The sequence below is a fragment of the Pantherophis guttatus genome, chromosome 5 (genome assembly GCF_059756535.1).
Source record: "Pantherophis guttatus breed Tessera chromosome 5, ASM5975653v1, whole genome shotgun sequence".
Taxonomy (NCBI): Eukaryota; Metazoa; Chordata; class Lepidosauria; order Squamata; family Colubridae; genus Pantherophis; species Pantherophis guttatus.
This window is the reverse complement of record NC_142067.1, coordinates 19,476,229-19,537,176: the sequence shown is the minus strand read 5'-3', so window position 1 is coordinate 19,537,176 and position 60,948 is coordinate 19,476,229. Positions and strand designations below refer to the sequence as shown.

Here is a 60,948-nt window from a genome sequence, read left to right as displayed (position 1 = left end):
GCATCGTTAAAACATTTCTTACTTATCCATTTTTTCTCCCTTATTTCATGGAACAGCCTGCTTTTCATCTCTCATTCCAAGAAGGAGGCCTTTCTTGGTAAAATCTTACCAAGAAAGCTGCAAGATCAAATCCAGGCAGTTCCCTGGAATTAAGGGTGATGGGAAGCCACAAAACAAAAGAACTGAAAAGCATGATTTCATAAGGGTGGTACTGCGGATAGTTTACGACTGATTTCTGGTTTCTAGGATGCTACAATTTCTAAAGACTTTTCTGTTTCAAGAAGCAGAATGGTTTCCATGGATCTCTCTGCCAGCATCACTCTTCTCTTGACTATCTCCTGCTGCCTGTGGAATACCGAATCTCGAACGTATTCTTCCGTGCTCAGTGTGCCAAATGGGAGTTCTTGGGGTGAATGGGGTCCAATTTCATTTTGCTCTTCTGGCTATGCTAACGCCTTCTCCCTGAAGGTAAAAGTGTATTTTTCTGATGCTCCTTCACTTCTAAATATTCTCTTGAAATTAATTCTTCATTTTATCTTTCAAGAAAGGCAATCAAGAAGTAATTATGTTGATGCTTTACATTTTTAATTCTATAATTAAAGAAATGTATTGAGTTTGGAGTGGAATATTGTGTGGCAGATCTAATCTTGATCCAATTCATTTTCCAATATTTATGGGTAAATCTTGGTATTTCTGAGAATTGAAATCTGAAGGACAGCAAGGGAAGAAAGGCTGATCTAGAACTTTACCAAGGTCCTGTTTTCTTAGGTGGAAAAAGACAATTGGACTCTTGACAATACAGGTCTGAATGGAATCCGCTTGTACTGTGATGACGGCACAGAAATTGAGTCTAGAGTTGGACCGTGAGTAACTGATTTTCTTCTCGTATTTCATTTCCTTGTCATGAAGACTGGGAGAGGAGATGACCTGTCTGAATGAGCTGCTGATACTGAGACATGGATGAGAAATGTTTGTATTCCTGAGTTGCGCAGTGGTGTAACTATTCTATATTCAAAGAGTCTACAATCTCTCAAGCAAAGGGTCCCTAATGAAGATTAGGAAAATCTTCATAATTTAAACTCATTATTTCTTGTATCCTCTTGTAGAATGAAACCCACAAACCTTCCCCCTTTTCTGCATTTCAGCCCTTCAAATACTTGTGGGCAGCACTCACGTTGTCCCATAATTTTCTGTTTTGTAAACTAAACATACTCAATGATTCCAACCATTCCTCATATCTATTTCCCTGAAGCCCAATTCCTTCAAAATTAACTAGAGATATTCTTGATACTTCTTGTACTTTTGGGTGGTTTTTTAAGGACACTGGAGAGTCTCGGTTGTCTCAGGACATTGTGTGTTCCCCTGGTGACTTTCCATGACTTAAGAAGTTTGTAGGGATAATGGATGCCTCTGCATGTAGACACCTTCTACGCTTTCTCCAGATTCCTGCTCAACAGTAATTGTATATTGTTTGCAATATCTTTTACCTATTGATCAGATTATTTAATTAAGTTCATTACAAATGAAGGTCTCAGCAATCAAAATGCCTCAAATCAGGATAAGGGCAGCATTGGACATTTGAGATGTTGATTCACCTTTCTTTATTGCACAATCCTTTTCCCCCAAATAAAACATGGGGAAGGGCCACATGGCAGCCAGAGGAAGAACTCTGTTTTCCTGTGGAACACCATGTGTAAAGTAACAAGGGAAACTGAAAAAAGAACTCAGACATCCAATAAGAAAACGAGGCACTGAATTTCCACAGGGGACTTGCTAGCTGAATAATGATTTACTTCTTCACTAGTGGGTAATTCATTCATTCAAGGGTAATAGAAGGAAAAGGTCTTTTTTCAGGGGAAATGGTGGTTAGAATAGTGTAAGACAATTTGCGGTATGAGAAACCTCTGCTGTAAAGGATTCTGAACATGACATTGATTAGGAGAAGTCTTGGGAAAGAGGTCATGGGAAGAATTCTGTATCCCATTTTTCCTAGGAGTTTATGCCAGATGCCAAAAGACTCTTTTCCTTAATTTTTTTTTACAATAGGACCAAAGAATTAGGTTGACTATCAAATTTTGACCCAGAATTATGCAATGATAGCAAAAAGTAGACTTTAACTTGGTTCCTAGCCCAAGATTTTATCCATTCTGCCTGAATCTCTTGGATTGATGGCAAGTATTTAATTTAGACACTAAAGGATGCTTATCTATCTTTGTTTTTTTTTGGCAGGTGGGGAACGTGGACCAGAAACCTATTCTGCAATAAAAGCTATTTGGTTTCTTATTCTCTGAGAGTGGAACCACGTAAAGGAATTCTTGATGATACAGCAGTTAACAACATCAAGTTCAAATGCAGTGATGGTGTTGGCCGGAGAGGCTTTGGCACTACATTGGGTAAATTTGGCCCATGGAGCCAGAGCTGCCAATCAAATGGTATATGTGGGATGAGAACAAGGATGGAGGATGCACAGGGCCTTGGTGATGATACAGCACTCAATGATGTGGTTTTTTACTGTTGTTAATGGTTGATACATGTTTCCTCGCCTCTAAATATACTTTTGCTATGTATTTTCAAAGACTGTTAATTATAGTTAAATATTAACTTGAGAATAAAGGGTGTGTTTGTGCATAATGTGGTAGTACAAGGTAACCATTCCCCCAAGTGTTACCTCTTCAAACAGTCCAGATTAGAGAGGCATAAGGAAAGTAGCAGAAACCTCAAGCACTGCAAGTGATTGACTGTCTTCCCTCTCACCATTTTGATCCAAGTCATAGCACCAAGCTATAATACCATACCATGCTTGCTTGCATGCCAATAAAACTATGTTGCATCTTCTGTATTTGGTGGGAGTATGAATAGAATTTCTTCTGCATGATTCATTTTCAATAACTTTTTCAACCTAATGTTCCCAATTATTTTTGCTGCTGAATATACATGTCCCTGGATGAAGTTGAAAGATCTAATCTGGGTTGGTCACTGGGACCAGAGGTTTTGTCTTCCAAGCTTTCAGACTTGTGCTGGAGCCCATCTTCAGGGAACTTCTCTCTATCAGAGAGAAGACTGTGTGTGGTATTTATAGTATCTATTGTAAGTTAGATGTTCAACATTCCAAAATGTCTAAGCATTTCTGAATCCAGCTGTGTGGAATAGAATAAAATGCTTTCTTATAGTCAATCCAGGCCATTATTATTTTATTAAATTTTTTAAATAGGTTTTTTAAATAGTTTTTTCTTTTACATCCATAAAAGCTTGGTGAATAGTGTATTGTCTGGGTCAATATATTTTAAATACAGTACTACTACTAATATTATTTAGATATACGGTACATAATCATAATTTTTCAACTTCTAACATTGGTGTATACATGTTATAATGTGTTCTATTATATATCAGTATACATAATATAATTTTCTCAAATAGTATTTATAAATTTATTGACTGCCTGTCTTACCACACATGCAAGTGAGATCCTGGATCCAGTACTGCTCAACATAGTGATAAATAGCATGGAAGAGACCTTACACAGTAAAATTATCAAACAGTAAAACTCTCTTGAGGATTGAATGAAGGTTTAAGTAACACACAATGCTGCATGACAAACTGCAGCAATGTGTAGAAACCTGCAAGATGAATTTGAACAGGGAAACCTGATATACAATTCTGTAGGAAAAACTAAGTATTATTTATTTTATTAAGAAAATTTATAGAAATGACCAACTCACTCAAAATACCTCCAGGCAGCTTATAGAATTAAAACCCCCAAATACAAAACTCAACAAGTCCTTACCTATCCCTCCCCATATCAAGCAATCCACTTGATGGGCTATATATCACTCAGCTGTTACCCAAGGTCTCTGGCAAACCATCTATCCAGGCAGGCCTTTTGAAAGAGTATCAAGGTGAGGGCCAATCTTATCTTTATGGGGGTAATGTTCCAGAGGGAGGGAACCACTATGGAGAAGTATAATACTGTATAAGATGAAGGAAACTATGCCGGGCAAAAATGATCTGAGGTTTTGCTGAAGCTGAAAGTGAGACCACAGAACAATACAATGATTGCATAACCATTGAGAGGTCTTGGACTGGGCCAAGAACAGAAGTCATAATCCCTCTGGAAGTCTGGCCACTCCAAGAATATTACATTCAGTTCTGGGCACTGCAACTTTGGAAGAACATTGATGAACTGAATGTACAGAAGAAAGTAATTAAGATATGAAATGACTCCAGGGAAACAGATATGAAAGGAGTAAACATATAAGGAAGTATGTTCAGCCTACAAAACAGGAAGTTATGGCACAATAGTTGCCCTCAAGTATTTGAAGGGCTGAAATGCAGAAAAGAGAGAAGTCTTGTGGGTTTCATTCTACAAGAGGATACAAGAAATAATGAGTTTAAGTTAAGTTATAAAAGACGGTTTTCCTAATGGCAAATGCATTCAACAGCTGCTTTCAGAAAAGGTCTGGACGTTCCATTCAGCCAAGACTTTTCAGTGGGAATTAGTCTATTTACAAGTAGTATAAAGACTCTTAACTAACATTAATTGCTTGTTACTAGCAGTTCAAGTATCCATAAGGCATCCATTCAAGATATAAAAGCAAGCCAATGTTGGGACTTTATTTGATTTTAAGTTTTACCTCTGGACATTGGCTTTTCAAATGTCTACTTTGGAAGTTGAACAAACACCATGATGAAGCTTCTGAAGTGTTTGGGTTTTTTTTTTAGTAGACCTTTATTACACTTTTAGTAGTTTAAAGGTAGGTAGATGTTTAGATTTGTGTGTGTGTGATCTCAATAGAGGTAATTTAAGAACTAGTTATGCCTGTCACTGCTAAGGCAATTGATATCTTTATGACTGACACAAAGGCAACACATTGATGTAGCAATTACTTAAATATTTGTTCTGCTCTGCTGTTGCAGTTGCGAAAAATGAAGATTCTGCTTTGGAGGCTCAATTAGCATGGGCTATATTTACACCCTATATAAAACTCTTGTTGCTGTTCCTTAAAATTAACAGTTCATGGTTGTTCCACCATTATATATCATAATTCACTTAGGAGCCTCTAGAGACTGCCTCACCACATGATCCTAGGCTCTTCATATAAACAGATCGGTCTCAAGATGTTTACGTTTAAATTTCAACAGCAACATTTTAAACTGGGCCTACAAACAAATTATAAAGCGATGGCATAGTAAAAACAGATAACACTAAATCGTGTTCCATAGTCTTATAATTTATTTTGAAACCATGTTTGAGATCTGGGAGCAACTCTTTGGGATTCCAGTCACAACTACTGAAAAGCAGAGGCATTACTTCCTGCCATTTTGAAAAGTATAAAGAAAGAAAAAGGAGGTAAGGAAAACTGGTCACTGCAATATTTTAAAAAATAACCTTGACCAAGGAACAGCATAGGAGACATTTTAGAGGAGCAGCTTTTCAAATTGAGGAAAATTATTGGGTGTCTATTGTTTTAAAAAAATAGTTTGGTAAAGTTGGACATTTGAGTTTGGGGAACAAAGAGATAATTCTGACAGGATGGCTGAGGAAACATCTGTGATGTCCATTGGAGTTTAGGAACTAAGATAGGTAATCTAATGACTGAAGTTTGATCTAAAGGATGCAGAAAGACAAAATGATTGAAGAATATCTAAGAGAATAGGTTTGCATATTAACTCCAGTCACAACTACTGAAAATCAGAAGCATTACTTCCTGTCATTTTGAGGACCAAACCTCAGAAAAATATAACATAAAGCATTATCGTAAAGAAATAAAAAAGATGGAAGAAACTGGTCACTCCCATATTTTTGAAAACAATCCTGACCAATGCACAGCACCTTTTTAATTTTGGGAGGAATTATTGGGTGTGTACTTTTAAAAACAGAGTTTGATAAAAATTTTACATTTGAGCTCGGAGAACAAGGAGATAAATAATGCAGAGAGGATGGCTGAGGCCATAGTGAGTTTAGGAACTAAGGTAGGGGTCAGGGTTCCAAGTAACAATCCCAGCCAAGCAAGACTCTGAGGCAAGCGATTCCTCAAAGCTATACTTTAGGTACTCCAGTGTATTCACAGTAGGTGCTCCAATGACTGAAGTTTGGTGTACGGTAAAAGAATGCAGAAAGACAAAGTGCTTGAGGAAGATCCAACAAGATTGGTTTGTACATGAATGACTCTTGTTTAAGAAATAGAAGCAGACTTTCCTTTGCTTTTTTGCATCATAAAGAAAATACTTTTCAATCCTTCTCTTTCCCATCCCTTGTTAGCAAAATAACAGCACACACTCCTGGCCCCACCTACTTCTGCACCCTCCTCACTTGCCATCAAAATGTTTTGGTGATTGTCTACTCTTCATGGCTAATACAATTGGTAGACTGTTTTTTGCAGAAGTTGATACAATCCGAACACAATGATTCTTGGAACAAGACATCAGGACATGTTCTCTTCAGGTCATAAGCTACACTAAATATGGCAGATTGACTTTCCATGATAAAAATAAATTCCCATGAGATTATTACCATGAGATAGTTCAGCAATTTGTTCTGACAGTTAATTTTTAGAATTCATTTCAGCAATTCGTTTCAGCAATTCATTTAAAAAACATAGTTTGAGCAGTTAGTTTCAGTATTTGTTTTAGATTCGCCTAGATAATCCATTTCAAAATTGAAAGACAATAAATGTAGAGTTAATAGAATTTCTTGGTTAACTCTTGTTAATCTGTATAGACACCATACTTGTAGAGCAAGATATGCAAATTGTTGAACTAAATGGCTACGGTGTCAACATTAGCAATAGTAATAGCACTTAGACTCATATACTGCATCACAGTACTTTACAGCTCTTTTAAAGCAGTTTACAGAATCAGCATATTGTCCCCAACAATCTGGCTCCTCATTTCACTGATCTCAGAAGGATGGAAGGCTGTGTCAACTTTGAGCCAGTGACGGTCAAACTCCTGGCACTGAGCTGAATTAGCCTGCAATACTGTATTCTAATTACTGTGCCACCACTGCTCCTATATAAGAGGAACCACTACTATACGAGATAGTAGAAAAAAAATTATTAAATTTTTTAAATAAAAATTTAATAATAAAATTTAATAAAAATAAGAGAGCCTTGGTAGTACAGGGGTTTAAGGCACCCTGTTATTAAGCTTATTAAGACCAGCTGCCTGCAATTAGTGCAGGGTTTGAATCTCGCCAAGGCTCAAGGTTGACTCAGCCTTCCATCCTTTCTAAGGTAGGTGAAATGAGGACCCAGTTTGTGGGGGCAATAAGCTGACTTTGTATAAATATACAAAAGGATGAAGGCTATTGCTGAGCGCATTGTAAGCCGCCCTGAGTCTTCGGAGAAGGGCGGCATATAAATCAAATTAAAAAAAAAATACATAAACATGTATACTTTTTCAAAACTAAGAACTTAATGGGCTTAGTTTTGAAAATGAGGTTCTTGGGATGATCATCTTGCTTGTGGGGTGCCACAAGGGTCGGTCCTCTCGCCCCTTCTGTTCAACATTTATGTGAAGCCGCTGGGCGAGATCATCCGTGGCTTTGGGGTGGAGTTCCATCAGTACGCTGACGACACTCAGCTGTACATCTCCACCCCAGGCCACCCCAACGATGCCCTTGAAGTGATGTCCCAGTGCCTGGAGGCCGTGCGGGCCTGGATGGGGAGAAACAGGCTCCGACTCAACCCTTCCAAGACCAAGTGGCTGTGGCTTCCGGCGTCCCGATATAGCCAGCTGGTGCCATCGCTGGCTATTGGGGGCGAATCATTGGCCCCCACGGAGAGGGCTTGCAACTTAGGCATCCTCCTGGATGCACGGCTGTCTTTAGAAGAGCATATGATGGCCGTGGCCAGGGGGGCTTTCTATCAGGTTCGCCTGATACGCCAGTTGCATCCCTTTCTGGATCGGGACTCCCTACGCACGGTCACTCAAGCACTCGTCACTTCCCGCCTGGACTACTGCAATGCTCTCTACATGGGGCTCCACCACAAATGCCCACGACACGAGTGATGTCAAGCTGGCCATGCCCACCCTGGCTATGCCCACCCTGGCCCCCAAGGTCAAACAACCCTGATGCAGCCCTCAATGAAATCGAGTTTGACACCCCTGCACTAACCCTCTTTTCAAATTTCAGGTCATTTCTTTTTTTAGTGGTATCCTCTATCTAATCTTCTCATCTTCCACAGAAAGCCATCAGAATTGGAGGTGTCTTATATCATGGTATGGATATAAAATACATCTATTAAAATTTGTTTCACGTTGCTTTGGTAACAACTCATCATCTGTAATAATAGAGATATAAGATTCAACATTTGATGAAATAAAATCCCCAACCCCACAAGTCAGGTTCTACTATTTGCTATGGGTAAACCTTTGTTTAATACAAGACTGACCTAGAACTCTACTTTCTAAATAAACAAACAAAAAAAAGTATTATGACACTGGACTAAAATATTTCAAAAATCGCATGAATGGGAACTGGATTTTCCAAGACATTTAGAGATATACAGAATTTTGCTTCGAATGGGTAATGCAATAAGATGTCTATGGAAGCATTGGATCATATTCTTTCATCACTGTACTCTAAATACATATGCTACAGATGGATTTATTTACTTTCATTGCTTGGTAAAAGATCAGTCCAAATTTATTTCAGAAGATATAGATTTTTATCTGGCACCAATAGTGGAATGAGAGTTTGGTTGTTTATCTACAGGGATGTGGGCATTCCAGGCAGCACATAATGCTATTCTTGATGGTTTTTGAAAGTTAAGAGCTGTTCTTAAATGTAATCATTTAATAGATTCAAGTTAGCATATCTTTCATTCCACCTTTTGCATCTTCCCCCTCATGCAGCAGGTACTGCTCATCATAAATAATGATCTAACTAATCATTCCTCTTTAGTGTTCTGCCCACATTCATATTTCACTGCTCAGTCCAATTTTCTCCTCTTTCTAGCTGTATTGAGTCCTGTAGAAGAGTAAGTAGAACTTTACTGTTTTATTATTAGTAGTCTGTTAAAAAGACAAGAATAAGGTAGGCAGGAAGGGCAAGAATCACAATCTGAACAGAATTATACAGGCTTAATCAGTTGTCCAACTTTTTCATTCAAGAAAGTTGGGGGTGAACTCCAAGGGAATTCTTCTTGCAGCAACTATTTGGAGCAGGAAGAAAAACTTTCTAGTTTTTTTAAAAAATCACATCTAAATTAAAATTGCGTATTTCCTATATCTATCAGGATTGCACCTAAATAGGTGAAACAGCAAAAGGAAGGAGTTGGAAATATAACTCCACTTGTAGCCGAAAGAATAGAAAGTTTTTCAAATGCAACAAAAGTTAGCTTTCTGTATTTTGCAGTTACTGAAATATATATTGCTGCCTAAAGGGTGTCTGAATGAATGCTGAACCCAGAAGTTAAAATTGTGTACTGCTTCAGCCCAGATTTAGACAGAGCTCTCATTGTCAGGACTATTTGAAAGATATTTGCGTTCTTACTCAAAATATTGTGAGATCACCCAGACATTTTAGATAAGATTACATTATTTTGCTAATTTATAATTTTGAAAAATATAATTTGGGAGCCTGAAGATGATATGAGGATATTCCTTAAAAGACATCTGGGATAAATATTTCAAAATAAATACATTTTAAATGTATAGGGTTGTACATCTAATTCTCATCACACAGTTTCTATTTCATTTCTACTCTTAACATTCTAATTGTAGTAATAATAGTAATCTAGAAAAAATTGAGGATTTAGATATGATGGGCAAATGAATTACAAGCCAACTCACCAACTCATGCCATTTTTGCTATATATGAATAGAATAGAATAGAATAGAATAGAATAGAATAGAATAGAATAGAATAACAGAGATGGAAGGGACCTTGGAGGTCTTCTAGTTCTGCTTAGGCAGGAAACCCTACACCACTTCAGACAAATGGTTATCCAACAGCTTAAAAATTTCCAGTGTTGGAGCATTCACAACTTCTGGAGGCAAGTTGTTCCGCTGATTAATTGTTCTACCTGTCAGGAAATTTCTCCTTAGTTCTAAGTTGCTTCTCTCCTTGATTAGTTTCCATCCATTGCTTTTTGTCCTGCCCTCAGGTGCTTTGGAGAATAGCTTGACTCCCTCTTCTTTGTGGCAGCTCCTGAGATATTGGAACACTGCTACCATGTCTCCTCTAGTCCTTCTTTTCATTAAACTAGACATACCCAGTTCCTGCAACCGTTCTTCATATGTTTTAGTCTCCAGTCCCCTAATCATCTTTGTTGCTCTTTTCTGCACTCTTTCTAGAGTCTCCACATCTTTTTAACATCGTGGCGACCAAAACTGAATGCAGTATTCCAAGTGTGGCCTTACCAAGGCAGTATAAAGTGGTATTAATACTTCACGTGATCTTGATTCTATCCCTCTGTTTATGCAGCTTAGAACTGTGTTGGCTTTTTTGGCAGCTACTGCACACTGCTGGCTCATATTTAAATGGTTGTCCACTAGGACTCCAAGATCCCTCTCACAGTTACTACTATTGAGCAAGGTACCACATATACTGTACCCGTGCATTTTGTTTTTCTTGCCTAAATGTAGAACCTTACTTTTTTCACCATTGAATTTCATTTTGTTAGATAGCACCCAATGTTCAAGTCTGTCAAGATCCTTCTGTATCTTGAGCATCTCTTCTGGAGTGTTGGCTATTCCTGCCAGTTTGGTATCATCTGCATCTGATAAGTTCCCCATCTATCCCCTCGTCCAAGTCATTGATGAAGATGTTGAAGAGTACTGGGCCTAAAACAGAGCCTTGGGGTACTCCACTGCATACTCCCCTCCATGTAGATGCAGTTCCATTGAGGACTGCACGCTGAGTGCGGTTGGTCAGCCAGTTATGAATCGATCTAGTGGTGATGCTGTCTAACCCACATTTTTCTACTTTATCTAGTAGTAGGTTATGGTCTACTTTATCAAATGCTTTACTGAAGTCCAAGTAAATTATATTGACAGTATTCCACTGGTCCACTAATTTTGTCACTTTGTCAAAGAATGCAATAAGATTAGTCTGGTGTGATCTGTTTTTGACAAACCTATGTTGGCTTTTGGTTATTACTTGGTTTGCTTCTAGGTGTTCACTGATTTGTTGCTTGATTATCTTTTCCAGAATCTTCCCTGGTATTGAGGTCAGGCTGATAGGTCTGTAGTTTCCTGGATATTTTTTTCCCTTTTTTGAAAATAGGAACTATATCAGCTCTTTTCCAGTTCTCTGGCAGTTCCCCGGTGCTCCAGAATCTTTGAAAGATATAGTTCAGTGGTTCCGAGATCTCGTCTGCCAGCTCCTTCAGAACCTTGGGTGGTAATCCATCCGGTTCTGGTGATTTGAACTCGTCTAGGGTAGACAGGTGTTCACTTATCATTTTCTTGCCTATTTTAACTTGTATTCCTAATCTGTTTTTTGTGGTGCTGTTTTTGATAGGTTGGACTGTTTTTTCCCTTTGTGTAAAGATAGCTGCAAAAAACTAGTTAAGTAGTTCTGCTTTCTCCCTGTTGCTTGTCACCTTCTTGCCATTTTCTCCTTGCCATTTCCTTGACTTTTTTCTTCTTTTTAACATGTTGGAAGAAGCTTTTTTTTTTTGTTATTTTTTACTTTTGTTGCAAGGCTTTGTTCATTATGAGCCTTAGCTTTCTTCACTTTATCTTTACAGGCTCGGGCTATTTGCTGATATTCTGCCTTAGTTATTTGCCCCTCTTTCCATTTTTTATACTTGTCCTTTTTGTCTTTCAATTTGTCAGAGAGTTCTTTATGCAGCCATGCTGGTTTCTTTTGAGAGCTATTATTTTTCTTCCTCATTAGTATTGTGCTAGACTGGGCTTTTATAATCTCACTTTTCAAAATTTCCCAAGATTCTTAAGTTGTTTTCCATGGAATCCTTCCCAAGCTCTCTCTAAGTTTGTGGTCAGTTCTATGGTCAGTTCTACATTCTGAAAAAAACTTATCCCCACTTTCTAGATACTTGCACTAGTTGCGCTGATCTCTAAAAAGTGCAATCTTTCAAAAAATGGAAGATCCATCCATCACCATTGCTCCAAAGTCTTTACAATTATTATTCCAATTCCATTTTCCAGTTATTCTAAGCTTCTTGGAAACATCATATTGTAATAAGAAAATCTTTTCAATGATCTTCCTCCCAAAAATTTATCTTAATCAAAAATAGCAGCAAGTTTTTCGTCTAGTGTCAATATCTGAAAACCTGGATTTTCACCAAGGTAGAGGAGACTCAATCAAAATGATAGAGTCAGGAAAAGGGAGAAGAAGCAAAGTATGCAAATCATGTTCAAACAATACAAGAGCCTTGGTAGTACAGGGGTTTAAGGTACCCTGTTATTAAGCTTATTAAGACCAGCTGCCTGCAATTACTGCAGGGTTCGAATCTCGCCAAGGCTCAAGGTTGACTCAGCCTTCCATCCTTTCTAAGGTAGGTGAAATGAGGACCCAGTTTGTGGGGGCAATAAGCTGACTTTGTATAAATATACAAAAGGATGAAGGCTATTGCTGAGCACATTGTAAGCCGCCCTGAGTCTTCGGAGAAGGGCGGCATGTAAATCAAATTAAAAAAAAAAATACTCTTCTTTCCTAAGATTCCTGTTCTAGATCCAGAAGATATTCATGGACCTCACCATTAGTATTTGGGTCTTCTTAATCCTACTCTACTGGCCATGGGATTCAGAAACACGAAAATATGAAGCCATCCTTAAGGTGCCAAATGGAGGACGATGGGGTACTTGGAGAGAGAGAATATTCTGTCCCACAGGACATATTAATGGCTTTGCACTGAAGGTATTTTGCTTCCCCCACCCTATTGCTTTTCTGGTTTATGGGCATGTTCCTCCAAATATAGAATGGCTTAGGGCAGTGAGGGTAATGCTGATTTTGAGGTTGCAAAAGCAACAGGAGGCCCCACGCGTCTTGTGCCCCCTTCAGGAACAGTCTTACCTCAATCGGTTACCAAGAGCTTGGCCCTGATTGAGGCTCCCTGGGGTGGAGCCCGCAGCCCAGCACTTGAGAGGTCTTGGAGAGAAAGCCCCTTTATGCAACCCAGCCTCTCTTTCAGGTGGGCAGGAAGCCCACTCCTACCATGCAGCCAGCTGATTGAGAATTGGGCAGTCCTAGGAACCGCTCTCTGGCTGGACATGGATTTCTGGCAGGAAGCTGTCTCCTTTGGGCTACTTAGCTCCAGCCTGCATGCCTACTTGGCGCTGCAGGTGCCAGGCTACAATCCTGTAGGTGGGTGCTGCAGCTCTCAGGACAGCTGTGTGCAGAGCTGTAAGTAAAGAACGATCAGCAGAAAAAAAAGGGGGGAGGATTTTCCTGCAGCCTGTCCTTTTTTTGGGATTGCAGTACAGACATCCCCAAAATGCTCCATCCGAAGCCTTCAGCCTTGCAATCCTGCCAGAGGCATCTGTGCTGTGATCCCAAGTAAAGAATGATCGGCAATGAACGAACCTGAAATTAGAATGGCGGAAACCATTGTCTTTGGAATAAAATTGGAATTACTTCTTTTCTGAATTCAGCTTCTTGAAGTTTCAGAAAATTCTTGCATAGAGACATATGAACAGGTTGTGGAATGTCTAGGCCAGAACACAGAAAGGTTGCATTTTCATGCATCTTTGGAGCCAAGACTATATTGCAAAACAGTTGAGCTTTCTTTGCTGTAGGTAGAAATTCACCTTTGTGTCACAATAATGTGTATATGATTTGAAAAAAAATATGGTTCATTCTTGATGTAGCCTGGTTGTAGGACTACTCTCAGTATTAGACATGTCAGAAATTTCCACTGACCTTTCCTTATTTTTTAAAATGTTTTTAATTGGTTTGTCACTTTTTAAATTGTGGGGCCAAATAGATATATATTCTTTTAATTGTTTTTAATGTTTGTATTTTATGTTTCTTATTTGTGGCTGTACACCGCCCTGAGTCCTCCGGGAGAAGGGCGGTATATAAATTCGAAATAAATAAATAAATAAAATAAAATTTTCCATCAGATGCAACCAACCCAAACGATATGGACTGACGACACAGGTGGTCTCAACAGTATTCGTCTTGAATGTACCGATGGGACAATAATTGAAACTAAGAGTGGACGGTAAATTGGATTTGCTTCACTTCTTTTGTTGCATTTGTTTTCTTGGAAATCGATAGGAAGAGCAGGTTAATGGGAAATCAGCTTTGCTGATTGAAAAGCAAATGATACTAATTCCAAATCTTTCTGATTGCTTTTGAATGACTGGAGTCTACTGGTGGTTATTTTATAGAGTGTAGGTTTTCACGGCTGCTATTTATGGGTGAAATGACTTCTGAGTAATGTAATAAAATGAGTATCTGCCAATGTCCAGACTGAACTTGGCAACAGTAATCATATCAGTCTGTAAAGATTCTCAGTCATCCAGGTCATGGTTGTCCCAAAAGTGCTTTTTCAGGAGGCAACTGGACCAGTGGTGGGTTTCACTTACCTTTGCTACCAATTCGCTCACGTATTTGATGATGTCCGGCCAGGTGGGTGGAGCCTCCTGCTGCCGCTACTACTGGTTCGCCCGAACTGGGCTGATCTGGTAGCAACCCACCACTGAACTGGACTTTTTTGTTTTTTCTTTTGAAGATGTTTCGCTTCTCATCCAAGAAGCTTCTTCAGCTCTAACAAGATAGTGGGAAATGGAAAGATTTATACAGTGGTGGGCTGCAAATTTTTTAACAATTGGGTTCTCTGCCCTAATGACTGGCTGGGTGGGTGTGGCTGGGTGGGTGGGCGTGACTGGGTGGGTGTGGCTTAATCTCACTTACATTGAGGAGCGCTTTGCCTCGCCTGCCCTCTCATGACCGTGAGGATGCTGCAACGGTCATAAGTGTGAAAAATGGTCGTAAGTCACTTTTTTCAGTGTCCCCGTAACTTTGAATGGTCACTAAATGAACTGTTGTAAATCAAGGATTATCTTTACAAAAATACAAAAAGCTTCTTTGCTTGCAAAAAGCTGCCCTAAATACCAGTCATTAGATTAGAAATGGGGGAATACACACTGAAGGTCAATGAGCCACAGCCGTCATGGAAACCTAAAGCATTCTGTCTGAATACCTTCCTTTTCCTCAGCAATACCTGCAACCCGGAGTTACAAATCAGGCAGGTTGCCAAAGCACATTGAGGAATTAAAATAGTTAAAATACAAGGATAACTATCATCAGCCAAGTTACTCTTGCTCATAAAGTGAAACCCTTTACCAGAGAGAGTCATTTAAGCTCTCTAGAAAGTGGGTGGACATATTTGGGCTACAAAATGCTGAGCTGAAGAGACAAATTAACAAATTAACATCTTGAGTGAGGGCTAATCCCATTCTGCCTTTGTTCAGACCTTGTTGCAGGGAATTTTTGCCTATGTGGGCTGCTTTCTCCCTCTAAGAAAACATGTTTCTCCATTTCTCATTCAGGAAAATACATTCTTCATTTTTAATATTTCTCAAAATATTTCATTCTTCTAGTTGAGGGCTGGGTGCTAACTTTCTACAATTGGTGCCATGTTACTATGCCATATTATCATGAGAGAAAACTAAAACAAATTGGACGGAGGATCCACTTATTATCCATGAGCAATCATGTGCCTTGCCCACTCCTAAGCAATGCAAGAGACTCCTGTCCCAAGGGTGCTTTTTCAAGAGGCAACTGGACTTTCTGGAAACCAAGAAAGTCCAGTTGCCTCTTGAAAAAAGCACCTTTGGGACAACCATGACCTGGATGACTGAAGAATCCCCATAGACAAGAGACTCCTGTGTTCAGTGAGCTGACAAAGCACAGTTTCCCACCCAGGAGAAGCAATCATTAGATCCATTTGCACCACTTAAAGATACCAGCTGATCTCACTCACCTCACAAGATATCCTTAGGTAATCGTCCAGATTTAAGGAAAGATCACATGCCCCCAGAAAGGCAGTAAAAAAATCAGACAGAATGCCAAGCTTGCATTCTGCCTCTCAGCCATTTCTTCTATGGCTATGCCAAGCCTTCTGTAAATAGTTGTTCCAGCTGTGTTGAAAGTATACTCCAAAAAGCATAAAACAACCCTTTAACAATCTTTAAGAAAGTCAAGCTCCATGTCAACTTGCAAAACTTTCAAGTTGCCATGAGGAGGAGGGAGGGAGAACTGAAGTGAATTCCATACATTCTTTCTGATCGCAATCAGAAGGAGGGTGTTAGGTTTCACAGGCAGCCAAAGTGGTTAATTGGAGAATGTGATTTATGACATGGCCAGAGAGGAGTGGAGAGACAGGGTCATAGGGGAACGTAAATCTACGTAGGATCAGTCCTAACTGCATCCGAGTATTGCCGGAATGGTGCTCCTGATAAATGAATATATTTCCTTTGAAGTTTGGATCATGGCTCATGAATTAATTAGGGTATCTTTCGGAAACTTGACACTCCAGGAATAAAAGTATCACAAAAAACTTGTGGGGGGTGGGGGGGATTCCAGAGAAACTTAGTCTACAGACAGAAAGTCTGGGCATTTACAATGTAACAAGCTTAACCCAGAGGCAGTTTCTGAAAACACTTAAAGCAGCAGGGCAATTAAAATAAGGATTAGGCTAGAAATACAGGCGTACTAGAATGTTTCCTTCCTGCCTCCCTTGCAGGAGTAGCCCTGTAAAGTGGAAAAAGATTTCTTCCAACAACCAGTTCAGGAGAAGCGGTGCGAACTGGTAGCAGCCCACTTCTGGATTTATATTCCTTGCAGACAGCTGGTATTTGCATCCTTTTAGAGGGTTGTTGAAGCACTTGAAGGTTTATCTGTGCCTTCAGGATCACATGAGTAGTGATCCTGGTTCCTGTAGTCTATAATTATTTTCCTCTGGAAATCCATTCCTACTCCCACATCATTCAAAGGGTGTTCATCCCAAATTGTATAGCTAAAAGTCTTTTCTTTTCAAGAAAGACTTTTGCCTCCTGAAAAAGTCTGTAGAGCTCATCCAGGCCATGTTTGTCCCAAAAGTGCTTTTTCAGGAGGCAACTGGACTTTCTGTTTTTTCGTATGAAGATGTTTCACTTCTCATCCAAGAAGCTTCTTCAGCTCTGACAGGTTAGTGGCAAATGGAAGGATTTTTTAAAAAACAAGAAAGTCCAGTTGCCTCCTAAAAAAAGCACCTTTGGGACAACATTTGTCATATTCTTTTCTATCGCCTGTGAGGAGAACGGCTACAACTAACGGTTAACTGTCACATAGCTGACATATGATAGCTTTCCTCTGTATTTAAATTGTTCAAGGAAATATCACAGAAGCATGGAGTTGGAAGGCACATCTCAGGGCATCTATGTTTCCTTCTTGGAACAGAATCTGACAAAGCATTTTGGACAAATGGCTGCGTCGGATGAGGAGAGCACATCTTTCTCCTTCTGTCCTGGCCACTCTCAATCGAGATTGAGAGTGTTTTAACAAACTGCATCACCGTTTGGTTTGGTGGCAGCAGTGCCTCAGATAGAAAGTCCATACTGAGAGTGGTAAGGACAGCCGAGAAGATTATAGGAAGCTCGCTTCCCGTCATTCAAAAGACATGCTTATAAGAGCGATGTGCTTAAAGCTCGAAGCATTGTTAGAGATCCCACACACCCACTTCATGGACTGTTTCTGTTGCTCCCCTCTGGGAGGAGGTTTTGAAGTATTTCTAGCAGGACTACCAGATTCTGTAACAGCTTTGTTCCTTATGCCACCCGTCTGTTAAATACGCAAGATTCGTTTCTCTCGCCATGTACATGTACACATCCAAAATAGACTGTGTTGTTGCTCCGTGTCATATAATATATGTGGATATATGCATAGTTTTGTATTTATTTATTTAGTCATGTTTATGTAGTATACATTGGAGGTGGAGAGCCTTTGAGACCTGTATGCAATGAAATTCCATTTTTTTGATTGATTGATTGACTGATTGATTGATTCAATTTATATGCCACCCTTCTCTGGAGACTCAGGGCGGCTTACAATGCGCTAAGCAATAGCCTTCATACTTTTGTATATACTGTACCTGCTTAGTAGGGCTTTCGCCCCCCCCCCAGCGGTGTTCTTTTCTATACAAAGTCAGCTTATTGCCCCCACAAACCAGGTCCTCATTTTACCTACCTCGGAAAGATGTATTTAATGTATGCCGATTAGTATACATTCGAAGTGACAATAAACTGATTCTAAGTCTAAGTCTAGCTTCTGTTTTGAAGACTCCAGTGAGAGAAAACTCACTACTTTATGAGTCAGCCTTTTCCTTTGGCTGATAACTCTTTCCATCAGAAAATTTCTCCTAATAACTGGAGAACCTTATCTCTTTCTGATACTTTAAACTCACTGGCTCTGCTCCTGTTCTACAGGATGCCAGAGAACAAAGCTGACTTTGTATAAATATTCAAAAGTATGAAGGCTATTGCTTAACGCATTGCAAGCCGCCCTGAGTCTCCGGAGAAGGGCGGCATATAAATCAAATTAAAAAAAAAAAATGCAGTTCCTCTATATCAGTGGTCCCCAACCTTTTTATCGCCGCGGACCAATCAGCCTTTGATAATTTTACTGTGGCCCGCTGAGCGCGCGCAGGGGTGGGGGGCGTTGTTCGCGATGACACATTGATTGTTTATATATCAGATTGTTTTGATTAAACAACTTTTATTTTATTGTATTTAAACATGCCTTACAAAATAAAATACAATTACATAAATATAAAGTGCTTTAACATTTTAACAGTTAAACTTTAACTAAGCGCTCTAGTTACTAGAATCTAGTGAATCAATGAGAACCCTGAGCTTGTTTTTCTGCAACGAGACGGTTCCATCTGGGGGTAATAGGAGACAATGACACCCGAAGTGTCTTGCTTATGTCCAGTTTATTTCGTTGTTTTATTTTGGTTGCTGTCACTGCAGAAAACCCCGCTTCACACAGATAGGATGTTGGAAAAGGCAAAAGGGACTTAAGAGCTGTAGTGGCAATCTCAGGATATTCCGCCATGACTTTAATCCAGAACACCGGCAGAGTTGTTGTCTCAAATACAGTTTTAAGGCCGCCGTCATTTGCAATCTCCAGCAGTTGATCTTCTTCTTGTACAGACATGCTACATTCATCTGGTTTGTTGACAAATGGGTCGCGGATCCATTCCTTATCAGTTCGTGGGTCTTTTGTGGTTGGGAAGTAGCGCTCAAACTCTTCTAAAAGCAAAGACAGGTGATCGTGCACCAACTGGGAGAATGAACGCTCAGGCTCAGTCTCTCCTAAAATCCCCGCTAATGTCTGAAACATGTCCAAAATGCCTCTGTTCACACGCCGTCCCCACAACTCCAGTTTGGCTTTAAATGCAGCTACTTTGTCAGCCAACTTGAAAACAGTTGTCATTTTCCCCTGAAGGGACAGATTGAGTTCATTGAGCAGGCTAAATATGTCACACAGGTAAGCCAGTTTTGCAAGCCATACCTTGTCACTGAAATGTGCTGCCAGTGGTGACTTCTTTTCTGAGAGAAATCTTTGCAATGGCTCTCTTAATTCAAACACCCTGGATAGTGATTTTCCTCTGGATAACCATCTTATTTCTGTGTATAAGAGAAGGCATCTGTGCTCTGTGTCCATCTCCTCACAAAGCTGCTCAAATAGACGCGAGTTAAGGGCGTTTGCTTTGATGTGGTTAATAACTTTAACCACATCATTCAATACACTGTTAAATTCTGGTGACATTTTTCGGCTTGCCAGCATTTCCCTGTGAATGATACAATGTGTAGATTCGCACTCAGGTGCAACCTCCTTAATCCGAGCGGTTAAACCAGACAGCCGTCCGGTCATGGCAGCAGCTCCGTCTGTGCATATGCCGACACAAAAGGACCATTTTAGTTGTCCTGATATATAACCATCCAGTGACTTGAACAGTTCTGCTCCTGTGGTGTTGGTTGGCAAAGATAGTGCACATAATAAATCCTCATGCACATCCTCCTGATAAAGATATCGCACATAAACAAGTAGTATTGCCTTGTTGTCGATATCTGTAGATTCATCAACCTGTAGTGCGTACCACGGTGAAGTATTAATCCTCTCCAACAATTGTGTCTCAATGTCTTCAGCTATTTCATCAATGCGCCTAGTCACGGTGCTAGCCGACAAAGGCACATTTGCTACCTTTTTTACAGCAGCCTCTCCTAAAAGTTCACGACAAATGTCTTTAGTGGAGGGCAAGATCAATTCTTCACCGATAGTGAATGGCTTTTTAGCCTTAGCAATACGGTTAGCCACCAAATATGATGCTCTCAGAGCATTCTCCTTTATTGCTGTGGTGGCCCTCAGAAATATCTTCTGTCCTTCGTGTTCCCTTTTTTTTCTTTCAAAATACTGCAGGGGTTTGTCTTTTAATCCAGGGTGCTTGGCATTCAAGTGGCGAAGCAGTTTTGAGGGTTTCATTGCCTCATTAGAGAGCCGCTCACCACAAACTATGCAGAGCGGGGTTGGCGCGTGGGAATCACCTATCCCAATAAATCCATATTTCAAGTAGGACTCATTGTATTGTCTGTTAAAAGTTTTATGTTTCTTTGATGCTGTTGCAAAACTACAACTCCCAGCATACCCAGACAGCCTCTGGCCCTCCAGGCATGCTGGAAGTTGTAGTTTGGAAACAGCTGGAGGCACCCTGGTTGGGAAACACTTGGACCTCCTCAGTCAATTACCAGGACCACCCCCCAAAAAAACATCGGGGTCCTTCTCATCGACTCCCGACCCCCCCCGCCCGCCTCCCCTTCTTCATCCCGCAGTCCCCTCACATATACCCCCGGCAGGTTCACTCACCCTTTCTAGCAGGCCTGTGCGGGATGGTAGATCACTGCAGGACCTTATCTGTCGCCGCAGCGCTCTGTAGAGGCGCAGGAACACCGGGGAGACGTCTTCTGAGCAAGGCGTTTTCTGTAGAGCCGCAGGGAGACTGGGAGACGTCTGCAGGGTCGCAGGTACACGTCAGCTTTGGGCCACACGTGCGTACCTGCGCGGGGCTCTCTTCCCTGGAGCCTTTGCGCACGGCCCAGGAGCCTTTGCGCTGCAGCGTTCATGTCCCCCGGCCGCTGCAGCGATCATGTCCCCCGGCCGCTGCAGCGATCATGGCCCCCGGCTGCTGCATCGATCATGGCCCCCGGCCGCTGCGCGGCCCAGTGCCAGGTACTCCACGGCCCGGCACCGGTCCGCGGACCGGGGGTTGGGGACCACTGCTCTATATGACAATGGTTTAGATTTTCTAACCTTGCTGTCATCTCTCCTCTCAGTCTTTTCTGTGAGCTAAGCTTAAATATTTTCTGTTCCTGTTCAGGAATGTCATCTGCTTTTGACCATTCCTGATTCCAATAATGGGTTCCAACTATTTTTCTCCTCTTACCACCCCACTTATTTGCAAAGGAAACCACAATATTTTCCCAAACACCTATCCTCCCTGTATAAGAACATTAATATTTTCATCTTGGTTGGTGCTTCATTTTCATTTACATTGAGTTTGGTAACATAAAATGTCACTGAGAGTGGTAGTAGGCTACCTACTGCTGCATGATTAAAGGGAAGGTAAACTTGTCACAATAGTGAAAAGTATATTTTTTTCAGGCTTGCTCAGAAAAGATGGAAAGTGAGAAGAAAAAATGCACATGCTCCCAGAATGGATTTTATTTATTTATTTATTTATTTATTTATTTATTTATTTATTTATTTATTTATTTATTTATTTATTTTATTTCTATACCGCCCTTCTCCCGAAGGACTCAGGGCGGTGTACAGCCTGATTAAAAGCACAAAGATAGACAAAATTTAAAAATAATTAAAATTATTAAATAATAGGCCCAATTTATAAAACCCCAAATTTAAAATCCCATTTAAAACCAATTAAAATCTTTACATTGATAGCCCAGCCTGGCGGAACAACAAGGTTTTGAGGGCACAGCGAAATACACGGAGATCAGAGATTTTACGAATTTCTGGGGGGAGTTCATTCCAAAGGGCAGGGGCTTCCACAGAGAAGGCCCTCCCCCTGGGTGTCACCAGCTGACATAATTTGGCCAATGGCACCCTGAGGAGACCCTCTCTGTGGGAGCGAACTGGCCGGTGGGAGGCTTCTGGTGGCAGAAGACGGTCTCGAAGGTATCCAGGTCCAATGCCATGGAGAGCTTTAAAGGTGGTAACCAACACCTTGAATCACACCCGGAAGACCACTGGGAGCCAGTGCAGCTCGCGCAGGAAGGGTGTCATGTGGGCACAACGAGTTGTGTCCATAACCACCCGCGTGGCCGCATTCTGGACCAGTTGGAGCCTCCGGGTGCTTTTCAAGGGGAGCCCCATGTAGAGAGCATTTCAGATTCCCCATCCCCTATGCAGGCCTCCCTTGGATATAGGCTTCTTGCCTTCAAATAAGCAGTTCAAATATGCAGATGGATTCTACCGGTTCGCATTGGTTCAAGTGAACCAGTTGTTAAATTACCCACCCCCTGCTATCAAAGTGGATCCTGGGTGCTGCGCTGCAATGGAGAAATGGGCAATGCAATGGTAGGTACAAGGGAAGGAGAAGGCCATTTCTCCTCTTTCTTCTCCCTGCTCCTCCTCCTTCTTTCGTGCTGGCCCCTCCGTTGTCCGTTTCTCTGCATGCAGCTCCACAAGGACGGGGGAACTCTCCCTCCACTTCCCCCCAATTCTTCACCTTCCCGTGTTAACTCTCAGGAGCATCAACTCATTGTCTCTATGGTAACATCTCTCCTACTTGTTCCTCAGAAACCTCGCCTCTTAAAGGAGTCATGACCAGAAATTTGAAACAGCATGAGACCAATGTGCAGACATAAACCCTTGGAAACAGCCTTTTGGCAAAGGGTGGAAATTTAAGAACCGCATATGTTGCGGAGCTGGAGGATGGGGCTGGGCCATGCCTCCCATGACAGTAAGGTGACCAGACATCCCACTTTTGGCGGGACAGTCCTGATTTTTAGCAATTTGTCCCACGTCCCGCAGTGTTTTAAAAAAGTCCCGATTTTTCATTCTGCCTCCTGAGTCCCAGCTGATGGCTAGAGGGAAAAAAACTGTTTAAACTCTTGCCGCGGGGCTTCAAAGGGCCGACCTACAGCTGTTCTGTGTTAAAAGAAAACAAAAAGAGTAGACCGATGCCTGCAAAAATAGAAAAAACAGCCCCCTACAGCTTCCGCATAGGTTAATTAGCACGTTAATTAGCTCGGCTTCCCCACTCTCAGCTGATTTGCTCTCAGCTGTTTTGCGCAGGGCTCTTGCTGCTTGCTAAATTGCTCGAGCAGATTTTTTTTTCTCCTTGTGCAAACCAAGCTCAAAAGGAAACTGAAAGTAAAACAGGCTGTTGGCTTTGCTGTTTTCTCCAACGTTGGAAAATTAGGCAGCAGATTTCTTTTCTTTTTCCTCACCAAAAAAGGTAGGTGCAAACAATGGGAAATTTAGGGCAAAAGAGGAGAGTTCAAGATTTTAAAACACAAAAGAAAAAAAGCTCTATTTAACTAGGGAATTGTAATAATTGAGATACTATTAATTGTATATTGTGATGAAAGCAGAAATGGTTAAGTTGTGGTTTGGAGGAATATATGGGGGAAATTATTTGGTTTATTATTATTGGTAAATATAATTAATTGATTTGTAAGAAATTGGATTGCATAGAAATAATTTGAATATTCATGTTCATATTGATTAATATACAAAAAAGATAGTTATATAACTAATTGATTTATATTAAAATGTTGAATTTGTATTAAACAACTATATTACATAATTACATAATTAACCAATGTGAGGATGGATATAAAAATAGATGACAACGGGAAGGGGAATAATATAGAATAGAAGGGAAAAATTGAATTTGATTAAGATTAGAGATGAGGATGAAGGGTAATATTGTTTTTTTAAAAAAAATAGATGAGGAATAAATATGGCAAAAAGGAAATATAGAAATTGTAAATTTAATTGAAATGACTAAACACTGTTTAAATTTGTGAACCGGCCAAATACTCTGTTCAAAGAAAATACATTGTATGTTTGTATGTGTGTTTCTAATTATTGCTATTTATTCATATTTGTTCTCTTTTATTCTTTAAAGTTTAACAATTCATTCTTTATCTTAATATCTTTATATTTGTTTGGGGTTGGCTTTCTTCCCTTTCATCTTTTTTATTGTACAGCAATCTTTCTCCTCAAACCTACCACCTCTCTCTTTTCTTTCCTTCTTACTTTCTCTTCCCCCCACCCTCTTCTTCTCCTCCCTACTTCCTCTTCCTTTCTCCTTCTCCTCCTCTCTTCCTCCCTCTCTTACCCTCATTCCTACTCTAATTTCCCTTCCCTTCCTTCATCCCTCTCTATTGCTGTATCCTTTTATGCATATGGATTACTTAGAGGGCTGAAAAAGTTATTTTTGATTGGTCCTCGCACTTTTGACCAGTCCTCGAACTTCTGACTGTCCTCACATTTTACGTTTTTTGCCCTATCTTATCACCATGGTGAAGAGAAGCAGTTGTGAAATGAGTGACATGGTTGTTAAGAATGCTGCACGGGCATAAATGTGAGGATTGTCATAAGTGTGAGGACCAGTCAAAAGTGCGAGGACCTGTCAGAAATGACTTTTTTCAGCCCTCTGAGTAGTCCCTATACACATAGCCATGGCCACCCGGTCACATGACCAGCTAGCCATGCCCACCCAGTCACATGACCTCCAAGCCACACCCACAAAATAAGCCACGCCCACAATGGTGTCCCTCTTTACCAATGTTAAAATCTGGTCACCTTACATGACAGCCAACCTGACCCTGGATGAACTGTTTGTTAAATTATTTGAATTCGACCACTGGTTATACCCAGAAAAGCTTATATACATTCTGATCATTACATTGAGACTGAAGCTATTGGATGCAGCGTTGATCCATATTTTCATTTAAACTTCATAATATTTATATTCTCTATGATTAAGCCCTAGATATTAGGAAGAATGGAACTACACCTGACTCATGTTATTTCTGCTTCTTGATGATTCACAGATTCTTGATCTTAACTCATTTTGAAATGAAAAATGTTCTTTTTTTTTTTTAACAGGTGGGGAAATTGGACAGAATTTCAGGAATGCCCCATAGGCAACTTCGTTTCTTTTTCTCTCAACATGGTAGAATTCAAAGGACTACTTGATGATAAGGCAGTTAATAATATCCAATTCAGTTGTAAAGAAGGAACTATACTAATGGGAACGTCACATAATGGGCAAAAATTTGGTCCGTGGAGCAAACATTGCCGTATTGGCTCCATATGTGGAATCCAGGCAAAAACTGAGGAAGTTCAAGGCCGGGGAGATGATGCAACGATCCGTGATATGAAGTTCCTCTGCTGTGTTTGAACCAAAAGTGTGTGGTACCACTAAAGCACATCTGCCTGTGTTCAATTGGCTTTGTTTGACATGAATTAATCCTTTAACACAATTAATCCTTTAACTAGGAGTTTTATGTGATTTAACAGTTCTGTTGCAAATAGCATGGTAAACTAAATTAAAAACGAATTGTTTAATTTTTATCTATACCAATGGTGAAATGTAAAATTTGTTACTACCGGTTCTGTGGGCGTGGCTTGGTGGGGGGGGGTAATGTAACTGGGTGGGCATGGCCAACTTTTTTTTTTTACTTTTAAAAGCATTTTTTTCTACAACCTCTTTGGCTAAAGAGGTTGTAAAACAAATGCTTTTAAAAGGCTCTGACGATCCCAGCTGAGTTGCCTGATCGTCAGAGGCTTTTGTTTTCTTTTAAAAGCATTTTTTTTTTGCTTTTAAAGCATTTTTTTTTTTTGCATTTTTTCTTGGATGAGAAGTCAAACGTCCTCAAAGGAAAACCAGAAAGTCCAGTTACCTCTTGAAAAAGCACATTTGGGACAACCATGACCTGGATGACTGAGAATCTCCATATACATAAAGTTATAGAAGCATAATGCCTTTGTTTTACTGCATCATAAAGAAAATACCTCTAAATCAGGGGTATCAAACTCAAGGCACGTAGGCCGGATCCAGCCCATGGAGTCACTCTGGAAACAACAAAGGATTGGCCACGGTGCCTCTGCCAGTGAAGGGTTGCAGGAAACTGTTGCAGCCAAAAACGGAGCCTGGGAGCCTGTTTCACTGGCAGACCACTCAAGCCACCAGAGGCACCCCTGACAAGAGTCAGAGCGAGTTGGTCATTCCCACCTCGGCCCCCTGAGGTCAAACACTCTTCTTCACTAATACAATTGTTGGGCTGTTTTCTGCAGAGGTCCATATAATCCAACCAGAATGATCTGTTCCAAGGACATGTTCTCTTCAAGTCATCAATTACACTAAATATGGCAGACTGACTTAAACTGATAAAAATAAGTTTCCATGAGATTATGGCTTTTACCAAGAAATAGTTCAGCAATTTGTTATGACAGTTAATTTTTAGAAAGCATTTCAGCAATTAATTTCAGCAATTTCTTTAAAAAACACTGTTTGAACACTTAGCTTCAGTATTGGTTTCAGATTTGCCTAGATAATCCATTTCAAAACGTAAAGACAGTAAATGTAGAGTTAGTAGAATTTCTTGGTTAACTCTTCTGGAGGACACCATCCTTCCAGAGGAAGACATGCAGATTGTTGAACTGAATGGCTGTGGTGCCAAGACTATATGAGATAATAGGGGGGAAATATTTAAATAAATAAATAAAAATGTGTGCATTTTCAAAATTAAGAACTTAATAGGCTAATGTGCAAATTTTCCAGGGCATTTTACATACTTTTTTTTTCTTTCCAAGGAAAAACATTTTGCATAGTCACAGTGGTTGAGTTGCTCCATCTCTGCAGACGTTTTTGGAAGGACCATGTAATAATATGATTAACATGGACACATGATTAATAATTTCCTCTTCCCTCCAATACCACACACACAGAATTGTGTGTTTTACCCATTTTAGTAAAAAGAAGGAAATCTATTCTTTCTAGTGGCTGGAATTCATACATGATGGTGTCCCATAATATGGTCTGTTTGACTTAGTGCTATGTGAGCTACTCTTGTGCTGTGCAAACTATGGCTTATTGCAGAAGTAGGCAACTTGATCTCCAAGTCTCTTATGACTAATTATTAAAAATTAGTACCTTGACTTCCTGTTATTCCAAGTATAGAAATATATGAAATCTCTGTGGGTGATCAACTAATGCAAAAGTTAGGGAGTGAAACTAATAGTCTGGGTTCTTATGTGTACCAAACAATAAACATTTAGAATTGACCCTGCCCCTATTTCTCATCTTGCCTACAAATAGTTCTCCATTTAAAGTCCTTCCCATTCTGGCTATAAGACAATTAACTGCAGGAAGACAGTAAGTGGAGCTGCAGGGGCTGCAGAGAGCAGGGAAGGGAGACCAGAGGTTGTGACTGAGTCAGAATTACATACATCTAGTTGTTTACAAAAGTAAAAAACTTGGTTCAAGTGGAATATGAATAACTCTTTTTGCTCTAAGAATAGTGTGACCATAAATGTGAGAGATGGTTGAGAAGGAAGGAGAGACTGAGAAATTAAGGCAAAGAAAAAGAAAAGGCTAAAGAGTCCATAGAGTGTGAAAAGCTTCAAGTAATAAAGGAGAAAAATACATTAAGGCAGTTGTCCCAAACTACGTTTTCACTGGCTGAGGGTTGCAGGAATCTGTCGTAGCCAAAAGCACAGCTCAGGAGCCTGTTTTCGGTGGCAGAGCACTTGAGTCGCCACAGGCGCCCCTGACACAAGTGACATCGAGCTAGCCATGCCCACCATGGCCACGCCACCCCAGCTCCCCAAGGCCAAATACAACCCTGATGTGGCCCTCAATGTATGACACCCCGTGCTATGTCCTGGAGAGAAAGAAGAGAACTTGCAATCATCTTTTCTGCCGTTCGCACCACTCTCTGCACAGCCTTCTTGTCTGAAACAGTAATATTTCCAAACCAATCAGTAATACAACAGGACAGGATGCTTTCAATCGTGCCTCTATAGAAAGTGGTAAGGGTAGGGGAAGGAAGATGTGCTCTTTTCATATGACACAGAAAATGCAGGCGCTGATGTATCCGCTTCACCGGTGTTTCACTGGTGAGTGACCAAGCTAACCTGCTTGTCAGGTACACATCCCAAAACTTGATAAGTATAAAGTATTTCTTATGTTGATCTACACAGAATTGTCTGACAATGGACCCTCACTTCAGCTCTGCAGTGTTCCTGATCCTTTCCTGCTGGCTTTGGAATGCAGAATGTCGAGATTATAACCAGATCCTCAAAGTGCCAAATGGAGGACAGTGGGGAGAATGGGGGGAACTAGACATGTGTCCAACAGGCTATGCAGGAGGATTTGTGTTGAAGGTAAAAGTCTCCTGGTTTTACTCTGTTCAGACCTCATGAGGCTAATGCACTCTCCAAGTCATCTCTCTAAAGGAGTCTTAACCCATTTTGGGGGCTGCTAAAACTTCCCTTGGGCTTGTGGAAACAAAATCATGGAACTTGAGGTGATAATACTAAAAACAGGGAGGGAAGTTAAGGAAAAGAAAAGTTGTTGAGCAATGAAAAGTTGTTGATCAGATGACGCATGTTGCTACAAATATCTAGAGCAGATGTTGGCCTGATTCAGATGTAGTGGCTGCAAGCAGTCTAGAGACATGAGGGCGAACATATGACACGGGTGCCACAGGTGGCACACAGAGACCTCTCTGCAGGCACACGACCTGTTGCCCCAGTTCAGGTCCAACATGCATGTGCCTCCTGCCAGCCAGCTGATTTTTGTGTCTCTGCCGTGCATGTGTGGGGGGCGTGGCGCATGTGGAAGACGTGCAGGCATGTGCCAGAGGTGGGAGAAGCGCAGGGGGATTGTGTGTGTATGTGTTGGCGGGCCACATGCAAATGAGAGAGGGGCTGGGGTAGCACAGGTGGGTCATGTGCGCATGCGCGGTGGTCAGGGGCAGTACAGGGGTCGCGCATGTATGCGTGGGGGGCAAAGGGAGTATGTGGGTTCACATGTCCATTCACGGGGGACAGAGTATCACGAGGGAGTGCACGCTTGTGCGGGGAAGCATGGTGCATGGGGGGTTGCAAGCACACTACATTATGGGTGCACTTTCAGCATGCGATGACAAAAAATTTAGCCATCCCTGGTCTAGAGACTATTTAAGATGCCCTAATTTATTGAACGCTTCTCAGTGCTTCCTTATTAATGTTGCTTTTTCATTATCCTATGAAATATTAAAAAGTAGCTCTAAATATTTTATATTATAATGACATTCAGTTGGCCAATATCATTCTCTTATGTTTGGTCAGTCCACTCTAGCAAAGATTCTCTGCACTCATAATTAGTAGCTTTGTCCTTAAGGTGGTTTTGCTTCATTCATTCATTCATTCATTCATTCATTCATTCATTCATTCATTCATTCATTCATTCATAATGGATAACTCGTAATCCTAAACTTATTTCATTGTAGCCTCCAGAGATTTGGTGGCAAACTGAGAGGCCCAATTTTTGAGCATAATATTAAGATTACTGAGTAATAGTCTCTTAATTACCCTTTTTATTGCTTCACATCCATTTATTATTTTATGGCAGCAGAAATAGAAGAATTTAAGAAAGTTTAATAAGGTATTAGCTTTGATCCCTGTTTCAGTTGGTTTTAAAACGGTGTGCTCAAGTGGAGAAAATAAACATGGAAACTTCAGATGAGATCTTTTTAATAAAGGATAAAACTGTTAGGAAAAATATTATTATTTTTATTATTTCCCAAAGATCAGCATTACACTTCATCATATTTTAAACAAAAGAAAATCACCACAAATGAAGACTTGGTGTTGGGCAGGTAGGAAAGGGCAGTAGAAATGCCTGGCAATTTTCTTGCCTCCTTCTTCTCCCCCCAAAAGACCCCAATTCCTGATTACATTGAAGTATGAATGTCTATGGAGATTCTCAGTCATCCAGGTCATGGTTGTCCCAAAGGTGCTTTTTTCAAGAGGCAACTGGATTTTCTGGTTATTCTTTGAAGATGTTTATTTATTTATTTGTCAGATTTATATGCCGCCCTTCTCCCATAGGACTCGGGGCGGCTCACAACAATAAAACAACCCAACAATAGATAAAATTAAATAATATTAAAAACCAATTAAAATCCCCAAATCCCCAAGTTAAAATCCACGGCAGATCAGGGAAGTTGCTGAAAGAGCCATGTCTTTAGGTCGGCGCGGAAGGTGCGGAGGTCGGGGACCATCCGGAGCCTGGTGGGCAACCCATTCCAGAGGGTCGGTGCGACCACAGAGAATGCCCTCATCCTGGGGACCACGAGCCAGCACTGTCTGGCCAAGGGGACCCAGAGGAGAGCAGTGCTATGTGAGCGCACTGGGCGGTGGGAGGCCGGTAGGAGGTGATCCTGCAAATACCCCGTATTTGCCATGAAGGGCCATGAAAGGCTTTATAGGTGAGTACCAGCACCTTGAAGCGGATCCGGAGGACCACCGGCAACCAGTGCTGTTCGCGCAATAGTGGTGTTATATGGGAGTAGCGGGATGCACCCATAACTACTCGCGCGGCCACATTCTGGACCAGTTGGAGCCTCCAGGTGCACCCCAAGGGCAGCCCCATGTAGAGGCATTGCAGTAATCCAACCGAGAGATAATGAAAGCATGAGTGACCTTACGGAGGGCGTCCCTGTCTAGAAAAGGGCGTAACTGGCACACCAGGCGAACCTGTGCAAATGCCCCCCTTGTTACGGCCATTAGATGGTCCACTAAAGACAGCCGTGAATCAAGGAGGACGCCAAGATTACGAACTCTTTCTGAGGGAGCAAGACACTCCCCGCCCATCAACAGTGATTGGGGAGCTAGATCATGGGACACTGGTATCCACAGACACTCTGTCTTGGAGAGGTTGAGCCTGAGCCTGTTCCTACCCATCCAGACCCGTACTGCCTCCAGGCACTTAGACATCATGGAAAGGGCATCCCTGGGTTGGTCCGGGGTGGAGATGTAAAGTTGGGTATCATCAGCGTACTGGTGATACCGCACCCCGAAACCACGAATGATCTCACTCAGCAGCTTCATATAGATGTTAAAGAGCAGGGGGTAGAGAACTGACCCCTGCAGTACCCCACAAGTGAGGAGCCTCGGGGAGGATCTCTGACCCCCCTGCCTAAACAAACTGCATATGGCCCGAGAGGTAGGAGGAGAACCATTGTAAAACAGTGCCCCCCACCCCCAGCCCCCTGAAACATCGCAGTTAAGATACCATGGTTGATGGTATCAAAAACTGCTGAAAGGTCAAGTAGCACAAGGATGGAGGAATAACCCCAATCCTGGGCCCGACAGAGATCATTCATCAGGGCGACCAATGCCGTTTCCGTGCTGTGTCCAGGCCTGAAGCCTGATTGGTATGGGTCTAGATAATCAGTCTCCTCCAGGAATTGCGGAAGCTGGTACACCACCACAGATTCAACAACCTTCACTATAAAGCGAAGGTTGGAGACAGGACGAAAGTTTTTCAGGGAGGCTGGATTCAGGACAGGCTTCTTGAGGAGGGGACCAACCACCGCCTCCTTGAGTAAGGCAGGGAAGACCCCATTTCTCAAAGAAGCATTGATAATTGCCTGGATCCAGTCTCCAGTCATCTCCCTGGTTGCCACAACAAGCCAGGAGGGACAAGGGTCCAGTAAACATGTGGAGGCCCCCCTTCTACTCACAATCCTGTCCACTTCCTCCATAGAAACAGGATCAAAGTCAAACCAGCTGTTACCTCCAAGATCTGCTCCCATCCCCTCGTCGGATCCTGCCCAGTCGGAGTCTAACCCCGTCCAAATCTGAGCGATTTTGTCTTGCAGAAATTGCGCAAAATCCTCTTGCCTTGCAAGGGGTCCTCCCTCGCTCCCTGATGGAGAAGGGAGCGGGTCACACTGAACCAGGCTGGGTGATTTTCTGTAGACACAATGAGAGCAGCGAAATAGTCATGTTTTGCCGCTTTCATTGCTACAAGATAAGACCTAATATGGGTTCTTAACTGTGTTCGGTCAGACTCGGAACGGGAAGACCTCCAACGGTCCTCTAGGCATCTCTTTGGATGCTTCATTTCCCTGAGCTCCACACAAAACCATGGAGCTGCCCGGGATCCCTGTCGGAGGAGAGGCCGCAGGGGGGCGATTCGATCCAGTGCCCTGGTGGTCTCCTGTTCCCAGGCATCCACCAGGGCCTCTGGCGAACCACAGGATAGGTCAGTGGGAAATGTCCCAAGCTCTATCAGGAACCTATCAGGTCCATCAGGTGCCTGGGGTGGAACCAACGAGTCGGTTCCGCCTCCCAGAGGTGGATGTTGGCGGAAGGAAAGTCTAGCTGAAGGAGGGAATGGTCAGTTCATGACAGGGGTAACACAGAAAGATCACCCCTACCCCCAGCATTTATCCACTGCCCAGAGATGAAAAACAGGTCGAGTGTGTGTCCACCGCTGTGAGTTGGGCCCTGTACAACTTGAGTCAGGTCCATAGCCGTCATGGAGGCCATGAACTCCCGCACCAACTTTGATGTCTCGCCGGCTGATGGGAGATTAAAATCTCCCACAACCATCAGGTTGGGGAGCTCAACTGTCAGTTCAGCTAAGACTTTGAGTAGTGCGGGCAGGACTGAAGACACACAGCTGGGAGACAGGTATGTAATCAACAGAGCCAACTGTACTCCAGGGTCCCATTTCAACAGAAGGGACTCACACCCGCCAATCTGAGGGGCAGTGACCTCCCTAGGTCTAAGACCTTCCCTGATGACAACCGCCACCCTGCCACCCCTCCTGTGGAGTTGCGGCTGGTGTAATACTTGGAAACCCGGTGGGCATAGATCGGAGAGAGGAACCCCTCCCTCCGTGCCCAACCAGGTCTCCATGATGCAAGCCAGGTCTGCACCCCCCTCGTCAATCAAATCATGGACAAGGGGGGCCTTACACACAATGGACCTGGCATTAACATACACCAGCCTGAGTCCCGGGTTTCGCAGTCCCATCCCCCCCAGTGCGCAGGTGAACCTACGAGGGCCGGAGCACTGAACTCGCTGCAAGCAGCGGAAGCGCACCCCACCGGTATCCCTACACCCTCTGCTCCCTCCACTACCACTCCTCCCAACACCACGGGGATAGAATGACCTTCGCCCCACTGTACCCCAACTGCCCCCCCTCCCCGCACCCCCTGCAGCCACCATCCGACAGGCTAGTCCCTTGATCTCTAGGGATCCCCCCAGGTCCGGTCTTAAAACAACCCCCCCCCAGAACCCCTTAAAATTTTAGCTAAAAACATGGTTAAAAAAGCCCCTCAACCCTCTCTTCGCAACATGCCACCTCTCAGGAATCCAAAACCCATCATCAAGGTAGGCCTTCGATAGTGTGGAGGGCCAGGCCTGCGAGAGGGTGGAGTCTCGCAATGCAAGAAGGGCGGCTGCCATATACATCCAATAAGCATAGATGGGAGGTAAGATCTGGCCAGGGGTTCGACAAGTAGTCTAAAAGTACTGGAGCAAAATAGATCTCAATGCCGGTAGGCTGGACTCCACTGCCCTCTCATGGCAGTGGGAGGAGTCCCGTGTCACTTCTCATCCAAGAAGCTTCTTTACCTTCTTCAGAGAAGCGAAACGTCTTCAAAGAAAAACCAGAAAGTCCAGTTGCCTCTCGAAAAAAGCACCTTTGGGACATTGACGTATGAAGTAATCCAATTCAGATATGATGCTTTATTGCGAGTTTGGGGCTTAATATATGACTGGTCGCTTAGTGAGCATTTAAAGTTATGAGGGATCTCAAAAAATCTGCTTAGGTGGATTGAAACCTGGATTCAAAGTTCTAATAGCTATCCCCTGGTGATCATATGACCACATTCATGGCCATTTGCAGCATCTTGCCATCAAATGATCTTGCTTTACAACATTTTTTGTCAGAAATCGACATTTATTTTCAGTTTTCAGAAAAAAAAATGCCCCAGAGTGAAGAGTGGGTTCGCTTAATGGCTGAACCATCCATTTAAAGCTTGTTGCAAAAGAGGTAATAAAATTAGGTACGGTTATGTGATGACCTGCTTAATGACCAACTTATGACCAATTGCGGGCTCAGTTACAGTCATAAGTCAAGGACTACCTGCAGTCTTGATTTTTTTTTTTAACTTTTGCATTAGGTTCAACAACCTCAAGGTATATCTTATGATGACACATCTCTTAATGGCATCGGCCTTATCTGCACAGGGAATATATTAAAGACATCTACTATTGGAGAGTGAGTATCTCTCTTTCACTTTGCAGGGTTGGCAGAAATATGTTATGCTACATGAACTGATGTGAGAAAAATAGGATAATTTTTAATCATTGCATTATTTGGTCTGTGCTGATAATTATGAATCCAAAGAAAATAAGACAGAGAAAGCAAGAATCACAATCTTCCTCAACCTCCAATGTTAAACTGCTTGTCAGAAATGAAGCTGAATTTCAGGAGCAAAAAAGCCACTGAATTTATTCCTGGTCCACAAGAACAGCTAGTTGCACAGAAAGTTATGGTGCAAATTTATTTATCACAAATCATGTGCAATCGCACATGATGTACAGGACACTAAATGTTTTATGCAGTTTTACGTTATTATGCATAAAACTTCAGTATGAGATATGATAAACACGTTAGGCTAGATATGTCTAGCCTAACGAAGAGAAGGATTAGGGGAAACATAATAAATGTTTTCCAGTATTGAAGAGTAGTCACAGAAAAGAGGGGATTGACTTATTCTCCAAAGCATCAGAGGGCAGGACAATGGATGGAAGCTTGTTAAAGAGATATCCAACTTAGAACTAAGGAAAAATGTTCTAGTTGTGAGAACAATTAATCAATGGAATAGCTTGCCTTTCAGAGTTGTTCTTCACTGGATAGACTGGATAACCATTTGACTGGTATAAAGTTCTTGCCTTTGAGCAGGGGGTTGGACTAGAACAGTGGTCCCCAACCCCCGGTTCGCGGACCGGTGCCGGGCTGTGGAGTACCTGGCACCGGGCCGCGCAGCGGCCGGGGGACATGAACGCTGCAGCGCAAAGGCTCCTGGGCCGTGCGCAAAAGCTCCTGGGCCGTGCGCAAAAGCTCCTGGGCTGTGCGCAAAAGCTCCTGGGCCGTGCGCAAAGGCTCCAGGGAAGAGAGCCCCGCGCAGGTACGCACGTGTGGCACAAAGCCCCTACCCCTGCGCGCGCTCAGCGGGCCACGGTAAAATTATCAAAGGCTGATTGGTCCGCGGCGATAAAAAGGTTGGGGACCACTGGACTAGAAGATCTCTGAGGCCCTTTCTATGCTTTTTCTGAATATTGTATTTCCTTACAGGGTTGGAGATTGGGGACTGTATCGTATATGTTCTGGTGGCAATTTAATGTCATTCGCTCTCCGGGTGGAAGGCAATCAAACAGTGGGTGATGATACAGCAGCCAATAATATTAAATTCATTTGCGGAAATGAGGGAGTGCTGCAGGGTTCTTCAAATAATTGGGGTCGTTATGGTCCATGGAGCGATTCCTGCGAAGTTGGGGCCATAAGTGGTATCAAGACCAAAGTTGAGCGTTTTAGAACTTCAATGTTCACTGATAACACAGGGCTTAATGATGTGCAGTTTGTCTGTTGTGATTGAAACGTAGAAGTTTCGTCATGCAACCATCTCCATTTTAAACTTTGTTGATGTTTTATTGAACTACATTTGGGTGTATTCATGTATATAAAAAATAAAAATAAAACCCACATTTTACAGTTGAAATTGAAAAAAGTTGCAAGTGTCTTTTAAAAATCGTGTTTCCTGAAGCCTCTGCGTATTTACAAACTTCCCTCAAAGTATGCTAGCCAATATTACATTCTCTGGGAACTTCTGCTACATCAAATTTATAAGAGCCTTGGTGGCGCAGCAGACTAAAGCACTGTTAAGTAACACCAGCTGCCTGCAATTACTGCAAGTTCAAATCTCACCAGGCTCAAGGTTGACTCAGCCTTCCATCCTTTCGAGGTAGGTAAAATGAGGACCCGGTTTGTGGGGGCAATAAACTGGCTTTGTATAAAAAAGAACACCGCTTGGCGGGGCTCAAAAGCCCTATTAAGCAGGTATATACAAAAGCATGAAGGCTATTGCTTAACGCATTGTAAGCCACCCTGAGTCTCCGGAAAAGGCGGCATATAAATCGAACAAATAAATAAATAAATAAATAAATAAATAAATAAATAAATAAATAAATAAATAAATAAATTCATTGAAAGTGAGATCCTGAACCAATGGGGAAAAGAGCATGATTGTTGTGACCAAGGCACAAGTAGTGATTACCAAACACAATTGAGTCCTCAACAAACTTATTTTATTAAAACAGCTGAGAATTAATTCATTCTCAGCTTAGTCCAAAACAAAATTCTTAATAACCAGTCCATCGGCCTTATCACCAACCTTTGAGGTCTTTGGCAACCTGCCAAAGGCTTTTCTTGGCAAAACCACCACAAAGTTCAAGAGATGCTGACAAGAAGCACGAGATTCAATGTTGCTTTTCTACAAAGCCTTATGGGAGCGACCAATCATTTTCTGGCCTTGCTCCTGAGTTGTCCTTTTTTCTTCAGCTGCTCTTGCCTTCTGGCAGCTCTTTGCATGCGTGCACTAGGAATATGCTCCTCCTATTCCTCTGCCTCTCTGCTGTCCGCCTCTGGAGGCTCCGTAGTCCGCGCATTGCTCCCAGATGGCCCTGGCCCCATCTCTGCCTCTGATGCAGAGGCCTTGTCCAGGCCTCCCCCTGATTCCAGGACTGGCCCATTGTCCTCCCCAGCCTCCTCACTGTCTGACTCTGCTGCCAGGTCCACAGGCTGCTGGTGGATCACAATAATGATGTCATATTTGTAAGCAAAATATGTATGATATAGTTGCCATTACTGAAACTAGGTGGGATGAAACTCATGACTGGAATATACTGATGGCAAGATACTGTCAGAATATTCATGAACTGGGATAGACATGGACGAGTCCTTAGATAATAAGATTGTCCAACAGCAGACATCTTTGAGGACTGAATCAAGGTTCAGGGAAGATATTGATAAAATGCAACAATGTGCAGAAACCAGCAAGATGAATTTGAACAGGGAAACTTAATATAAGTACATTTTTGTAGGAAAAAATCAAAGTATTATTTATTTATTAAGAACATTTATATGACTGCCCAACTCACTCATAGTAGCTCCAGGCAGCTTATAGAATTATCCCCCTCCCCAAATACAAAACCCAATAAATCCTCCCCTCTGCCCTCAGAGACAATATCAAGCAAACCACTTGATGGACTCTGTATCACCCAGCTGCTCCCCAAGGTCACTGGTAAACCATATTTCCAGGGCCTTTTGAAAGAGTATCAAGATGAGGGCCAATCTTATCTCTGTGAGGGTGATATTCCACAGGTAGGGAACTACTATGCAGAAATATAATACAGGATGAAGGAAACCATGCTGGACTAAAATGATTTGAGTTTCTGATTAAAATCAGAAGTCACAGTCCCTTTTTATGCTCTGTTGTTTTGTCCACTCTAGAATATTGCATTCAGTTCTGGGTACTGCATATCTGGAAGAACATTGATGAACTGAATGTACAGAAGAAAGCAATTAAGATGTTAACGGACTTTAGGGAAACAGATATGAGGAAGGGTTGGAGTTACTGAGCTACGTTTATCCTATAAAAGAGAAAATTATGGGACAACATGATAGTTGCCCTCAAGTATTTAAAGGGCTGAAATGCAGAAAATGTGGAAAGCTTATGGGTTTCATTCTATAAGAGGATACAAGGAATAATGAGTTTAAGTTATGAAGAGGATTTTCCTAATGGCAACTGAAACAGTAATGGACCACTTTGCTTGAGAGATTGTAGACTTTTAAACAGAGGTTGGATTGTCACCTGTGCAGAATACATTGGGGTCCAGGCAAGGAAGTGAATTAGAATCTAAACACTTAGAATGGTCCCTCCAGGAGCTCTTCTAAATTTTTATACAACCATGCTACTCTTGAATAAGGCTTGAGTTCCAAGGTCTGTTTGTCAACACTAGGACACTAAGAGAACTATCTCCTGAGTTGTTCCTAAACTATGAAAAGATTCTTCAACATCTTTGTTACTTTCGGGATAGGTATGGACTTTCCATTCCATTCCAGATTTTTTCAGTGGGAAGAGACATTGGTCCTACCTGAACATTCTTTCTTATGGTGATGGTAGAGGGAATCCAGGAGTGGGTGTTGCTCTCTCTCCTCTGCCTGGAGACTGAGTATGTCATCATTTTTGGGAACGCCTCTGTTGCCTGGCTAGTCCCCAGTTCAGCAAAGGTGCATCAGAAACTGTGAAAACATAAGTCCCCCCCCCCACAAGCTGTGGACCAGACAGCTGCAGGGCGGGGCTGGATTCCCTCCACTATCGCCATGAGAAAGAACACTCAGGTAGGACCAATGTCTCTCTCCATGGCGCTGGGTGGAGGGAATCCAGGAGTGGGACTTCCTGCTCTAAGGGCAGGAAGCAGCCTGGTCCCCAGTCAGCCTTTCAGCGTGGACTCTCTGGAGAACCCGTCATCCAAAGGCCGCTTCCGCCGAAGTGAAGGTGTCCAACTTGTAATGACATATGAAGGGGGATGGAGAAGACCAAGTAGCCACATGACAGACCTCCTCTATGGAAGCCTGTGTCAGCCATGCCACTGTTGTGACCACGGTCCAGGTGGAATGGGCTATCATATTCTGAGGCACTGGCAGGGATTGAAGCTCATATGCCTTGGCAATGCATGCCTGAATCCACCGTCCCATAGTTGATGGACTGACCTTCTGTCCCAGCGTTGAAGGCTGGAAAGAAACAAACAAAGACTCTGTCCTCCTCAGAGAGGAGGTCCTTTTGATGTAAATGCGGAGGGCCCTCCTCACATCCAACGTGTGCCATTTCTTCTCCAGGGCTCGTTTCAGCCCCAGAAAGGGGCAAGATTAATTCCTGGGCCCTGTGGAAGCAGGAATTCACCTTTGGAATGAAGGAGGGATCCAACCACAGGACCACTCTGTCAGTATGAAATATACATAAGCCGTTCCTCATTGAAAGGGCTGCCAGTTCCGAAATATGTCTGGCTGATGTGATTGCCACCAGGAAGGCCACTTTAAATGTGAGGAATTGCAGGCTAGCTGATCTCAGTGGTTCGAAGGGGCTCCCAGTGAGGGCATTCAGCACCTTCATCAGGTCCCAGGTAGGATACCTGTGGACCACAGGGGGCCGCAAGTGAGAAGCCTGCGCACAGTGGGATGTCATGTAAGAGACTGTGGACCCCCGCATGACAAGAATGAAGACATGGCTGCCACCTGTCTCCTGATAGTATTAGGTGTCAAACTCTTTCCAAGCCATCCTGGAGAAACTCCAGGATTTAAGCCACTGATCCTGAAGAAGGATCAGTGTTTGTCCTGGAGTACCAGTAGCAAAAGACCTTCCAGATAGCATTGTACACTCTGTCAGTGTATGGCATCTTAGAGGCCTGAATGGTCTGGATAACTCTGGAGGAGATGTTGTCTTGTCTCAGGACCCTCCACTCAATCGCCAGACGGTTAGCTGGAGCCACTGTGGATCCGGATGGATCAGGGCTGAGGGAGATCAGGGAGATCTCCTGAGGTATCCTCCAGGGCCTGGCCACCGACAGGCTGACCAGGTCTGTGAACCATGATCTCCTGGGCCAATGAGGGGCCAACAGCAAAACTTCCACCCTTTCTGTCAATACCTTCCTGATCACTGCTGCCACCAACTTATTGATGTCTTGGTGAAACCGGACATCATCTGGAGCCACCCTCATCTGCAGTTGTTGGAGCCAGAGCAGGGAGGCACGGTTAAAGAATGAAGTGGAGGTAGTGGCCTTCACTGCCCAGTGCAGTGGTGCCTGGTGCAGTGGAGGCTTTTTATCGCCTTTTTATCTTCCATCTTAAGGCAGTCTATGGCATCAGTGGGAATGATGCCACCGGGCTATCTATCTCTGGAACTGTAGAACCTGCACAGAACCTGTGAAAGGTCTGCAGCCACATTATACAGTTTTCTCTCCATCCCAGTAGGAGGAGGCCCTGATCCAGGCTGGGCCCACTGCCTCTGAACAACATCCAAGAAGAGCTTGGGCAATGGAATCACTTCCTGCTCCACGGTTGGCTCCGAAGAGTGTGCAACCGGACTCCTGTGCCTTGGGAGCTGTTTCAGGGCCAGGATCAGACCATCAATTTGGTAATGGTCTTGGCCTTGTGGAGCAAAGACAGAAATAAATCAGGCCAAAAGAAGGGTGAAGGGTGACGGATCTGGAGCCATCCCTTCATTGCCTAACCAAGCCATGAAATCCTCTTCTTCCCCTGAGGAATCCCCACTCTGAATGGAGGGTGCCTGGGAAGGAAGCCCCTGGGGTTCCAACCAGGGACCCTGAGCCAAGGGTGACAAATGCTGGGGTGAAGGATGTGAAATATCTTCAGGTGATAAACCCCTTTGCTGGAGCCCCACAGCTATCCCCTGAGTAATTGCCTGGGAAATAAGTAATTGTAATTGGTCAGAAATTCCTAACCCAATATAGAATAGAATAGAATAGAATAGAATAGAATAGAATAGAATAGAATAGAATAGAATAGAATAGAATAGAATAGAATTCTTTATTGGCCAAGTGTGATTGGACACACAAGGAATTTGTTTTGGTGCATATGCTCTCAGCGTACATAAAAGAAAAGATACGTTCATCCAGAATTAGAAGGTACATACTGTAAGAAATTATAAGCACTTAATGATAGTCATAGGGAACAAAAAAGCAATCAGGAAACAATATCAATATAAATCGTAAGGATACAAGCAATAAAGTTACAGTCATACAGTCATAAGTGGAAGGAGATGGGTGATCGGAACAATGAGAAGATTAATAGTAGTGCAGACTTAGAAACTAGTTTGACAGTGTTGAGGGAATTATTTGTTTAGCAGAGTGATGGAGTTTGGGAAAAAATTGTTCTTGTGTCTAGTTGTTCTGGTGTGCAGTGCCCTATAGCCTCATTTTGAGGGTAGGAGTTAAAACAATTTATGTCCAGGATGTGAGGGGTCTGTAAATATTTTCACAGTCCTCTTTTTGACTCATGCAGTATGCAGGTCCTCAATGGAAGGCAGGTTGGGAGCAATTGTTTTTTCTGCACTTCTAATATCCTCTCTTTGGCAGAGAGCAGCTACCATTGGCATAAAGGTCGCCTCTGCTGGTCCTGAGCCTGATCTAGAATAATGGCCCTGCACAGCTAAATGAGGCATCATTGAGGCTGAGGCAGAAAAAAACTCATTACAAACAGCACCATCTGGTGACTAGGCTCTGTAAGAAAGAGGCTGCGAGAGGCTTGTCTTTTCAAAATTCCCCAATGATTCACCTTCCAAGGGGAGGGGGATGACAGGTCCCACTCGTTTCTTTGCCACCTTTTCTGCCTTGGCTAACTCCTTTTCTATGGTCTTTTGATGCCTCTGGGTGTCTTTTTTGGCCGCCTTAATGCCTCTGGTGCTGGCAACAGTTTTAATCTGCTTGCCAGCTGAGGCTCAGCTAGATGAGCCTTGGCTGCGATCTGGAGGAGGCAGAGGAAGATCCCTAACCTCCCTTTCCTTCGGAGCCTTGCTGCAGGAAGGCTCCAGAGCTGCCATGTTATCTTGAGACAATGACAGGAAGCCACGCAGCAAAGGCAGGCAGACTTGGACCGGGTGCCAGCTGTCGTGGCTCTGCAAATAGAGCGCTGAGCTCTCTGGCCGTAATCAGTGTGCCCAGGCTAAGCTGGCAGGGACTGAGGGTCTGTAAGGAAGGCAGGCAGACCGCTGAGGGTAACTGCTGCCACGGCTTCTTCCACTCCCTGTGCCAATGTGCTAACCTCAAACAGTTTGCCCAGGCAAAGTCCCCTCCATGCTTCCATGGGCAAAACCAAGGATCTGAAAAAGTCAGAACCACCTCCGCTCTTCAGGAGGCTGGCAGGGACCATGGCTTGACAGCCGGAAAGGCATCTGACCAGCGGACCGCGCTGTAAGGAAAAAAGTGGAATCCAGGAGTCGGTGAATAACTCTGACCCAGCAAAAAAAGTCTCTATCTATCAGAGGCCTTTAAAAGCCTCTGGCGATCCCAGCTGAGTTGCCTGATTGTCAGAGGCTTCTAAAAGCATTTAGAACTGGTCATGCCCAACCCGGCCCCCTGAGGTCAAACACTCTTCTTCACTAATACAATTGTTGGGCTGTTTTCTGCAGAGGTCCATATAATTCAACCAGAATGATCTGTTCCAAGGACATGTTCTCTTCAGGTCATCAATTACACTAAATATGGCAGACTGACTTAAACTGATAAAAATAAATTTCCATGAGATTATGGCTTTCATCAAGACATAGTTCAGCAATTTGTTCTGACAGTTAATTTTTAGAAAGCATTTCAGCAATTTGTTTAAAAAACACTGTTTGAACAGTTAGCTTCAGTATTGGATTCAGATCTGCCTAGATAATTCATTTCAAAACGTAAAGACAGTAAATGTAGAGTTAGTAGAATTTCTTGGTTAACTCTTCTGGAGGACACCATCCTTCCAGAGGAAGACATGCAGATTGTTGAACTGAATGGCTGTGGTGCCAAGACTATATGAGATAATAGGGGGGAAATATTTAAATAAATAAATAAAAATGTGTACATTTTCAAAATTAAGAACTTAATAGGCTAATGTGCAAATTTTCCAGGGCATTTTACATACTTTTTTTTTTCTTTCCAAGGAAAAACATTTTGCATAGTCACAGCGGTTGAGTCGCTCCATCTCTGCAGACGTTTTTGGAAGGACCATGTAATAATATGATTAACATGGACACATGATTAATAATTTCCTCTTCCCTCCAATACCACACACACAGAATTGTGCGTTTTACCCATTTTAGTAAAAAGAAGGAAATGTATTCTTTCTAGTGGCTGGAATTCATACATGATGGTGTCCCATAATATGGTCTGTTTGACTTAGTGCTAGGTGAGCTACTCTTGTGCTGTGCAAACTATGGCTTATTGCAGAAGTAGGCAACTTGATCTCCAAGTCTCTTATGACTAATTGTTAAAAATTAGTACCTTGACTTCCTGTTATTCCAAGTATGGAAATATATGAAATCTCTGTGGGTGATCAACTAATGCAAAAGTTAGTGAGTGAAACTAATAGTCTGGGTTCTTATGTGTACCAAACAATAAACATCTAGAATTGACCATGCCCCTATTTCTCATCTTGCCTACAAATAGTTCTCCATTTAAAGTCCTTCCCATTCTGGCTATAAGACAATTAACTGCAGGAAGACGGTAAGTGGAGCTGCAGGGGCTGCAGAGAGCAGGGAAGGGAGACCAGAGGTTGTGACTGAGTCAGAATTACACACATCTAGTTGTTTACAAAAGTAGAAAACTTGGTTCAAGTGAAATATGGATAACTCTTTTTGCTTTAAGAATAGTGTGACCATAAATGTGAGAGATGGTTGAGAAGGAAGGAGAGACTGAGAAATTAAGGCAAAGAAAAAGAAAAGACTAAAGAGTCCATAGAGTGTGAAAAGCTTCAAGTAATAAAGGAGAAAAATACATTAAGGGAGCAATAGGCAATCTTTTGTCGAATGGGTCAATTTAGAATGTTAAAAATCTATGATGGGTACGCTTGCAAAATGGCTGGCTTGGGAATCTCCCCCATGGATAAAGTGATGGCCCTGTGGACGTGACCAATCCCAAAACAACCCAAGAATCGGAAGGCAAACTGGTCTTCTAGGATTTCTAGGCATTTCCATGGGGTCTAAAGGTAATATTATCAACAAATAAAGTGAAAAAAGCTCAGGGTTTCTAGATGGTTTTCAGGTGATCTTTTGAAGAAAAAAAAAGAGAGATTACATCTAGAGTATGGTCTCCAGATCCATTTTTGTCTAAGGGTATCATGTCACTTAGCCTGAATTATAGGTGCAGAAGGGAAACAATCAGGCGGAGTCAGAGAACAAGCCTCTGAAAAAGAGATATGGGTAAGGTGACCAGACGTCCCGCTTTTGGCGGGACAGTCCCGCTTTTGAGCAATTTGTCCCGCGTCCCGCGGCGTTTTAAAAAAGTCCCGATTTTTCATTCTGCCTCCTGAGTCCCGGCTGCCTCCTGAATCCCCGCTGATGGCTAGAGGGAAAAAAAACTCTTTAAACTCTTGCCGCAGGGCTTCAAAGGGCCGACCTACAGCTGATCAGTGTTAAAAAAAAATGAATAGACCCATGCCTGCAAAAATAGAAAAAACAGCCCCTGTTAACAGCTTCCGCTAGGTTAATTAGCTGCAAAAAGCTGCAAAAAGTTCCTGGAGCAGATTTTTTTCCCCCTAGCTATACTGAAAACAAAGGCAAAAGCGAAACTAAACCTGCAACGTGACAAAATGAGGCAGAGAGAGATTTCTTTCTTTTTCTTTTTCTTTTTCCTCACCAAAAAAGGTAGGTACAAAACTGCAAACAATGGGAAATTTTGGGCAAAAGAGGAGAGTTCAAGATTTTAAAACACAAAAGAAAAAAAGCTCTATTTAACTAGGGAATTGTAATAATTGAGATACTATTAATAATTGTATATTGTGTTGAAAGCAGAAATGATTAAGTTGTGGTTTGGAGGAATATATGGGGGAAATTATTTGGTTTATTATTATTGGTAAATATAATTAATTGATTTGTAAGAAATTGGATTGCATGGAAATAATTGGAATATTCATGTTCATATTGATTAATATACAAAAAAGATAGTTATATAACTAATTGATTTATATTAAAATGTTGAATTTGTATTAAACAACTGTATTACATAATTACATAATTAACCAATGTGAGGATGGATATAAAAATAGATGACAATGGGAAGGGGTATAATATAGAATAGAAGGGAAAAATTGAATTTGATTAAGATTAGAGATGAGGATGAAGGGTAATATTGTTTTTTTAAAAAAATAGATGAGGAATAAATATGGCAAAAAGGAAATATAGAAATTGTAAATTTAATTGAAATGACTAAACGCTGTTTAAATTTGTGAACCAGCCAAATATTCTGTTCAAAGAAAATACATTGTATGTTTGTATGTGTGTTTCTAATTATTGCCATTTATTCATATTTGTTCTCTTTTATTCTTTAAAGTTTAACAATTCATTCTTAATTTTAATATCTTTATATTTGCTTGGGGTTGGCTTTCTTCCCTTTCATCTTTTTTATTGTACAGCAATCTTTCTCCTCAAACCTACCACCACTCTCTTTTCTTTCCTTCTTACTTTCTCTTCCCCCCACCCTCTTTTTCTCCTCCCTACTTCCTCTTCCTTTCTCCTTCTCCTCCTCTCTTGCTCCCTCTCTTACCCTCACTCCTACTCTAATTTCCCTTCCTTCATCCCTCTCTATTGCTGTATCCTTTAATGCATATGGACTACTCAGAGGGCTGAAAAAGTTATTTTTGACTGGTCCTCACACTTTTGACCAGTCCTCGAACTTACGACTGTCCTCACATTTTACATTTTTGCCCTATCTTGTCACCATGGTGAAGAGAAGCAGTTGTGAAATGAGTGACATGGTTGTTAAGAATGCTGCATGGGCATAAATATGAGGATGGTCATAAGTGTGAGGACCAGTCAAAAGTGCGAGGACCTGTCAGAAATGACTTTTTTCAGCCCTCTGGTTAGTCCTTTTGTGCATATGGACTACTCAGAGGGCTGAAAAAGTTATTTTTGACTGGTCCTCACACTTTTGACCAGTCCTCGAACTTACGACTGTCCTCATATTTTACATTTTTGCCCTATCTTGTCACCATGGTGAAGAGAAGCAGTTGTGAAATGAGTGACATGGTTGTTAAGAATACTGCACGGGCATAAATGTGAGGATGGTCATAAGTGTGAGGACCAGTCAAAAGTGTGAGGACCTGTCAGAAATGACTTTTCAGCCCTCTGAGTAGTCCCTATACACATAGCCATGGCCACCCGGTCACATGACCAGCTAGCCACGCCCACCCAGTCACATGGCCTCCAAGCCACGCCCACACAATAAGTCACGCCCACAATGGTGTCCTTCTTACCAATGTTAAAATCTGTTCACCTTACCCTATACACATAGCCATGGCCACCCGGTCACATGACCAGCTAGCCACGCCCACCCAGTCACATGACCAGCTTGCCACGCCCACAAAATAAGCCACGCCCACAATGTCCCTCTTTACCAATGTTAAAATCTGGTCACCTTAGATATGGGCCAAAAATAATGTTTTGAAGAAAGAGGGGGAAATAAGCAAGATTAAGATGGCTAGTAACGTAAGGAATGAATGTATGGAGGACAACAGTGACAATGGGATGGAAGGAAAAGAGGAAACTAGTATCTGGTTTCACAAAGAAGATAGGTTGAACTTAAATAAAGTAGAACCAGAGATTCAGCTTGAATGTCTAGGCCAGTGATGGCTAACATTTTTGCCATCGCGTGCCAGGAGGGGTGGGGAGTGGGGGAGGTTCGTGCGTGTGGGTGCCCACACCCATAATTCTATGCGCCCTGCCCTGCGCATGTGCGTGCAACCTCCCCCCCGCTCCCGGCACGCGATGGCCCAGTAGGCCTGTTTTTCTTTCTCACCTGGCTCCAGATCCTCTCTATGCATCTGGGGAGGGTGAAAACAGCCTTCCCCACCCCTTTGGAGGCCCTCTGGAGGTCTGAAATGGCCCATTTCCCAACTCCCGGTTGGACAGGAAGGGATGCTTTTTGCTGTCCCCAGCCTCCGGAGACTCCTAGAAAGGCCTTCCCCATCCCCCACAGGCCCTCCGGAGACAGGAAACAGTTTGTTTCCCTACTTCTGGTGGGCCCACAAGGCCTGAAAATCAGCTGGCCGGCATGAGCATGCATGCCAGAGCTGAACTGGTGTGCCCACTGATATGGCTATGCGTGCCATCTGTGGCACGCGTGCCATGGGTTTGCCATCATGGGTCTAGGCTATACATTTTGAAAGCTCTGATTCTTTTATTAAGGTAAAATAGACATGAGACAAGAGAAGACACAAGACAAGATGATATGTTAAGATGATAAGATAAGATAAGATAAGATAAGATAAGATAAAATAATCTTTATTGTCACTTTTTTCTGTGAACACACTGGCACATATTAAGAAATGAAATTCTGATGCCTGCTCTCAAAAGAATATCTATACCCATACCCATACATGCACATACATACTGTATACATATTGTATATGTACATGCAACACAGAGACCATTTAGAATACATAGCAGAAAAAAGAGTCTTGAGCGTTAACAAGGTTGATTCTATATGGTATAAAGCTATTACAGAATCTCATTGTTCTGCTTCAGATACTGTGAAATCTCTTCCAGAACGTAATAAAGAAAACTGCTCATGGAGAGGATGTGTAGCATCCCAGACAATACTGAGGACACTGGTCAAGCAGCACTTATATGCTATGTCAGGGGCATCAAACTTAAGGCCAGAGGGCCAGGTCCGGCTCATGGGGTGCTTAGATTTGGCCCATGGAGCCACCCTGGAAACAGCAAAGGACTGGCCTGCAATGCTCTGCCAGTGAAAACAGAGCTCGAGAGCCTCTTTTCACTGGCAGAGCACTTGGTCACCACAGGTGCCCCCGACACAAGTGATGTCGAGCTAGCCATGCCCACCCCAGCCCTCCAAGGTTAAACAAAACCCTGATGTGTCCCTCAATGAAATCGAGTATGACATCCCTGTGCTATGTCCTGGAGAGAAGGGAACCTCCAATCATCTTTTCTGCCGTTCGCACCACTCTCTGCACAGCCTTCTTAACTGAAAGAGTAATACTTCCAAACCAATCAGTAATACAACAGGACATGATGCTTTCAATCGTGCCTCTATAGAAAATGGTAAGGGTAGGGGAAGGAAGATGTGCTCTTCTCATATGACACAGAAAATGCAGGTGCTGATGTACCTGCTTCACCAGTGTTTCACTGGTGAGTGACCAAGCTAACTTGCTTGTCAGGTGCACATCCCAAAACTTGATAAGCATTAAATATTTCTTATGTTGATCTACACAGAATTGTCTGACAATGGAGCCCCGCTTCAGTTCTGCAGTGTTCCTGATCCTTTCCTCCTGGCTTTGGAATGCAGAATGTCGAGATTATAACCAGATCCTCAAAGTGCTAAATGGAGAACGGTTTGGAAAATGGGGAGAAATAGCCATGTGTCCACAAGGCTATGCAGATGGATTCTCCTTGAAGGTAAAAATCTCCTGTTTTTACTCTGTTCAGACCTCATGAGGCTAAAACACTCTCCCAGTCATCTTTCTAAAGGAGTCTTAACCCATTTTGGGTGCTGCTAAAACTTCCCTTGGGCTTGGGAAAACTAAATCATGGAACTTGAGGTGATAATGGTAAAAACGTTACCAGTTTTTGAGTGAAAGTCAGATGAAGATTAGAGCAACATCTGACAGCTGTGGCTAGGGGGACCTTTGCACAGGTTCGCCTGGTGCACCAATTGCGACCCTACTTGTATCGCAAGGCTCTCCTCACAGTCACTCATGCCCTTGTCACCTCATGGTTAGATTATTGCAACGTGCTCTACATGGGGCTACCCTTGAAAAGTGTTCGGAGACTACAGTTGGTCCAGAACGCAGCCGCGCGAGCTGTCGTGGGTGTACGTAGGTACACCCACATTACACCAATTCTCCGCGAGCTGCACTGGCTCCCTATTGGTCTCTGGTCACAATTCAAGGTGTTGGTTATTACCTTTAAAGCCCTACATGGTTCAGGGCTAGGGTATCTTCGAGACCGCCTTCTAACGCATAGCTCCCAGTGACCAGTAAGATCCCACAGAGTTGGTCTCCTTCGGGTCCCATCAGCTAAACAATGCTGGCTGGCAGGCCCGCGGGGGAGGGCCTTCTCTGTGGCTGCCCCAGCTCTCTGGAACCAGTTACCTCCTGAGATCTGGACCATCCCCACCCTATTGGCCTTCTGAAAAGCGGTGAAGACGTGGCTTTTCCGGCAGGCCTGGGGCCATTGATCTTGCTCTTGCGATCTGGCAAGATCCGGCCATGAATGGTGTGAATGAGTTTTAATGTTTTAATGTTTAAAATTTTTAAATGTTTTTTTATAATGATTTTAAATGCATTGTGAGCCGCCCTGAGTCTTAGGAGAGGGGTGGCATATAAATTGAATTAATAAATAATAAATAAATAATAAATCATTGAACTTGAGGTGATAATTTGTCTTTTTTTTATACTAAAAAAAGTATAAAAATTATTTATAATTTATAAAAGTATAAAAATTATTACTATAATACTAAAAACGGGGAGGGAAGTTAAGGAAAAGAAAAGTTTTTGAGTGAAAGTCAGATGAAGCATCTTGCTACAAATATCTAGATCAGATGTAGGCCTGATGGAAGCAGCTACATGTATGTTCCATTTATTCATTTTTTTAAACCTAATTCAGATGTAACAGCTGCAAGCAGTCTAGAGACTATTCACGATGCCTTAATTTATTGAACACTACTCAGTGCTTCCTTATTAATGTTGCTTTTTCATTGTCATATGGAAGCAACCTTAAAAAGTAGTTCTCAATATTTTATATTACAGTGACATTCAGTTGGCCAATATCATTCTCTTATGTTTGGTCAGTCCACTCTAGCCAAGATTATCTGCAATCGTAATTAGTAACTTTGTCCTTAAGGCGCTTTTCCTTCCTTCCTTCCTTCCTTCCTTCCTTCCTTCCTTCCTTCCTTCCTTCCTTCCTTCCTTCCTTCCTTCCTTCCCTCCCTCCCTGTAGAATGGATAACTCGTAATTTTAAACTTCTTTCATTGTAGCCTCCAGAGATTTGGTGGCAAACTGAGAGGCCCAATTTTTGAGCATAATATTAAGATTACTGAGTAATAGTCTCTTAATTACCCTTTTTATTGCTTCACATCCATTTATTATTTTATGGCAGCAGAAAATAGAAGAATTTAAGAATGTTTAATAATGCATTAGCTTTGATCCCTGTTTCAGTTGGTTTTAAAACGGTGTGCTCAAGTGGAGGAAATAAACATGGAAACTTCAGATGAGATCTTTTTAATAAAGGATAAAACTGTTAGGAAAAAAATAATAATATTTTTGTTATTTCCCAAAGGACAGCATTACACTTCATTGTATTTTAAACAAAAGAAAATCACCACAAATCAGGACTTGATGTTGGGCAGGTGGGAAAGGGCAGTGCCTGGCAATTTCCTTGCCTCCTTTTCTCCCCAAAAAAGATCCCAATTCCTGATTACATTGAAGTATGAATGTCTATGGAGATTCTCAGTCATCCAGGTCATGGTTGTTCCAATTGTCCTTTTTTCGAGAGGCAACTGGACTTTCTGGTTTTTTCTTTGAAGACGTATCACTTCTCATCCAAGAAGCTTCTTCAGCTTGTTTAGAGAAGCAAAACATCTTCAAAGAAAAACCAGAAAGTCCAGTTGCCTCTCGAAAAAAGCACTTTTGGGACATTAAGATATGAAGTAATCCAATTCAGATATGATGCTTCATTGCAAGTTTGGGGCCTCCAACTTCCTATTCCAAAGAAATAGTGTAGGGTTGGGGATCTCTTGACAAGTCAGTAGAAAGTTTAATTTCTCCCATTGAGTTTGCTTACAAAGGTCCTGTTAAATTCGAGATCACAGAATCAGGTTCATTATAAAGATAGTCCTTAATGTATGACTGGTCGCTTAGTGATTATTCAATGTTATGAGGGATCTCAAAAAATCTGCTTAGGTGGATTGAAACTTGGATTCAAAGTTCTAATAGCTACCCCACCCCCGGTGATCACATGACCACATTCATGGCCATTTGGAGCATCTTGCCATCAAGTGATCTTGCTTTACAACATTTTTGCCAGAAATCGGCATTTATTTTCAGTTTCCAGAAAAAAATGCCCCAGAGTGAAGAGTGGGTTCGTTTAATGGCTGAACCAACCATTTAAAGCTTGCTGCAAAAGAGATAATAAAATCAGGTACGGTCATGTGATGACCTACTTAATGACCAATTTATGACCAATTGTGGGCTCAATTACAGTCATAAATCGAGGATTAACTGGAGTTTTGTTTTTTGCTTTTACTTTTGCATTAGGTTCAGCCATCTCAAGGTTTAGGGGCAGATGACTCAGCTCTTAATGGCATCCGTCTTCACTGTTCAGATGGTAAAGAAATTGAGTCTACTACTGGAGAGTGAGTATCTTTCGGATTTGACTCTTTCACTTTGCAGGGTTGACAGAAATATGTTATGCTACATGAACTGATATGAGAAAAATAGGATAATTTTTAGTCATTGCATTTTTTGCTCTGTGCTGATATTATGAATCCAAAGAAAATAAGACAGAGAAAGCAAGAATCACCGTCTTCCTCAACCTCCAATGTTAAACTGCTTGTCAGAAATGAAGCTGAATTTGAAGGGCAAAAAAGCCACTGAATTTATTCCTGGTCCACAAGAACAGCTAGTTGCACAGAAAGTTATGGTACAGATTTATTTATCACAAATCATGTGCAATCACACATGATGTACAGGACACTAAATGTTTTATGAAGTTTTATGTTATTATGCATAAAACTTCAGTATGAGATATGATAAACAGTTGAGGGAGCTAGATATGTCTAGCCCGGGTGTCGGCAACTCGCGGCTCCAGAGCTGCATGCAGCTCTTTGGGCCCTCTGCTGTGGCTCCATGTCCCATCACTGGTTGGCCCTGCCCCCCACCCCTTTTATTTTTTTAGATATTTTTGGAAATCCAGGCTGGCTGAGCAACGATTACCAGCCATGGCGGAGGCTTCGGGCGACCCTACTCCCCCTCCTCCTCTTGTGACCCCCTGATGGGCTGTGGCTGAGCCGAGAGAATGCGCATGCCTGGGGAGACCCTCCTCAAGCAAGCGCCAAAGCGCAGGAAAGGCGTGCACCGGGCAGGTGACCACTCGCGTAAGGAGGGTCTCCCCACATGTGCACATGCTCCTGGCTCACCCACAGCCCACCAGGGGGTCACAAGAGGGGGAGGAGGGTCACTGGAGAGTGCAGGAGCAAAGTGGCCCTGTACCCGCCTTCACGTCACATTTGCGTGTAAGGCAGCCTTCGCTTCCTGCCGCTTTGGGCTGGAGTTCGAATCCTCCGTGCTCAGCCAAAGAGCTGCAGGGGGTTGGGAACAACCTGGCAAGGCAATGGCCAGAGCCTCAATGCAGGAGAGAAGCCCCATCCTGTTAAGACCCTCCTTAAGCGTGCACTTTTGTTGCGCTTTGGCGCTCGGTTGCGGAGGGTCTCCCCACGTGTGCACACGCTCCTGGCTCAGCCATAGCTGGCCAGGGAGAGGAGAAGGAGTGGGGGAAGGAGGAGGACAGTTGCCAAAAGGAAGCCTCCACCGCTGCTGGTGATCTTTCCTCAGCCAGCCCGGATTTCCAAAAAGAAGAAATAAAAATGGTAGCGAAGCACTCCAAGAAGAGCTTGCTGCCTTGGCCCAGCCACAGCTTTCCGACAGAGAGACAAACACACACACACAGGGAGGAGGGGGGCAGGGGGAGAGAAACATAAAGAGACACACACACAGAGATACACGGAGGGGTGGAAGATAGGGGAAGATAGGGAGAAGGATAGAGAGATACAGAGAGATACAGAAGGAGGAGGGGGAGAGAGAGGGGAAGATAGGGAGAGTGGGAGAGAGAGACATAGAGAAAGAATGGTTTTGTGGCTAGGTAGGCGTGGCTAGGGGGGTCATGTGACTGGGTGGGAGTGAGTGACATTTAGTTGGCCACGCCCAGCCAGATTTTGTGGCTCCCGGTGTGTTCTTTTTCTGTGGGAAACGGGTCCAAATGGCTCTTTGAGTGTTTAAGGTTGCAGACTCCTGGTCTAGCCTAACAAAGAGAAGGATTAGGGGAAACATAATAAATGTTTTCCAGTATTGAAGGGTAGTCACAGAAAAGAGGGGATTGACTTATTCTCCAAAGCATCAGAGGGCAGGACAATGGATGGAAGCTTGTTAAAGAGATATCCAACTTAGAACTAAGGAAAAATGTTCTAGTTGTGAGAACAATTAATCAATGGAATAGCTTGCCTTTCAGAGTTGTTCTTCACTGGATAGACTGGATAACCATTTGACTGGTATAAAGTTCTTGCCTTTGAGCAGGGGGTTGGACTAGAAGATCTCTGAGGCCCTTCTATGTTTTTTCTGAATATTGTATTTTCTTACAGTGCTGGAGATTGGGGAAAGGTTGTGAAGTGTTCCAGTGGCAATTTAATGTCCTTCGCTCTCCGGGTGGAAAAATATCTAGGAGCGGCTGATGATACAGCAGCCAATAATATTAAGTTCACTTGCCAAGATCAGAAAGTGCTAAAAACTTCTTCAACTACTTGGGGTAAATATGGTGAATGGAGCGAATCCTGCAAAACCGGGGCCCTATGTGGTATCAAGACCAAGGTTGAGCCTTCTAGCACTTCAAAGTTTAAAGATAACACAGGGCTTAATGATGTGCAGTTTGTCTGTTGTGATTGAAACCCAGAGGATTCATCATACAACTATCTCCATTTTAAACTTTGTTGATGTGTTACTGAACTACATTGGGTGTATGCATGTATATAAAAAATTAAAAAAAGCATGCAACTTACAGTTGAAATTGAAAAAAAGTTGCAAGTGTCTTTTTAAAATCGTGTTTCCTGAAGCCTCTGCATATTTACACATTTCCCTCACATTATGCTATTCAATATTACATTCTCTGGGAACCTCAGCTACAGCAAATTCAATGAAAGCAAGATCCTGAACCAATGGGAAAAGGGCATGGTGTCATATTTGTAAGCAAAATATGTATGATATAGTTGCCATTACTGAAACTAGGTGGTATGAAACTCATGACTGGAATGTACTGATGGCAGGATGCATACTATTCAAAAGAAACAGACCTAACAAAAGAAGAGGTGGAGTTATATTATAAATGAAAGATCACTACATCTGTACAGAAATCCACAAAATCAAGGATGAAAACCACCTAGAATCCATATGGGTCAATACAAAAGGAAAAAAAGAATGACATTGTTATAGGCATATACTAAGGCCACCCAACCAAGTAGAAGAAATAGATTAGCTTTTTGCTAATCAATTAATGAATGTATTTAGGAAACATACCACAGTAGTAATGGGAGACTTTATCTATCCTGAAATCATCTGGGAGACAAACTCTGCAGCCAGTGGGAGATCAAATAGATTCCTAACCAACATAGCTGACAACTTTGTCATCCAAAAGATTGATGAGAGAACTAAAGGAAAAGCTATACTGGACTTAATTCTTACTAATAGGGATGAAGTGATAGAAGGAATTGAAGTTGCTGGAACTTTGGGTGAGAGTGACGTCATATTGAAATTCAATATAATGCAAACACAAGCAGTAGAATATAATCCAACCAGTGTCTTAAACGTTAAAAGAGTTGATTTTAACAAATTCAAAGAGAGCTTAAGAAAGATTCTATGGATGAAAATCCTAAAAGGGCAAACAACTCAGGCAGCATGGGAAAGTTGAAAATTATGATCATAAGAGCCCAGTCCAGTGCAATACCACTGAAAAGAAAAGCAAGAAATCTATTAAAAAAACCCACCATGGGTGCACAAAGATCTCTCTGATAATCTGAAAGAAAAAAAGGATAATTACAAGAGGGACACATACAGTAAGTGAGGCAGATCAGTATCAGCAGATAGCCCAAATCTGCAAATATGAAGTCAGGAAAATAAAGGCTCCGAATGAACAAAGACTTGCAACAAAAGTCAAAGAAGATAATTAAAAAGAAACATGTTTCTTTCAACAGACAAATAACAAGAAAAAAGTCAAGGAAACAGTAGGTCTACTAAGATGGCGAGGAAATAACAGGCAGCAGAGAGAAAGCAGAACTGCTTAATTCATTCTTTGCATCAATCTTCACACAAAAAGAAACTATAGCCCAACTACTAAAAACCTAACTGTGAAAGACAGACTAACCACACATATTAGTATTCCAAAAAGATGGAGGAGATGCTTTCACTGTACACAAAACATGAGACAAGAAACAAAACAAAATATAACTTAGTGCTTACTAATAAGGGTCTACAAATGTACGAACACATAAAAGCATTTTCAGTCAATCAGAATAGAGCTAGAAGGGATCTTGGAGGTCTTCTAATCCAGCCCCCTACTCAAGCAGGAGACCCTATACCAGGGGTCTGCAACCTTAAACACTCAAAGAGCCATTTAGACCCGTTTCCCACAGAAAAGTAAACACCAGGAGCCACAAAACCTGGGTGGGTGTGGCCGACTTGACGTCAGTCACTCCCACCCAGTCACATGACCCCTAGCCATGCCTACCCAGCTGGTCATTAGGGCAGAGAACCGGTTGTTAAAAAGCACTGGGAACCACAAAACCCTTTTGACATCTCTCTCTCTCTCTCTCTCTCCTTCCATCTCTCTCTCCTCCTCTCCCTGTATCTCTCTCTCTCTCTCTACGTCTCTTTGTATGTGTGTGTGTCTCCCTCTCCCTCTCTCTCTGTCTCTCTGACTCTCTGACTCTTCTCTTTCTCTCGAAAAGCCAAGGCTGGGCTCTCCTTAGGGCTCTTCGCTACTCCTTTTCTTTCTTGTTGGCAACTTTTCGAAAATCCGGGCTGGCTGAGGAATGAGTGTGAGCTGGGGCAGAGGCTTCCCCCAAGATGATTCTCCTCCTACTCCCCCCCTCCTCTCACAAGCCCCTGGATGGCTGTGGCAGGGCTGGGAGGGTGTGCTTGAGTGGGAAGACCCTCCTCAAGTGAGCGGCCAGGCTTGGTCAAAGCACAGCAAAGGTGCACAGGGTGGGCAGGTTGACCAGCTGACAGGAGAGCGTCTTTGGCAAGAACACTCTGGCTTTCTCTGAGCCTGACCCCTGGGGTGGGCGTGTGAGATTCAGCAGGGCCAGCCCTCTTTTTCTGCTCCCCTGAGCTTCTTTACTCCTCCAGTGGAGCGGTGCCAGTGGTGGCTTTGATTGAAAAGCATCCTCTGGGTGGTGAAAGTCCCCCGTACAAGTTTCAAAGCCATGTCTGGGCACTGCAGGCCCATCCCCCTTTCCCACCCTCCCGGATCCTATTCCGAACCGCGCCAGCCCTCGGGTTAGCGAAGCCAGTGTTGGTCACAGCCAGGCCAGGCCAGTGACTTGGGGTGGAGAGCAGGTTGCTCATCTCCTCAAGCAACTGAGACATGCCCAGCACCAACAAGAGCAGAAGAAGCACCAGCAAGAGATGAGGCACCGGAGAATCAGACCCGGCTGCTTCTCCATCCCCCGCCATTGCCTTTACCTTCTCAGGCCAGGCGAAGAGTGACTGGGAGGGGAGGATGAGGGGCGGGGCCAGCCAGTGGTGGGCTCACTCAACAGGGAGCCACAGTAGAGGGATGAAAGAACTGAATGTGGCTCTGGAGCTGCAGGTTGCCGACACCCACCCTCTACCATTTCAGACAAATGACTGTCCAGTCTCCTCTTAAAACTTCCAGTGATGAAGTACCCACAACTTCTGAAGGCAAGCTGTTCCACTAGTTAATTGTTCTCACTGTTAGGAAGTCTTTCCTTAATTCCAGGTTGCTCCTCTCCTTTAATCCTTAGATTAAAAACTAAGTCTTTAATCATCTTAGTTGCTCTATTTTGTACTTTTTCTAAAGTCTCAACATCTTTTTTGTAATGTGCTGACCAAAATTGGATGCAGTATTCTAGGTGGTCTTACTAAGGCTTTATAAAGCGGTACTAATACCTCACATGATTTTGATTGTACGCTTCTGTTTATACAACCAAGGATTATATTAGCTTTTTTGGTTGCTGCCACACCACTGCTGGATCATATTTAAGTGATCATCCACTAGCACTCCAAGGTCCCTCTCACAGTTACTGTTTTTGAGGTTTCATCTAATCTGTACTTGCACCTTTGGTTTCTCCTACCTAAGTGTAAAACGGTGCTTTTCTCACACTAGATTTCATTTTGTTGGATAGGGCCCATTATTCAAATCTGACAAGATTTTTTTGGATCCTGAGCTTGTCTTCTGGGGTGTTTGTTATTCCTGCCAGTTTAGCGTCATCTGCAAATTTGATCAGTTCCCCTTCTATTCATTTCATTTTTTTCATTTTTCATTTATTCGAATTTCTATACCGCCCTTCTCCTTTCGGACTCAGGGCAGTGAACAGCCAGATAAAAAACATCTATACAAACATCACAGTTAAAAATAAAGTTAAAATAATTTATAAATTTGGCCCATAATTTAAAACTTGTCAATTAAAATAAATATTAAAAATTTAAAACTAACCCTAAAATCAGGACAGACCGGCTAGCTGAAAAAAATGAGTTTTTAGGGCCCGATGAAAAATCCGGAAAAAAATTCCCTCATCTAAGTAGTTTATTCTATGAAGCTCTATAGAATTTATTGGCTTTATTTGTTAGTTGTAACCATTAGATTTCCCCAGATTTAAAACAAGAAGCAGGTGATGATACAGCAGCTAATAATATTCCGTTCGCCTATCAAGACAGGGCTCTGCTGGCAGATTCCTCAACTGATTGGGTGTTTTTGGTCTATGGGGCAATCACTGCAAAGCTGGTGCCATATGTAGAATTCAGACTAAGTTGGAGATGAATCCGAATGTAACTTCTGAGAGCAACAGTTCTTACTCTGCAAGACCAGATCATCAGCTTCGCAAGCAACCACCCCACCACACACAAAAGAAGTTATATCCAGACCCTGTTCAGAAGGGTCAGGACACACTGCAGCACCACAACACTAAGAAAAGCGGAAGAGAAATGGCTGGTTGAAATCTTTCTCCATAACGTTTATCCAAAAACCTTCATATTCTAAAACACAGCGCCCAAACCACAACACAACACACAGCCAACCACCACACAAAAACTAACCCTACCATACACAAAAGGAGCATCGGAAATGACAGCCAGAATCCTCCAACCCCTAGGAATAACAATAGTCTACAAACCCACCGCCACACTCTGCCAGGAATTATTCAGAACCAAATACAAAATACAGAAGGATGAAAGAAACAATGGAATCTACAAAATTAACTGTAACCATTGCAACCAATTCTACGTGGGGCAAACTTCACATCAATTAAAAACCAGGATCCATGAACACTAGCTGGGAGTCAAACGCCACGATCCCAAATCCTTAATCTCTACCCACACCAAATACCAAATAGCATCCATTCAATTGGAGCAGCACAAAAATCATCGGCCATGCTACCACCCGCCATGCTCGTGAGTTCATCAAAATCTGGCACTCCCCAAGCAAGACCCTCATTTGATACACCCACACCAGAAGCCCTTAGAAACAGAAGAACACTGACATCCCCTAAACTCTGCTGAAGATCTTATCTAGCCTGGTAACGAAACGTTCGGAAACCAACCCACAAGCTCAGAGAATGAAGCTTCATCCTACACCCGAGCTACAGATATTTACCACTGTTGCAAAATTAGATTACTTTGTCAAAGAGTAGGAGGACAAGGTCTGGTTGTTCCATTAAGTGTGAAAAAAGAAGTGATATGCCTATATTCAGTGTCAGAGTCCCTGTACTTGCTATGGCAGATTTTTGGGGAAAATCTCAAACATATCCAGCTTTTGTTCCCCCTGATGTTGTCTCTAGAGAATTTATTAATCCAGGAGGGGAAAAAAACACACACACAGCAGTCTGGCAACCTAACTTACTCTTTGCAACTAAGAGGATTGGAACTTTCTTTTAATAGGTTCTAAGGTGATGAGAGAGCAATCTGCTGCAACATAAATATTCCCTGGAGCAGGTAAAGAAATGGGCCACTTAAGGAAGGGCTAAGCAAGGTATAGAAAGCATGCAAACCATGGTTTCTGGAATTCTTTTCGCCTCCTAATAGTATCATTAAGGATGATTATTAAGGTTGAGGGAGGATGGCTTAAAACAGAGTTGACAAAATGTTAAGCCACTGTTCCAACATTTCTTTCTCGGGATATATTATCTGAATTTTTTTTATCTCTGTAGTTCTTGGCTGAATCTGGACCATTTTTGAACTTGATATTTTCCCCTAACCCACAATGTTTGGTCCTATTCTAGTTAGGAAACTGGAATTGGAATGGGAGAGCAAAAAAAATCATTCTCTATTTGAGAAGTAAGCATGCCTTTTTGTGACATGGGGGAAAACTTGACATTTATATGAAATTTCACATTTATGTGAAGTCAAGTGAATCACAGACAGACTCTGTTGAGGGAAATGTGGGATATAAGAAGGTCAATGGCAAATAATTCCTTTGGTGATGATGTTTTATCTGTTTCTGAAGAAGTGACACATGGAAATATCTTTCCTTAAATAATTATCCCTTTCTAAGCATTCCAAAGCAGTGCTTTGTGAAGTTTGATAGCTGTGTCCTTTTCAAGATTCAGCAAAGCTGCTCTTGTAGCCCATCAGTGTATGCATAGACAGCATATTCCCTGGGACTGTACCTTAAGAATGAAGCAGCTTCAGTGTTTTGAGGCATTTCGGAATGTGACCTTTCATATGCTTTGCATAGTCCTAGGAAAAACTTCTTGTTAGGGTTTTGATAGTGCATTTGACTGTTTAAAGCAGGGGTCTCCAACCTTGGCAACTTTAAGCCTGATGGACAGTGAAGCTGGCTGGGGAATTCTGAGAGTTGAAGTCACCCAGGCTTAAAGTTGCCAAGGTAGGAGACCCCTGCTTTAAAGAGTTTCATAAGTATGTTTTCCTTGTCATGTAAGCTCCATTAAATGCAGTAAAAGACACAGGGACCATACTAGGTGTTACTGTTGATATGTTCTTTGGTCCCCTCCTTTATATGTTCACCCCAGGTAGTCAACACTATTAATCTAATCTTGGATATTATGGTAGGGTTTCAAAAAAACTAAGACTGAAATGTCATGATCATCGATTTCTGTGGAAACCTGTAATAATTCAATATGAAATTAAGTTTGCAATATACCTCTTCCTCCCAAAAAAACCTGGTGATATTTTAGCACTCTTTGTGAAATTAAGAGACTGGTCATTCAGAAACTAGATAGATTTAATACTGTAGTTACTTTGAAATGAAGATCTGGTGTAATCTGCAAATTAAGCATGAATTGATAACAGACATAGATTATGTATGGATAATTACAATGAAATCTGACCATTAACGAAAAAGTGATGTAAAATTTTATATCTATTTGTACAAAAATGAGAAGCCCAAAAGAAAAACAAGAAAAATTATGCACAAAGAAACCTTGTTTTCTGTGTTTTTATTTTTTCTTTTGCTATTGCTTTATAATATATATTGTATATTGTAATATAGATATATTAATTACTATTTCTATTATTTAGCCATGACTGGGGAACCTTGCAAAACTGAGATTCTATGTCACAAAATACTTGTGCATAAATTATAGTTGTATGTGCAGTTATGGCCTTTTGCAAATCTTCCACCAAATCAGTCATAAGAAAAATCCAGAAGGTGAAATCATGCTTTCCTTTATCCTGCTCAATCAACAAGTAAACAAGATTGTTTGCAAAACATTCTAGTTGAGAATTTTACCACAATCCCATAATAATCATTGTATTACTAACAATGTAATACATTGGAAAGATGGAAAGATATGGAAAAATACATGAATAGTGTTGGTGTAGTTCAGATTTATTTGGAAGTAATTTTCTCTTTCCCACTTCCTTTAATTTCCTTTTCTATCAAGTTCTTGATTACTAACAACTTTGTCTTCTTTCCTCAAAGTTGTCCACTCTGAAAAGAAGTAGTCTTTTCCATCAGTGCAAAGCTGTCTTGATTCCATTACTTCAATGCACCATAAACAACATATGAAATTACCTGGATGTTAGGGGCCACGGTGGCTCATGTGGTAAGACGCTGGGCTTTAGCACCATTAAGGTCTGCAGCTCCGCGGCTCGATTCCCATGAGTGAACAAACTGCATAGGGACAAGAAAGGAGCCTC

At 42.3% G+C, this 60,948-nt stretch overlaps 4 protein-coding genes across 4 annotated transcripts; all 4 read left to right on the top strand.

The window, feature by feature from the left end:
- Positions 1 to 263: 263 nt before the first annotated feature.
- Positions 264 to 3,174, top strand: LOC117659962 (vitelline membrane outer layer protein 1-like). The gene is made up of 3 exons (XM_060686158.2): positions 264 to 468; positions 769 to 863; positions 2,230 to 3,174. Exons 1-3 carry the CDS (start codon positions 289 to 291, stop codon positions 2,519 to 2,521), a joined length of 567 nt encoding a protein of 188 aa, XP_060542141.1. The 5' UTR covers positions 264 to 288; the 3' UTR covers positions 2,522 to 3,174.
- A 9,459-nt stretch (positions 3,175 to 12,633) lies between these two features.
- LOC148113291 (vitelline membrane outer layer protein 1-like) lies at positions 12,634 to 25,431 on the top strand. The gene is made up of 3 exons (XM_087894643.1): positions 12,634 to 12,832; positions 14,038 to 14,138; positions 25,100 to 25,431. Exons 1-3 carry the CDS (start codon positions 12,662 to 12,664, stop codon positions 25,392 to 25,394), a joined length of 567 nt encoding a protein of 188 aa, XP_087750769.1. The 5' UTR covers positions 12,634 to 12,661; the 3' UTR covers positions 25,395 to 25,431.
- A 2,779-nt stretch (positions 25,432 to 28,210) lies between these two features.
- On the top strand, positions 28,211 to 35,661 carry LOC117663937 (vitelline membrane outer layer protein 1-like). Its single transcript, XM_087895652.1, has 3 exons — positions 28,211 to 28,381; positions 34,183 to 34,280; positions 35,361 to 35,661. The coding sequence occupies exons 1-3, from the start codon at positions 28,211 to 28,213 to the stop codon at positions 35,659 to 35,661; spliced, it is 570 nt and encodes a 189-aa protein (XP_087751778.1).
- Positions 35,662 to 48,069: 12,408 nt separating this feature from the next.
- Positions 48,070 to 53,636, top strand: LOC117664176 (vitelline membrane outer layer protein 1-like). Its single transcript, XM_034415009.2, has 3 exons — positions 48,070 to 48,246; positions 51,106 to 51,203; positions 53,205 to 53,636. Exons 1-3 carry the CDS (start codon positions 48,076 to 48,078, stop codon positions 53,503 to 53,505), a joined length of 570 nt encoding a protein of 189 aa, XP_034270900.1. The 5' UTR covers positions 48,070 to 48,075; the 3' UTR covers positions 53,506 to 53,636.
- The last annotated feature ends 7,312 nt before the right edge of the window (positions 53,637 to 60,948 follow it).

What these genes read in the sequence shown, in the direction of transcription:
- LOC117663937 (XM_087895652.1), top strand. Translation starts at nt 28,211, where the DNA reads ATGGACCCTCACTTCAGCTCTGCAGTGTTCCTGATCCTTTCCTGCTGG. An exon ending in CAGGAGGATTTGTGTTGAAG is followed by an intron (nt 28,382 to 34,182) that starts GTAAAAGTCTCC and finishes CTTTTGCATTAG; the next exon opens with GTTCAACAACCTCAAGGTAT. An exon ending in AAGACATCTACTATTGGAGA is followed by an intron (nt 34,281 to 35,360) that starts GTGAGTATCTCT and finishes ATTTCCTTACAG; the next exon opens with GGTTGGAGATTGGGGACTGT.
- LOC148113291 (XM_087894643.1), top strand. Translation starts at nt 12,662, where the DNA reads ATGGACCTCACCATTAGTATTTGGGTCTTCTTAATCCTACTCTACTGG. An exon ending in TTAATGGCTTTGCACTGAAG is followed by an intron (nt 12,833 to 14,037) that starts GTATTTTGCTTC and finishes ATTTTCCATCAG; the next exon opens with ATGCAACCAACCCAAACGAT. An exon ending in ATTGAAACTAAGAGTGGACG is followed by an intron (nt 14,139 to 25,099) that starts GTAAATTGGATT and finishes TTTTTTTAACAG; the next exon opens with GTGGGGAAATTGGACAGAAT.
- LOC117659962 (XM_060686158.2), top strand. Translation starts at nt 289, where the DNA reads ATGGTTTCCATGGATCTCTCTGCCAGCATCACTCTTCTCTTGACTATC. An exon ending in CTAACGCCTTCTCCCTGAAG is followed by an intron (nt 469 to 768) that starts GTAAAAGTGTAT and finishes CTGTTTTCTTAG; the next exon opens with GTGGAAAAAGACAATTGGAC. An exon ending in ATTGAGTCTAGAGTTGGACC is followed by an intron (nt 864 to 2,229) that starts GTGAGTAACTGA and finishes TTTTTTTGGCAG; the next exon opens with GTGGGGAACGTGGACCAGAA.
- LOC117664176 (XM_034415009.2), top strand. Translation starts at nt 48,076, where the DNA reads ATGGAGCCCCGCTTCAGTTCTGCAGTGTTCCTGATCCTTTCCTCCTGG. An exon ending in CAGATGGATTCTCCTTGAAG is followed by an intron (nt 48,247 to 51,105) that starts GTAAAAATCTCC and finishes CTTTTGCATTAG; the next exon opens with GTTCAGCCATCTCAAGGTTT. An exon ending in ATTGAGTCTACTACTGGAGA is followed by an intron (nt 51,204 to 53,204) that starts GTGAGTATCTTT and finishes ATTTTCTTACAG; the next exon opens with TGCTGGAGATTGGGGAAAGG.